Below are 69,683 nucleotides of genomic sequence, written 5' to 3'. Positions count from 1 at the left end.
TATCACTACATTAGCCAAAGAGCATAGAGAATTATCGTATCAAGTATGGTGTGATAAAAGGGAAAACTTAGAAAGATAGAGGTATATTGAGCACCTAATAACCCAAATTTACAAAGAGATGTCTAAGGTAAGAGAAATGATTAAAGAGGTAGAAGCATTGAAGCAAGTGATGACCCTAGTAAGGAAACATGGATAGCATTTGCTGAATTTCATTGAGAAAGTAAAATACCAGTAAGAGTAGATCAAGCAGTTCTATGGTTATAACTCTATGATGATAAATTCTATGTAAATAAAGTTCTTGGAATAAATGAAATCTTTTGGTTGAACATTGTCTTAAGGTAAATGTTTTTGCATGCATGCATTTTCATCTATTGCATTTTCATTCATTACATTTAACAAAATAGCCATCTTAGGTTTTCATGAGATGGTCATATGAAATTGCTAATTTTGAAATATGGTATTAAAGATTCAAGGATAGCTTAATCATCGACAAATTCAAACCAATCTACACGTCACCTATATAATACTCGATCACGAGCAAGGTAAATGGAGTAGGAACAAAATACCTGTATGAACAAAATCGAGAAGGCTTAGGAAGTGATAAAAGATAAGTTGACCAAGTTGATTAAAATGTTAAAAAAATTAGATAAGGGTAAAACAATAGAAGAGACCCATAATCCGAATGAAAGACAAGATATTATGGATCCCTTATACCCTTCAGGGCTTGGTCTAAACCAAGGTCAATCTTTTTATGAGACACAGGCCCTACACATACCATTTTTTAGGGCATATTCTTATACCTATCCTGAGGTGCCATATCATAGTTACACTAACCCCACCTTTAGGGTAAAGATAGTAAACCCAATTGAGGTTGTCGATCTTGATAACCTTAAGGAGAAGGAAAGGTTGAAAGCAAAAACTTTTAAGGTAATAGAAGAGTCAAGCTCCCAATAGAAAATGAATATTTTGAAAGAGAGAGTTTAGGCCATTAAGGGTATGGATTATTTTGGTTCTATGGACGCAGCCCAATTATGTTTAATCTCAGACGTAGTCATCCCATCGAAGTTTAAAATCCTCGAATTTGAAAAATATGATGGGACTAAATGTCCAGTAACCCATGTTATCATGTATTACCATAAAATGGTTGTCCATGCTCATGATGAAAAATTATTGATGCATGTCTTTTAAAATAGCTTTACAAGCTTTACGATGAGATGGTATATGTAGTTGGATCGAGCCCATATCTGATCTTGAAATGATTTGGCAAAAGCATTTATGACTCAATATAGACACGTAATGAACTTAGCACCTAACCGTCTCTCCCTACAAAGTATGAAAAAAAAATCATAACAAATTTCAAGCAATATGCCCAAAGATTGAGGGATGTTGCTTCTCAAGTCCAACCACCTTTCATAAAAAAAGAGGTAACAGTGCTTTTTTGTCAGTTCTCTTAAGTCTCTCTATTATGAAAGATTAATAGGAAATACCATAAAAAACTTTATCGATATGGTTATATCAAGCGAGATGATTGAAAACGTCATAAAGAACGGCAAATTAGATAGAAGACAGACAATTGATGCAAAAAAAATGGCCCATCTAGGAAGAAGGAAAGAGAAACTCATGCTATGAGTTACAGAGGCCAACAGTTTAGAGGTTATATTCCTTTTTATAACTAGCCTATGTATCCAACCCAAGTAGCCACTTTTCATTACCCATACTAGCCATTATACCAGTAAGTTTACTGACCCATGCTTTAACCACAACCACCCGTTCCCATATACAATTCATCCACTATACCTTAAGAAAAATTTACCCCTAAATAGAATACACAGCCAAGTAATTCAAGAGAGCCACAAAATAACCAAAAAAAAGTCACATTTGACTCGATCCTCATATCTTATGTAAACTTATTCTCATAGCTCGTAAAGAAAAATTTAGTAGCTCGTGTCCTTGTAGATTCTATGAAACCACCATTCCTTAAATGGTATGACCTAAATGCTCATTGTGATTATCACTATAGGGTTACAGGCCATTTCACGAAAAATTGCATCTCTTTGAAACATAAGGTGCAAAACTTGATAAAAAAGGGTCTGATAAGCTTTGAAAAAGAAGGGCCACCTAATGTCAATGGTAACCCTCTGTTAACCCATACTGGGGTAACAATTAATGTCATACAGAAAGATTAAACCAGTCGGATCAAAATGAAAGTAAAGAAGATTATGACCCATCTAGATAAGATGTTTGTTGCCTTGTTTGAAATAGAGATGTTGTACCCAGTAGACCTACATACATACTATAGAGAATATAATCCAACCCAAAGGTGTAAATACCATAAGAGAGTTGTGGGGCATTCGATCAAAAATTATGATTAGTTTTACCAAATTTTGTAATAATTGATGGACTCATTCTAAGTTGAGTTCTACGAAGACGATGGAGGCTTAAGAAATGTAAAAATATCCACCACTGAACAGGTTTCAAAGCCTGCCCCGAAATCAGTGATAATTTATTACAAGAAGCTAAAGCCAGTGGAGAGTCAACCCACCTCTAAGCTGGTATTAACTTTTAAAATTCCTAGTCTCTTTTCGTACCAGAACAATAAGACGGTACCATGGAAATACAATTATGATGTTGTAACGATAGGGTCAAATGAAAGAGATATGTCAAGTAATTTTGGTATGAAAAATATAACTGAGGTGGGTGGTATGACCAGAAGTGAAAAATGTTACTCTGTAGAAATGTTAGAGAAAGCTAAAAAAAAAAAAAGCAAAAGTTAAAGAAGAACAAGGGAATAAGAAGGATCCTGTGGCAGCACTAAGTTAGGAGTACCAGAAACTCATTTTTAAAAAAGAGGCTTGTGAATTCCTAAGGTTAATCAAGCATAACGAGTATAGTGTTGTGGAACAAGTAAACAAAATACCAGCTAAATGATCACTTTTATCACTATTGTTGAATTTAGAGCCTCATCATAATACTTTATTGAAGGTCTTAAATCAAACGTATGTATCCCATAATGTATTCGTGGAATACATAGATAACTTGGTAAAAAATATGGTAGCCTCAAACTACATCACTTTTAATGATGATGAGATTCTTCTATAAGGGAGAAAAAGCACTAAGGCCCTTTATATTACCATTAGATGTAAGAGCCATACAATGGCGAATGTTCTTATTGATAACGGCTCCGCAATTAATGTAATGCCTATGTCCATCTTGGCTAGGTTGCCCATTGACATGTCTCACATGAGAACTAGTCATATGGTCGTCAGAGCATTTGATGGAGCTAGACGAGAAATGGTAGGTGAGATTAAAATATAGCTACAGATCGGGCCATGTAATTTTAACGTCAAATTTTAAATGATGGATATCTTACCATCATATAGTTATTTACTGAGTAGGCCATGGATCTACATGATGGGTGTTGTCCTATCCTCGCTGCACTAGAAGATAAAGTTCATTGTCAAAGGAAAGCTGGTGAGTGTGTCAAGAGAAGAAGATTTACTTGTGACCCAACCAACAAATACCCCATACATGAAAGCTACAGATGAAGCTGTAAAGTATTCTTATAAATTTTTTGAGCTGGTTAATGTAACTTGTGTCGATGAAAGATCTAGGCTGTATACACCACAATTGACAATCGCTAGTAAAATGGTTGTTAAGCAGACAATTGGGAAAAGATGGCATCTCAAAAAAAGATTAGAAAAAAAATAGTAAGGAATTCAGAAGCTACAGCAGTGATCAATAACCAAGAGAGGTTTGGCTTGAGGTATAAGCCTACAATGAAGGATAAGGAAAAGTTGATGAAAAGTAGGAAAGAGAAAAAAATGGTTAAACTTAAAGGACAAGAGCTAGAATAAAAAAAATAATTATTCCCTATCTGTATGACATTTTTCGATCAGGGGGATGTATTTATCCTAGAAGTGATAACCGGGATATGGGGTTGGAAGAACCCTTTTCTAAACATACCATTTAAATGGTGAAAGAAGAGAAAATTGATAGTCAAGATAAAGAGCTGTTAGTGTATCCAACCCTATAAGGTTCAAAGTTAAAGAATTGAGAGATCATTGAGCTGCCTACTGTCCTTGAATCTTTCCAAAAGTAATGTAGTGAATAAAATCCTTGTGCTTTTACCCAAAAGTAATAGGATATTTTTATGTATGGGCCATTCATTTATTTCAAAAAAGATTGATGTGTTGCATTTTCATTTTTTCTTTTCATTCTCTCAATTTCATTTCCATACATCTTGCTAACATTTCTCCTTTCTCACTTACTCTCAGGTACCCAAACAATAAATATGAAGATAATTATGATAATAACCCAAGGTTTGACTTAAAAAATCTAATCTATACTGGTGAACTTGATCATGAAAAAGACTCAGATGATGACACTTTATATCTTGACCTAGTGAAACTGGTAGAACAAGAAAGAAAATCGATTGAACTTCACTAAGAAGATACAAAATTAATAAATCTGATAAATGATAACAATAAAAAAAATTAAAATGGGCACGTCATTACCCTTAAATGATAGGCAAAGGTTAAAAGAGTTACTTTGTGAATATGTGAACGTTTTTGCATGGTCTTACCAAAACATGCCTAGACTTAGTATTGAAATAGTAAAACATAAATTACCTTTAAAACCAAAATGTAAGGCGATGCAACAAAAATTAAGATGGATGAAGCCTGAAATATTATTGAAAATAAAAAAAAAGTGAAAAAATAGTTTGATGTAGGGTTCTTAGAGGTGGCTAAGTACCCAGAATGGGTAGCAAACATAGTTTCAGTTTCAAAAAAAGATGAAAAAGTCTGGATATGTGTCAATTACCAAGATTTGAATAAGGCAAGCCCAAAAGATAACTTTTATTTACCTCATATTGACACTTTAGTAGATAATACGACCAAACACTCCATATTTTCTTTTATGGATGGATTTTTGAGGTATAATTAAATTAGAATGGCCAAGAACGATATGGAGAAAACTACATTTATCACTATGTGGGTAACTTTTTGTTACAAAGTAATATCTTTCGGCTTGAAGAATGCTGGGACCACTTACCAAAGAGCTATGGTAACTTTTTTTCACGACATGATGTAAAAAAAATAGAAGTGTAAGTGGATGACATGATTGCAAAGTCTAAGGAAAGAGAAGATCACATTGCCAACCTCAAAAAACTATTTGAAAGGTTGAAAAATTTTCAGTTGAAATTGAACCCATCAAAATGCACATTCGGGGCTAAGTTAGGAAAGCTATTGGATTTTATAGTCAGTGAAAAAGGAATAAAGGTAGATCCTGATAAGATCCAGGCCATTCAAGACTTGTCACTTCTATGCACACTAAAAAAGGTATGAGGTTTTTTGGGGAGATTGAATTATATATCTCGATTCATTTTTCAACTCACTCTTAAATGTGATCCTATTTTCAAACTCTTCCGTAAACATAGCTTGATAAATGGGATGATGAATGTTAGAAAGCTTTTGAAAAAATCAAAAAATATCTATCAAATTCATCTGTACTAGTACCACCTATTTTAGAAAAACCATTGATTTTGTATTTAACAGTGAATGAAAGTTTGATAGGATGTATGTTGGGGCAACAGGATGAAACAAGCAAGAAAAAATGAGCTATTTAATATTTGAGTAAGAAATTCACTGACTATGAGTCAGAGTACTCCTCATTGGAAAAAATATGTTATGTTTTAACTTGGATAACTCGTCGGCTTAGGCAATACATGTTATATCATACCACATGGCTCATAGCAAAATTGGATCCCCTCAAATATGTTTTTGAAAAATCTTTGCTATTTGGAAGAATTGCTCAATGGCAAGTAATGCTCTTCGAATATGACATCATCTACGTAACTCAAAAAATAATCAAAAAAAGTACCATAACTGAATTTTTGGTAAAAACGAATTGCTGATGATTATAAGCCAATAAAGCTTGATTTCCTAAGTGAAGACTTGATGGTTATTTCCCAAGTTGATGAAGAAAAAACTACTAAGCAGTCTTGAAAGATGTACTTTGATGGAGCTATAAATGCTTTAAGATATGGAATTGAGGCAATCTTAATATCTCTAAAAGGGAATTATATCCCTATCACAGCAAGATTAAACTTCAATTACACCAATAATGGGTTTACAAGTTGTAATTGAAAGAAAAATCAAAGTGTTACATGCCTATGGAGATTCAGCCTTGGTTATTTACTAGTTAAGAAGAGAATGGGAAACAAGGGATGTAAAGCTGATAAAATACCATAAATATGTCACTGACTTGGTTAAATAGTTTGAGAAGATTCAATTTGAATATCTGCCTAGAGAAGATAATCAAATTATCGATGCCCTAGCCACACTGGCAACTATGATTAAAATGAAAACAGATATTAAAATTCAACCCATAAAGCTTGATGTGAGAGAATTCCCAACACATTGTTCAAATATCAAAAAGGAGGTTGATGAAAAGCCTTGGTATCATGATATTTTGTAATATCTGAAGAATCAACAATACCCAGAGCATGCAACTGAAAATGATAAAAGGACCATTAGAAGATTGGCCATGGGTTTCTTTCTTAATGAGAATATTTTGTATAAGAGAAATCGGGATATAGTTCTCTTGAGATGTGTGAATGCAACAGAGGCATGAAATATCATGAAAAAAGTTCATGATAAGAACTGTGAAACTCATGCAAATGGCTATATAATGGTAAGACAAATTATGAGGGTAGGGTATTACTGGTCGACTATAGAAAGTGACTGTATAGATCATGCTAGAAAATGTCATAAGTGCCAAATCTATGCAGATAAAATACTTGCCCTTTCAAATGCTCTACATGTCATTACACCCCCATGGCCATTTTCGATGTGGGGCATAGATGTTATCAGACCTATCGCATCGAAAGCTTTAAATGGACATAGGTTCATTTTTGTGATGATTGATTATTTCACGAAATGGGTTGAAGTGGCATCGTATGCCAGTGTGACATGGTCGGTGGTATGTAAGTTCATTAAGAAAAAGATAATATGTAGATATGGGCTCTCAAAAAGAATTATCTCAGATAATGCCAAAAATCTTAATAGCAAGATGATGAAAGAGATATGTGTCCAGTTTAAGATCAAGCATCATAACTCAACACCTTACCGTCCGAAAATGAATAGGGCAGTAGAAGTAGCAAATAAGAATATTAAAAAATTCTTTAAAAAAATGATTGAGACATATAAAGATTGGCATGAGAAGTTACTTTTCATTTTGCATGTTTATCGGACATCAGTTCGTACCTCTACTGGGGCAACTCCATTTTATTTGGTTTATGGGATAAAAGTAGTGCTACCAATAAAAGTAAAAATTTCCTCTTTGAGAATTCTAAGGGAAATTAATTTGGAAGAAATCGAATGGGCCTGATAACATTACAAACAATTGAATTTTATTGAGGAAAAAAGATTGACAGCATTATGTCATAGACAGTTATACCAAAAGAGAATGATGCGGGCACATAACAAGAAAATTTGACCCCGATGTTTTCATGAAGAAGAATTGGTTTTGAAAAGGATTCTCTTGAGTCAACATGACAATAGATGAAAATGGACTCCAAATTGAGAATGTCCATATGTTGTCAAGAAAATGTTCTCAGGAGGAGCTTTAATCTTGACAGAAATGGATGGAGAAGACTTGTCCAATCCAATAAATTCAGATGCTGTGAAGAAGTATTTTTCTTAATAAAAAAAAGAGCTCAAATTGAAAACTCGTAAAAGGTAGTTTGAGTTTTAAAAAAAATAAAATAGCTTAAATTGAAAACTCGTAAAGGACGATTTGAGTTCAAAAATAAATAAATAAATAAAAAGAGAAAAAGGCTCAAACTAAAAAGTCGTAAATGGTAGTTTGAGTTAAAAAAATAAAAAATAAAAAAAAGACTCAAATTGAAAACCCGTAAAGGGCTGTTTAAGTTCCAAAAAGGGGGTTCAAATTGAAGACCCACAAAGAGCAATTTAAAGATATCTAAGCCCAAAAAGGCAACATAGAGGTTCAAAACATTACTTTCACGACCCAAAAGGCAAGTGTGATTTGATGAACTCGACAAGAACAAGGATTTCGGTTGGATGGTTTTGGAAGAAAACTCTAGGTTACTTTGATCATGATTATTTGATAACGCACTTTAGCCCATCTTTGTAACTCAATCCCATTCAATCAATAAAGTCAATTTCTTTCCTGATGTCAACACTAATCTTTTTTATTGTCCTTTACCCAGTTAAGAAGAAATGTGTAATTGCTTTACATCTGTCGTTATATTGACATGATAATGAATGAACAAACAATAATATAAAAATTCTCTTCATATCTCTGGAAAGCTAAGAGTGGCATGGGTAAGCGAAATGAGAGCAATGGAAACTTAATGAAATGATGATATCGGTTTGGCCAAAAAGACAATGATAGTTTGATTCCTTAACCGAATATGCTCAAAAGTTAAAAGATCAATCACTGGTATGAAAATGAAAATAGCAAATAGCTTGAGAATCTTTTTACAATAATCAAATGAACCTGACATCTCATAACATTTCATGTAGGCATTTTAAAAAAATTGGCATTTCATAACACTTCATGTACACATCACAGATGATCAAAGTTGTCAAGAATGAAATGATAATTGTTTCGAATACAACCTGTACTAATGTATTTTGGTTTAATCCAGATTATTCACTTTAGGTTTCAACTTAATTCAAGTCATTTTGTTTTTGGATTTCGACATATGCCAGATCTTTCTTCAGCTTAGTCTAAATTATTCTTTTCAGACTTTGGTTTAGACTAGGTCATTTTACTTTTGGATTTCAACATATGCCAGATCCTTCTTCAGCTTAGTCTAAATTATCCTTTTTCTACTTTGGCTCAGACTAGATCATTTTACTTTTAGATCCTTTTTCATCTTAATCCAGATTATTCTTTTCAGATTTCGGCTCAGACCATGTCATTTTGCTTTTGAATTTTGGCATATGCCAGATCTTTTTTCAACTTAGTCCAAATTATTCTTTTTAGGCTTCGGCTCAATTTAGGTCATTTTGCTTTTGGATTTTAGCATATGTTAGATCTTTATTCAGTTTAGTCCAGATTATTCTTTTCAGACTTTGACTTAGATTAGGTCATTTTGCTTTTAGATTGTGACATATGCCATATCCTTATTTAGCTTAGTCCAGATTATTTTTTTCAGACTTTGGCTCAGACCAGGTCATTTTACTTTTGGATTTCGGTTTATACCAGATCTTTCGTTAGCTTAGTCTAGATTATTCTTTTTAGACTCCGGCTCAGACTAGGTCATTTTACTTTTGGATTTCGGCATATGTTAGATCTTTTTTCAGCTTAGTCCAAATTATTCTCAGACTTCGCTTTAAACTAGGTCATTTTGCTTTTGGATTTCAACCTATGTCATATCCCTTTTTAGCTTAGTCCAAGTTGTTTATTTTAAACTTTGGTTCGATACAGGCTTGTGCCGAGTCCCTTTTGACTTAGTTTAAATCGTTCATCTTAAAATTTGGTTCAATTTGAATGTTTTTATCTTCAGATCATAGTAGTTTGGCTTATTCTTTTTTTTATATTAGGTCTTGATGGGTGTCTACGTCTATGTCTTTGCATAATTTTTGTTTTACAAAAAATATGCAAAAAGAGGTAACTGTAGATACCTATTTTTATTTTTATTTTTTTATTGATTTATTTTTATATTTTTGAATCAAATTGTTGCAGACAAGTTAATGAAAATTTGAAAAAATAAATAAATAAACAAATAAAAGCAGAGTTTTAATCCTAGTAAAATGCTAGGATTAAAACTTTGAATTTTGAAGCTGGGATCAATTAGGAGGGGTTTTTGAAAAACAAGGATAAACAAATTAAAAGAAAGAGCATTTTGATTTTTAAATCCTCGTGTACTATGGTGAATGAAGGCCTATATAACGACCATCAATCACACAGAAAAGAAGATAGAGAAGAGTGAAAAAATAAAAGGCAAAAATAATTTTCGAAGAATTGATAGTTTGTAGTAGAAAGTTTTTGGGAGGTTGGTTGTTTAGATTGGAGGATTAGGTTTTTTTTTTTGAATTTTTTTGCTTTTTATTTTTGAATTTTTTGAAAATTTCAGAATTAGGCTGAATTTTTCAGTGAAAACTTAAATTTTTCGACAACTTTCCAGTGAAATATCCAGTTTCTGGCAATAAACCCAAAAATAGATGATTTTTTCGACAACATTTGACGGGAAAACGACGTTTGAAAATCACCTAGAGTGAGAAGGAGCCGAGGTAGAGAGAAAGGCGAAAACATCTAAGGAGAAGGAAATTTTTTGCCTTATATAATGATCGAAAACGACGTTATTTTGATGAAACAGGATCTGCGTGTTTTCTTTGGTCCGACCCGACCCATGCTGTTGATCCAAAAGCCTGACTTTATTACCTAAGCCATCTAGTCAAACCGCATATCGAGCCGTTTCAGCCACGCCTGTCTCTGGAGCCACACCTCATTCCAGCTCAATCGAGCTGCGCCAAGGTTTTTAAATCTTATTTATCTATTTATTTATTTTTGTATTTGTTTATTTATTATCATTATTATTATTATTTATTTATTTATTTGTTGATGTGATTGAAATCATTTATTTATTTAATTAAACATCTTTAAATTTTCAATGATTCTTTTTTTATATAAAAATTCTAAAAAAATATTTTTGAGGAAAAGTTGAAAGTATCAAATTTTCTTGAAAATAAAAATTTTCAAAAAATATATTTTTGAGAAAAAGTTGAAAGTATCAAATTTTTTTTAAAATAAAATTTTTTTTAAAAAATATTTTTAAGGAAAAGTTGAAAGTATCAATTTTTCTTGAAAACAAAATTTTCAAAAATTTTTTTTTTAAGGATAAGTTGAAAATAACAATTTTCTTTTAAAAATAAACTTTTCAAAAATATTTTTAAGGAAGAGTTGAAAGTATCAATTTTCTTTGAAATAAAATTTTCAAAAAAAAGATTTTTTTTAAAAAAAATTGAAAGTATTAATTTTTCTTGAAAATAAAATTAAAAAAAATATTTTTGAGAAATATTTAAAAGTATCAATTTTTCTTGAAATAAAATTTTAAAAATGGAAATTTTTAAGGAAAAGTTGAAAGTATCAATTTTTTTTTAAAATAAAACTTTCAAAAAAAGCATTTTAAGGAAAAGTTGAAAGTATCAATTTTTCTTGAAAAAAAAATTTTCCTTGAAAATAAAAATGTCAAAAATGTTTTAAGAAAAAATTGAAAGTATCAATTTTTCTTATATAAAAGCATGAGTTTTTTTTTTTTCTTCTTATAAAAGAACAAAATAAAAATAGACCTCTATCAAAAGCTTAAAGCATTATTCCTTTTTCTTTTCCTTTCTTATTTTTTTAAAAAATATCAAATAATTCGACGATGAAACCTCTACAAGAGAAACAATAGTTTTCTTGCATACTCTTGAGGTGAGAAAATTTTTTTAATTTTTTGCCAAAGTATTGGAGTTAATTATGAATAATTTTCAATAATTAATTACTCTGTAAGATTTTTAAGGTTTAATGGATAATACGAAATTAAGCTGGTACCATCTTTTGGATAGGCGTCATGGGGATACTATAATCTTTTTCACACGTAACCGTACTCTTGAACTTAATTCTGATTTCACAAATATTGAATTTATATTTTAAAGATACCTAAGTCGAACTTAAAATTTTTTTTTTAAAAGAGATAAATTCAGTCAGGTGACCAATCACATCTGAACGAAAAATATTGATAGTAACTTTTAAGTTAACGTCTAACAATAAGTCTTCGGATCTAGATATTATGACATTATTAGATAAATTTTATAATAAAAAAATTAATTAAGATAGAGATGACAAAATAGCTAATATCCTATGAGTTTTATTCACATTGATTCAATTAGTGGTTTTTCTTTTTTAATTTCGAATAATTAGATTGAGTTTTTTTTTTTTTTTCTAAATTGCGCTTGGATAAGAGTAAAATTTTATGCTTTGTTTTGGTATATATAAAAATAAATAAATTAATTAATTATTTTTATATTTATATATATTTTGTTAAAAATTATTATTTAATATTTTAATTTAATAAATTTGTGTGCCATCTTTTTTAACTTTTTTTTGTCATTTTTTTTGTTTCTAAAATTTTTTTTATTAGATAAATTTTATAAAAAAAAAATATTAATACATGTAGAAATAACAAAATAATTTATATTTAAAAGACTTCAAATCGTCATAATCCAATTGGTGTGATTTTTTTATTAAAAATAAGAATTAGGTCAAGTCTTGTCTCTCTTGAATAATTTATGTCAAATTAGAATCAGGTTTGGGATATTATGTCTTGACACTTATCAGGATATGCAAAGAATATATTTTATTATTTATATATATGTATTATATTAATAAAAATATTATTTAATATTTTAATTTAATAAAAAAAATTTTATGTATAATTAAGTTATAATTTATATTAAAAAATAAATCATCAATCATACAATTAATATTTTAAATTTTTAAGCTCAAATTTTTTTAAGAAAAAAATTATTTCTTTTCAATTTGTTTTTAAAAAATTTAATTTGTTTTATTTTTTTACGAAATGATGTGATGGCAATAGGTGTCCTGTACACCTTCTCCTTTTAAAAAATTTTTTTAATTTAATTTTTTCTTTTTCTTTCATTTCTTTTTATATATTTTTTAATTTTTTTATCTTTTTTATTCCTTTTCAACTTTTTCTTTTAATATTCTTTTAATTTTTATTTTTAATAGAATTATATGATTGTGTTAGGTGTTTAGTACATTTTCTTCTTTCATTTTTTTTAATTTTATTTTTACCTTTCTTTCATTTCTTTTCATGTTACTAAATGTCTTTTATTTTTTTACCTTCTTTTTCACATATTTTTTCTCTATCTTTTTTCCTACATGCAACTCTCTTTTTTAACTTCATTTTGCCTCGTCATCCTTTCTAAACTCTCTCATTTTCTCACGCCTTTCTCAAAAAACAATATAAGGAAATAATAATGGTGTTAAAATGGAAGATGCTCCGCTAAGGTCGAAATCTAACAACGAAATGTACTTATATTTTACTTTAATTTATGTTTGTATTTCTTAAATATTTTTATTATTTATTTAAAAAAATACACTTATATTTGTTTATGTATTATCATCCGTTAAAGTTTGGTATAAAATTTTATTTTTCTCATATTTAAAATATAACTAATCCCGCAGTGGGTCTAATTCTAATAAACAAATAAAAATATGAAGCCCATGACTGAAAATAACAAATCTCGTAGAGTTGATGCACACATATACATTCTTAATTTGCAAGGTGGGTCGATTCGCTCGAAAAAAGAAAAGAAAAATTACCGAAAGTCTTTCAAGGTTGACATATATTTATATATATATATAATAGAGTTGCATGTTACGATGCATTCATGCAACAACATTGCCTTGGTCTTAAATCTTAATTAAGCGGGATACACATTAGAGGGAAGCCTGGGCTTTGCAACTACAACCAACGGTTTTGCAAGAAACAGATTTTCCTTTGCCTCAGTTAGATTGATGGTTTTCTCATTAGGTGGGATGCTCCAACTGAAACATTGCAGTAGCCTTGCAAATAGCATCACAGTCATGGAAGTCCCTAGCAGGATACCCTTGCATCCACGCATTCCAGTGCTGAACGATATGAAACGCAGATCTGCCTCATTTAGCGACACTGGTGACCCATCCTCCTTCAGGTGCCGCTCTGGCTTGTACTTGAGTGGCTCATCCCATACTTTAGGGTTCCGACCCAGAGCTGTACGGCTAAGAAGGACATGGCTACCTTTGGGGATAAAGTAATTGGCAACGGTTGTATCAGCAACGGACACGTGCGGAACATTGAAAGGTGCAATCGGATGGAGCCTAAAGGCTTCCCTGGCGCATGCCTTGACATAGTTGAGTTTGGGAAAATCAGATTCTTGGACTAGTCTCTCCCTTCCAACAACGCTATCTATTTCCATTGTGGCTTTCTCAAGTATCTCGGGTTGGTTAAGCATCTCAGCAAGTGCCCATTCAAAAGCATTGGACGGATTATCTACCGTTGCAATCATAAATTCCTACAAAATTAACATACGTGTAGATATTTAATATCTCTAATTCTCTTGCAGAAGCATTCTTTTGCTAGTGATGTATAGTATACCCCATGCATGCATTCCGATTAATTCCATATGTTATCTCAATTATAGTATTTATATTAATTATTTTGAGAATGCATGGAGTATGTGTCAAAAGAAATTTATGTGTATGTGAACGAGAGAGAAAACTTACTGTAATTTGAGCCTTGATCTCTTCCTCTATGAGCACAGGCTTATCATTGTCATCTCTCAAAGTAATCAAGACATCTAGCAAGTCTTCCACACCCTTCTTCTCGCCTTTTTCCCACTGTTGAATCCTCTTTTCGATTATGGGATCATGGTATTTTCCAACAATCTGAAGAACCTCGTCCATAACTTTCTCATGGCCATCCAGATCAAGCCCTCTCAAGCATGGAATGTAATCAGATAGGCAAAACGAATAAAGATAAGCAAGAATAGTGAAAAGGGCACTCACGTGCTCTTCTTCCTCAAACCCTGGTCCTCCATCCTCCTTACCCTCCCCAAAGAACCTCCTGTTGAAAAACAGCTTCCTCGGCACATTGCCGCAATATTGTTGTGAAGCCACCCTCACGTTCACCAGGCCGCCTTTATCAGAAGTCTTGCATAGGTTATACACATAACGCACAAGATGATCAGCTTCTTCAACCCTTTTTTCATGAAGCCAACGATGTCTGGTTGGGGAAAGCAAATCAATGAGCAGGATTTTCTTCATTTTTTTCCATTGATCTCCCAAGGGCACAAGAGCTGTTGTTAAGTAGCCTTTGGTGGTGACATCGGTGGACATACTAATGGGTCTTGATGCAAAAACCGCGTCCTGTTCTTTCAAGATTTGGCGACTGATTTCAGGACAAGTGACGGGAATTACATGCACATTTCCGAAGCGGATACAAGCAATATCAGTATTAATTTCTTTCATGAGCTCAAGTATCCATCGAAATGTGGGCTTGTTCAAAACCATTTCAGGGAGGCTTCCCAGAATAGGCCAGGGTTTGAGCAGGAGGGGTGGGAGAGGGGGTTGCTTCGCTTTCTCGTTGCCTAGAAATAGGAATTTGAAGAGTTGATACAAGGCAAATGCCATGACAACAAGTGTGGATAAGAAGCTCAGCAAAGTAGTAAAAGAAGATGAGGACACAGTACTCTCATGGAGGGAAGAATTCAACAATGTAGTAGCACTGTTTTCCATGGCTAAAGAAACTATGAATCTTATCCTTATGATGAAGCTAATTTATAGATGAAGTGTCAATTTATATAGTCATATGTACTGAAGGAATCCACCGAGTGATGAGAGTGCTGAAGGATCTTGTCACTCCAGAACAGAGAGACTTAAAGTGTGTTAATAACTTTCCATACATCTCTTGCCAGGAGTGAAAAATGGGAAGGATTATCAATATGTTTCCTTGTTTTGACATGACTTTACTATTCTTTTATGCTTATACCTTGGAAATGTCAACTCTTGCAGACACAAATTAATTGGTCCACCAATCAATATTTAAATACCTTGGAAATCCTTTTCTTTTATCCTTATAATACCTGAGAAATCATTAATCAACTATCATGCATGGTCAGTTGCTCTTAATTAACACATATTTATGATTATGAGTTGTAGTGTTGGCAGATGCTTGAGAGGAATCGGTCCACCAATCAATATTTAAATACCTAAAACTGTGATTCCTCTCTTCTCCCAATCTCTTAAAAATACAATTGATTCTTCACAAGCCAAACAAAACTTAACGTACAACATAATATTTTCTGATATGTAGCCAATGCATGCCTGTTTTATCTTTAATTAATGGGGCAGATGTGTATTTAAGCCATAATTCAATAATAAATAAATATATAATTACAATTACAGATAAACAAAAATTTAAATTATAGTTGCGGCAGCATTTTGGATTATGTCACATTTATTATAATTATAAACATAATGGATAAAATAAAAGTGGTCATATTCTTCATGACCGTAATTTTTTTTTTAATTTCAAAAAACTTATCATAAAAGGAAATACATAATAATTGTAAACATGCTTATAATATTTAAAATAATTTATAATATTTTAATTTCATTTATACATTAGTATAAATGTTTTGCATTTTTTGTTATAACTGATAAATTAATATGCATATCTAAAATGTTGTTCCTTAATATATTCATGAATTTTATGGATATAAATGCTATAACTGCATATGATTGATGATAATTTATCATTATAATATTAATCTCATAAATTAATATAATTATAAAGAAAATAAGCATTTAAATATTTTTTTAAGATACAATTATAGAGGCAAATGGATTAAAATCTAATTCTATGGCATAAACACACGAAAAAAAAACTTGTATTTGCCATCTCTCATTCCTTCTCATATTTTTCATCTAAAATTTTAAATCTTCAAAACATTCCCAAAAACTTATTTCTTACCATTATTTGTTTTTGTGCTAAAACTTTTTATCTAAAAATATTATATATAAAAAAAATTTATAATAAACATAAATTTATAATTTTATTATAAAATTATATTTTTGGATGATTAAAAATTAAGTTCTTTATTTAACAACTAATAATTTTATCAAATTTTTATTCATATCATAAAAAAAAATCAAATACCCATTTCCTAAAAAGTAATAAAAAGAGATGGCCAAAATAAAAAAATAAAAATAAAAACTAATTTATTTCTTCGGTTGCGCTACTATTTACAGCCACAAATAACCACTGCAGGTGTGATTGCCATTTACACTGCCATTGCAGGTGAATAGCAAAGGCAGCAGGCGACGCTACCATTAAATAGCACCGCTATACTACGATGTGGGCACTATTTAAAACCCTGCAGATAAATACACATATATATATATATACTATATAGATGGTAATTAAGTAAATATTTAATACTGTATTTAATTTCTTTATGCATTTATAGTCGGAGAATGTGATACAATATTTAGGACTTAAATATCTGAAATAGGCTAAAGCAGAGCTATCTCAAGTGTCCAAGTTTTCTGGCCAACAAAAAATGTGTCCAAGTTTTGGTATACTTTGGCCAAATTAATGCCTTAAAAAGTACTAAAGTTCACTTCAAAAATAGATCTTTAATATGTATACTTACAGTTATACTGAAAGTCATATTCTACAAATAAAAGGGGTCTATACTTGTGGATTTTTGCTATTGTAGAAAATACAAGACATAAACGGATATACCTACACCTTGTGCTCCCATGAATATGGACGGATCTGATATATTGTCACCGTTTATCACTGTCTATCAGTATAGCTATGTTATATATTGACTTTTTTTTTTAAGCGTGTCTCAATATTAGATTTGTTCACAACGAGGCTCTGGACAAGAGTTTTGGACTCTAAACCTGATGGGACAATGGACATGGCCGAAATTTTTATTTTATTAATAAAGTAATAATTTTGGTGTTCATGACTTTATGGGTTGACAGACCCGATTAACACTCTCAGAGTTTTGTTCAAGATGTGATTCAATTTTTCCATTGGAGCCATTAGAACTGTGAACCAATCAAAATAATTTTAAAATATTAAAAAATATTTTAAATAATAAAATAATAATTCGGCTTGAACCCATCCCGAACTTAAATTTCTAGTGTAATCTATATATGTGAATGGGTTTTCCTTAATTTCTAGTATTCCTATTTGATAGTATGGGTATGGCACGCATTTCCATAATCAAGAATGAAATTGTAAGAGGGCAGGGGATGCTTCCCCTTCCTAGCTCCTTGTCAACAAGTGCATTTGTTTGATACTAGAAAGACATAGCTTATGATCTTAACGCGCTAATTAATTTATCTTATTTAATCATCGATTCTAACCTTTGTTTCCAACAAATATATAGAGTGACCTGTCTTTGTCTACATACATAGTTACTATTGCATTGTTACAGTATTTAAATGGTCCGGCCGAGGGTTTGTCTTATTTTGTGGCATGGTTGATCATATTTAGTTACTATATATCCATCTGATGACAGATATATTATATTATAGGCTATTTCAGATTAAATGTTTTTAAAGAAAAATACGGCAAACATTGATTTCAACTCCAAAATCATAATCAAAGTATATATTACATTGTTTTCCTTGGATTTTCATAACGAGGATGAGGATCCTGCGGGGTTTACGTCGTTTAAGTCCGGCCTAGCATATTTTTGCATTTAATTATAAGCGTCTCCATTTCCAATGAAAACTAATAAACGCGTTTTTACCCTTCTTTAAGTTCAAGCACTTCATTCCTAATTGCAAATCTCTCTCCATCTGTCTCTCGATAGAATTAATCATCAATAGCTGATGGGGGACTTGGCAAGTTTGGCAAAGGCCCGAATGGAGCTAGAAGATCTGTATCTGGGGATCCCAGATGACTCTGTTAATCTCACTTTCCAGGACCTTGCTGATATGAAGCAAAAGGCAAACGCATCTGAGAAGAAGAAATCTACCAGCATGGAGCCCATTCAAGAAGCCAAAAATCCAAAACAAGGATCCTCTCTGACCAAACTACCCAGCCTTGATTTCAACAGAGGCCTGCAAGCCACCAAAGATCACAGCCATTACCACCAACACCAACACGTTCACCATAAACATTACATTGAACATGACTACGAAGATATTGACAAATTTGATTCACAGATGGAAATGGGTCACCATAATCACCGTCATCATGATAGCCAAAACATGCATGCATGTAACGTTCATCAATATGGCATTGATGATCAAAGTCATCGAAGCCATGCAACAAGTCCAAGAGGTAGTACGGAGTTTAGGCATGGCTTGGAGAGAAGTGTGGTCCACGATGATGTGAGCGTCATAAGCATGGCTTCTACCTACCTAGAAAGAGGGCAAAGGCGCCGACCTGGGATTCCTCACTCCAACATATGCACCATCTGCAGTACTTATATATACATCTTCCGCCATCGATGCCTGGTATGTACTTAACTAATCAAACTAAAGAGATAGTACTGTATTCCTATTTAATTTCATTTATCCAAAGCCAAAAATGGGTATTGAGTTGGGTCTATACCTAGAGCGTAGAAACAAGAAAACCAACCGCTAGTCCACAAAGAGACTACAAGATTCCAATTAAACGAGAATTAACGAGCTCCTATCATCAATTCTCCATTGCGTTAGGTCAAGACAAGCACTGATGGTTCTTTCTCGTCACTAATTGGAAACTAGCACTAATCACTAATTGAAGACAGATGTTGCCTTTCAAATAAATCCATATTTGTAACTTGGACACTATATGGCTGAAAGCTGATGGTTAGTTAGTGTATGCTGTCATGAAAAAGGTATGCTCAATCAGGATGACGTACTGTACATCATCAATAAGTTGTCTATGGCTTTCTGCAAGTGGTTGCGACTTGCGTCCACCTAAAGAAATTTGCTTGTTCAGAAACCAATTTTAAAAATATATACTATACTAATAGACATTCATGTCTCTGTCTTTGTTTTTTTTTTCTTTTTGAAGAATTCATGTCCCTGTCTTTGTGACCAAGATTAAGTAATTCTAGTATATATGCATATGCAGGTTTGTGGAAGGGTGTATTGTAGGCAATGCGTATTCATGGGCCTGGGAGAAATGACAGAAGGTAGAAAGTGCATTCCGTGTTTGGGCAGAAGATTCAGCCAAAGGTAACATACCCCAACGTATATAATATTATATATATATATTTCCATTTAATAGAGTATTCCTTTTCGTCTTCAGTTTTTTAGTGGGCTTTTGGGGTGAACTAATATATGCACGTACTTTACATGTTAAAAAAATGTCTGTTGATGTTTATGACTGATTGGATAGGTACATAAAAAGAGCAGGAAAGATGGGTTGCTGTTCGAGGTACCCAAGCACAGTAAAGCAAGCAGAGCTCAAGTGGGCAGAGAAAGGGCCTCGGAGAAGCGGGGAGAGAACATATGGCCCCAGTGCCGTGATGTCGAGATCAAGAAGCCCTGTGAATCCAAAGACTCCAACCAGGACTCACGCTCCTAGCACCGCACCATCTTTTGTCGCAAGTTCACCTGCCTATTCCCCGCGCATTCCTATTCATCACCACCTCCCGTTATAGGGTTCTCAAGTTCATCGGATATATAATTCTAATGAAGATTTTTCCAAATCTGTACTAATTAGTTTTGGTCTTTAATCTTTATGTTGTTTCTCGTTTCGTAATTCTTTCAAGCCCATCGACGGGGGGGACAGTAATATGATGCTTAATTTGATTCTGTGATGCAAAATTTTCATATTCTGTTGAATCCTCCTTTTCTTTCCATCAAAAAGAAGGAAATACCTCCTTAGAAATGCTGGTAAAATAATTGGAAATTTCTTAGTTTGATATTTCTCTGTAGAACCTACTGCCAATTTGTAATTACAGGTACTCTGGCTTCTGCTCTCTGTTTAATTTTAACCCAACCCGAAATTATAACAGCTGCAATTTTGGAACAGGTCAAGCCAACCGGAAAAGAAAATAGAATACAGGGGCAAGGCAACCGAATTTGACCGCTGATATCAGGCAAAAACTTGATGGGCAGAAACAATTTATTAATGTACCATGCTACACGTACGTGATAAACTCACGCAAATGCTCACGTATATATTATATTTTTACCTCAATTTTTTATTCAATTTAATTCTTATTATCCAATATTAATATAAGCTTCACAAACTTGACTCTCGTACCAAAATAGGTTCAGATAATATATTAAAAATTATTTATTAATGAGATATTGATAAGATTAGTTAAATGATAGATATAAATTATAGAAATATATCAAATATAAACCCAATTATAAAGTCTTTCTAACATATTAGATCTTAAAATTTTTAAGTTAACAATGAAAGTTTTCAGTAAATGTTGATTTTTTAATGATATAATTTAGACTGCAATTAAAATATACTGGCCATTCACACAAACTTGATACTATCATACCTAATACTGAAATGTAAATTCATGGATAGCAAAGTTTGACTAAAAAGATGACCTCTTTTAAGTTTACATTGGTGAAATTAGAGCATTCAAGAAGGCATAGAGGGAAATTAATAGCGTCTATCTATTTGAGAATGATTAATTTGTAACTCCGAAATTACTTGCAACAATCTGTTGCAGAAACTAGAATAAGGCAATGCCATTCACTTGGCTCTGATAGTTGACTATTAGTAGCATTTCAGGATGAGCTTTTAACATTAAACGGTGATAAGTAGAAATTTGTGCATATTGGATATCATATTTGGAAGGCCCATGGACGGATATCATATTGGTTGACGCTTTACGGATGATTTTCTCATGGATTTAGTTGTGACCCAGGCATATGCGTATCATCTATAATTTTTTTATTATAATTTTATAATTATTTAATTATAATTAAAAAATTATATAAAAATTCATTACTTATAAATATAAATTTCACATAAAAATTTAAATTATAATTAATTAATTAATTATAGATGAAATGTTTGGACTATAAACATCGCTTCTGCACTCTTATCCTACGTTAATAGACAATGGTTAGTGTTTTTCTAATTGTCTTAAAGGTGATGTGTGAGGAAATGTTTATTAATTAGTACTAGAATTAAATTAATCCATTTTTAGAGTTGGCAAATGTTGCTCTGTACATTTCTAATAGTACTCTGTAGACAAGAAAGTGGAAAAGTTCAGGAGAGACAACAGCAGGCGGTTTTTTTGATTTTCCCTTTTTCACCCAGCAGAAGAATACAAAAATTTTAAAAGCACAAACAACAGAAACTCCTTCCTAGATATTTTTCTTCCAAGCAGTCAAGCTCAAGTCACCTCATTGATGTTGATCCCAACTAGGTTGTACCCCACTGCTTGCCCCGTTTTCAGGCGACTATGAAATTCACCTCTTCTGCAATATTATTGCAGCTTGTTGAATTATCAAGCAATGCTTGCCGGCACAACGGACACGACGAGTTTGACAACAGCCATGTGTCTATACACTTGGCATGAAAACCATGGCCGCACTTAGGAAGAATTCTGACCTTCTCGCCTTCTGCAAACTCTCCAAGGCAAATTGGACAATCTGTTCCGGTAACATTTAGTCCTGATCCATAGGCTATCACTGGAATCCGGCTCAGTGCATTCTTCTTGAGGGCTGTATTAGAAGCCAGGTGGGGTGCCGGGGTTTGCTCCGGTGTCCCAAAACCAAAGCTGTAGCCTAATCGTAGAGCACAACGGATAGCTGAATTCAGCCCGAGAGCACACACCAGTGCACACAGCAACGCTGCAAGGACTATCACCATTTTGTTGTCAAAATTGGCCTCGCTGGGATATAAGCCAACTGTACTGTTTAAACTGACTGGCGGCATCCCGGTTTCCATGTCTAGGAAAAGCCGATGTGGGCGATATTCAGGAGTCAACATGGCTTGTTATTAAGAACTTCGACTAGCTAGTTGAAGGAAAACTTGGAAATAGCAGAAAATGGAAATTTTCAATTCCTTTTTTTTGTTTTAAATGTTTGGGTTAAGGTAGCTGAAAGGCTTTCAGGCTAATATGCTGGCAAAATTCGAACCAGATAAAACTACGGAAACTGGAACATATCTGGCTTGGTCACCAAGAAATAGATAATGGAAAATGAATATCAGGGTGCTTAGAGGATGATGGTTATCTTGGGACCATAAAAAGCCAATTGAACAAAAATGGTCCTCTCTCTCGCCATATTCACTGCCTTTTGATATTAATGGTCCCTGTGCATGAAAAATCTTCTTGTCTTTTGGTAAGATGCTAAAAAGTAGGGAAAGTTCAACATCTTTAAAATAATAGCACTACTGAGAAGGTATGTGGTAAGACAGATTAGAAGATATTTTTGGGGTTGCCACGAATGTGCCTGTGAGTTTGGTAGTCCAATGGTTATTTTTTTCCCATTATTTCGTTTCTTTTCTGGCTAATGGGGCATGGCTCCGATTATTTATGATTTTGGCTAGTAGTTAGGCGCTGCGTAGACTAGCTAGTGATAATGAAAATTTTATCCCAAGGACACAGTAACGAATTTGGACGTTTATGCTCTAAATTTTTTTCAAGAACATTTTCATTTTGATTAGAATCGGGCGACAGGAAAATGTTTTAAAGCTAATTATACTCGCCTTCAATATATTTTTTTTACAAAAATATCACAATTTAAAATAAAAAATTAAATGTTTTAAATTTAAATTTTAAATATAATCTTTTAAAGATTATTATATAAATTAATTTTATTTTATTTCTTTTATAATTAAAGGATACAGACAATAATTAACATCATTATTTTTTTTCTCCCTCATAATATGAGAAATCTTACTTAAGTGATCAAAGTGTTGGGCATGCATCTACAGATCATAAACTACTTTGTAAGTTGTAACACAGGCTCCATATGAAGTCCTCAAATTTTAATTATGGGTGGGTACCTTGGATCAAATATGTTGGGAAGAAATTAACCTCAGGCTAGGTACATAAATTCTTTAATTTTTTTTTATGGGATGGAACAGGATGTGGGCCATTAAATTAGTGGAAGGAGGAGTGAGGAAAAAATTTTAAAATTTTTAAAAAATTATAAATTAATTTGAAATTATAATATTTAATTTAATTTAAATTTTTTATTTATTTCGAATTAAATTTAAATATTAAATATATATTAAATTCATATTGATTTCAAATTAAAAAATAAAAAATAAAAAAATTAAATCGAATTGAATTGAATTAATATATTTTTAAATTTTTATTTATTTTAAATTTTTATAAATAAAAATAATTTTATATTAAAATATATTATAAATTTATATTAAAATGATATATAAAAATAAAAAATTTAAATTTAAAAAATGAATAAATTGAACTGAATTATAAAATTTGCTTTACTCGAATAAAAATTTTAATCAAATTTTAAATTTTTATAATATTATATAATATTTAAAAAAATTTAAATCTAATTTAATCTAAATCGTATCTCCGTGTATTAAAGAAATCTTGTAAAAATCTCGAGGAGGACCCACAGGCCTCAGTTTAAAAGTCTTTCTGGTTTTCACATTGGATCCATTGGCGGACAATGTTCCCAGCCTTCTTTCAAATTCCATCGCCGCCTCGGCCCTCATGTGGGCCATGAAGCAAAGCTATATCCTTTTTTTTAAATATTAGTTTAGGTAGGAGTAGGGATTGATATTTTTAGACAGAATGAATATGAATGCACGAAGTCATTGGATAAGAAAAAGAAAATCATGTCTCAAGGTCAAGCTGTTAGTCATGTGATCTCATTAAATGTCTTCTTTCTATTTTTAATTATGTCCATTTGTCAATCCCTTAGGCTTAGAACAACTGAAAAAACCAACATGTATCACTATAATTTATTTCTAAATAAAAAGAAAACAGCTTTAATACTAATTATGATTTGATGTTATCTCCTCCTCCACAGCAAAAACATGAATAAATGCAATAAAATGAGGAGCTTTAATTTGAAGATTAATCACTAAATTATGGGTTTTGTGAACATCAACTATGCACAAAAGTTGTAGTTAGAAAGAGTGATTGCATGCCATGTGACGCAACAAGGGAAATAAAAAAAAGTAGAAAGAGAGAGAAAGAGAATTCTTTTTATTTATCCAAAAAAAGGGTTTTTTTTTCTTTATAGAAAAAGCGAAAGAAAATTTGCAGTAATTATTTAATTTTAATGAAAAAAAAAGAAATAGAGACAAGTTTACAGGGTTACATGACGTTCCATTTTTATTTCTATGGCATAATGGTAGTCCAATGAGACAAGAAGAAGAAGAGCGGTGGTGATGGACATCCAAGATCCGCAAACGTTTGTCAAACCCAGCCCCAGCCCTGACCCCAATTCGAGTTCGGCCACGAGAATCTCGGGTCCGCCATCAAATGCAGCAGCGATGTTTGGTAGCAGCGGCACCAATAACCAAAACGACAATGGTAGCAATAGCAGTAGTGCATTCATGAGAGGAGGTGGTGCCCACCACAGGAGAGCCCACTCGGAGATGAGCTTCCGCTTGCCTGACGACATGTCCATTATGATGATGGATCCCATGAAAGCCGGAGGAGGATCCTCCACGGCCAGCCTCGAGGAGATGGGATCCGAGGATGATCTTTTCTCCACCTACATTGACGTCGACAAGCTCGCCTCATCCGACGCTGCAATTGGAAGCGCCAAATGTACGGATCACAGTGAGGGGGAGAAGCTGACGTCATCCTCCACCACGACGACCTCTTCGAGGACTAAACACAGGCATAGTAATTCGGTGGACGGTAACGTTTACGGAGAGATAATGGACGCCAAGAAAGCTATGCCTCCTGATAAGTTGGCTGAACTCTGGACCCTTGATCCCAAGCGCGCTAAAAGGTTCCTTCTTTTCTTTCCTTTTTTAAGAAAATTTTGATTTTGCATCAATTGTTAGGGAAACTGCAAATTGTTTCTTTTGCTTTGCCAACAAAACCACATCAATATCAGCAACCTCAATGTCAGACATAATTCCTAAGCAAAATTTTTAATTGGGAATAAATTGAATGCTAACATGTTGACATGATTTATGGCCAATCAAAAAAAGAGGATTTTTGTTTTTAAAAAAATTTGCCCCAGTTTTATAGAATCAAAACAAACGAAAAGCCATTACTTTTATCATCAAGTTTGCTCTTATTCATTGTTATTCATCTTTTTTTTTCGTTTTCAAAAAGAAAAAAAAAAATCTTTTTACACCTAGTGATGCACAAGTTCAATTTAAGTTGATTAAACAAAATACTCCACTAAATGTTGTCAACTCCTGAATAAGATCTGAATACAGTGCTTGTCAATTGTCATGCCAAGTTTTTTTTTCACTTAGAATTTCCTGTCTAGATGACTTTGGATCTCAATTTATATTTATTTCTAATTCGAACTTCATTCAATCTCCTATGAATTAGTCTCAATCGGTTTATTCCACTTTCATAGATTTCAAAGAGAAGGTATTCCATTTTTTTTAGTTTATAGTGATTCCTTGCAACCCTTTCTTCCTTTAACATACTTAGATGACCAATAACATCGATGAAAAACTTACTTTGTTAAATGGTGCACCTGTTTTTATTAGCATCACAAGCTGCCCAGTTTCATTCTCATATTACTTTTCTTAAAGACTTGTCCTCCATGAGGTGGTAGCACTTTTCATTGTGCTGTATTGTAGCTCCAAGTGAGATAATCCTATTTGTTTGAAGTCCTATTGTGTTGGTGAAGTTGAGTGATCATAAACTTATCTAATCGTCGGTTTTCAACATGCTCTTGTATAATTTAGACTGTTTTGCCTTCCTCTCGTTTCTTTCAGGATTTTTTTTTTCTTTTAAGATTATGCTTGTGACAATGCTTCTTTCTGATGATAGAATCCTGGCAAATCGGCAGTCAGCTGCTCGGTCAAAAGAGAGGAAGGCCCGCTATATTCTAGAACTAGAGCGTAAAGTTCAGACCCTTCAAACTGAAGCAACCACTCTTTCTGCTCAGCTAACATTATTTCAGGTTTGTGTTTGTAGATTCTGAATTTGGTAATCCTTTATGGACCTTATTTCTAAGAACTTATCCCCCCTTTATCTATAACACAATGGTAATAACATTTGAATCAATTTTATCCTATATAGTTTATATCTTTATAGCATTCTCCACTTGTATTCTCTGTCACATAAAGAGCTGGTTTATATTGCCAAGTTATGGTTTTGATTATTGATTTTTTGCTTTAAATCTGTTTGATTTTGCATAATGTCTACACTTGGACAATTTATTGAAGTGATGGTCTTCTTGGGTATGGAATGTTGTAATGTGTTCTTTTATTATTATTATTATTATTATTATTATTATTATTATCAATAAAGTGCTTTTAAGTAGACAAAAGATAGAGTTGGCATCTTACAGTAGAATAAAACATAGGATCTAATTTTTCATGATAGATTATTGTTACCATGCCTCCATTCCTCCATGTAACCTTTCAATTTAAAAGCATTTACATGGTAATGCTTATTTGACTGTATTTGTCTCGTTGGTCATTTAGAGGGACACAACCGGCCTGAGTACTGAAAACACAGAGCTTAAGCTTCGATTACAAGCAATGGAGCAACAAGCGCAGTTGCGTGACGGTAAGTATTTTATGTCCATTAATCACATACTTTCGGTTCATGTTGTCAAAACCAGATCAGACCATCCGGTTCATGTAATTTTAAAAGTTGAAATTATCATTGAACCAGATTTCTTCAGACTGGATCGGGTATTAAATCAGTTTTGACTATTTATTTCAATATTTAATGTTTTAAAATTTTATTCAGTGTTGAGATTTGAATATCTTATCTCTTGCCTTTTTATTATTCATCTTATCATTGAGCCAAGTGATTGTTTTTGTTAAAGATTGAGTGCATGTAATGTTTATCTAATACTAAATTTATATTTTAATAAACCCTCAATCGGACAGGCCAGTTGGACCACTGCCTTGGTTGAACCAGGAACCGGGGGCTCTACTGGTTCAACACTCGATCCCATTAATGAAACATTGGTTTTAGTACTAATACTATTACTATCACTTGTGAAACTTTATTTATGATAATGCCAACTGACACCAATTTTGTCTGAATGATTGGTAAAACTTATGGTGCTCTCAATATCATACAGCCTTGAATGAAGCTCTGAAGAAAGAAGTTGAGAGGCTCAAGATTGCCACTGGGGAAACAATGAACCCCTCAGAGTCATTTAGCTTGGGAATGCACCACATGCCATATACTGCATCAACCTTTCTACCAATTCCACCCCAACAAGGAGCTGCTGGCCACCAGAACATGCAATTGCCAATCTTCACTGGTTCTCAATCTAGTATGTCAACTCACCATTTACCTCAGACGAATCCATATCATCTGTCAGATATTATGCATAATGATTCTCTTGGACGATTAGAAGGGCTAGACATCAGCAGTAAAGGATCCAATCATGTGAAAACTGAAGGGCCCTCAATTTCTGCTAGTGAAAGTAGCACCACATTTTGACACGGCCTCTGACTCTCTGACTTATTTGATCTCATTGTTGTGTGGTAGGTTTGTTAATAGACTGACATCCACTCGTTAAGAGAGAGACTCTACATTTGTTTCATTATTTATTCTATTTATGTTTGTGGGATAAATTCTTGATTGTTTATTCTTAGAGTTTTCCCCTAAACAGGGGAAGACCCCCTTAGGTTTGTGTGTGTTGTTCAAGGATTCTTTCTTCAATGTTCAAATTTTGTTCTATTGGCTTGATAGAACATATGGGAATGAAAATCTATTCTATTAGTGCTGAGATATTACTATGGTTTCATCAGTTTCTTTGTATCTTATTTGTTATGATCTTTGTTTACTGTGTTTAATCATTCCCGAACATTCATAGATGATTATTTAACACACCAGTGTTTCTAAATCTCTCTCTCTCTCAAGGTGCCTCAATTTTCTTCCTTTCTCCACGATTTTGCGGCCCTCCTTCCCATTAAGCTTTAAACAGTAGCTGCTCCATAAACTTTCTCCCTAATACTTGTAGAAATGCAAAGTTTTGGACTCTGCCTGAAGTTGAGCTGACATTATTTACTCACTTGACTTGCCTAGCTGATGATACTGTGGCATTTTAATTTCTACACTTTATCAGGAAAGCTCAGCCTAGTGGTTCCTGAGATGCACCGCCATTGGTTGCTAAGGTGAGAACATAGTTTTGATTGCTCTCTCCTTGGTAGGCCATTATTTTAACACTCAAGTTTGGACCCAGGACGCTGGCCACGAGACCTTCGAGTTTTTTTAACTCTAATCGTGCATTTGCCTAATCAAATGACGCGTTCTCACCTTTCTTGTGAAGATAAGAGGCCGAATCCATGAATTGACTCATGGACAATTATGTAGGATTGGCCTTCCTTTCATATTTCCATTAGCGTAAAATGCAGAAAATTAGGAAAAAAAAAAAGAAAAAAAGCGAGCAAAGATATTATAAAAACAGTAGGACCAAATGAATAAAATACTAAATTTTTAATTTTAATGGTTAAATTTCAAAGTAGAAATAATCTCAAATAAAAAAAAAAAAAAAAAAACCAAATAAATGCATCAATCGACCTCTAATGAAGCTTTGAACGATGGGCCAACTGATGTAGAAGTTGGCGGCTTCCATTATGGGCGAAATGCCTGGTACCCATGTCCGCGACTCATGACAGTAAACCTTTGACAACAGGTAATATAGCTTTAACATCTGTAAATGACAAAGGTCATATGATGGATTGCTCTTACGTGCCAACTGCCAAGAACCATCACGTCTCCACATAATTCCAATTGCAGCTTTGGTTGGTTGTATATTTGTCTGGTTACACTGTATATTTGCCATTTGGAAGCTTCCGTTTATATTCGAGTAAGCTCATTGGCGTTTTCCATGTGCTGTAGAATCGCATATCTTGACAGGTAATGTTGCATTCTCATCATCACCTGATTACTGTTTAGATTATTAAGCCGGTAAAGTTTAAATAATATCGGTTCCTATCAATCATCTCTTTGATCAATTCCATAATTGATTAGTATAACCTGTACATAACTTTTACCAACTTCCATCAGAAAAAAACAGATTAATTAGCCCATAAATATATGGTCAAAGAATGCACATCTCAATATTATATATATATATATATATATATATATATCAGAAAGAAGTCAACCATGCATGAATCCCTATGATCCTCTATGGTATTGGATGCAGCATTGAGCGTTTTAATGGCTGCATAGCAAGCTGGTGGCGCGGTGCCTCCAAAGAGGCCATAGGTGATACACGGGGTCAGCCAGTTGGTGACCTATTTCGCATGATATGGTTGCATTAGCATAAGGTGCGGTCACCAGAACGGAAACCAGCAGCGCCACGAATGCCAGACTTTAGACTAAGTAGGCTGTGATTGTAAAAATTGAAATGTTTATATTTTTTGAAAAATTAAAAATTTTTATTATTAAGATGAGTTAATGAAAAATGTTTTATGTTATTATGTTATTTTTTGAAATTTTTGTTTTTTTAAATAATATTAATATAATTATTAAAATATTAAAAATGATTTATTATTAAAGTATATTAAAATTATTAATATTCAAGAATAATTATATTTTAATATTTTAAAATATTTAAAATAGTATTACTATTCTTAAAATATTCTTTTTAATAATATTAAAATAGTAATATTTATTATTAAAATATTTATACTATTATATTAAAAGTTATCTATTATTAAATCATAACAAAAAATTTTATTTATATATATTATTAAAATAGTAATATAAATACTTAATAAATAAAATATAAAATTTTATATTTTAAACTAAAAATAATAAGAAATTATTATAAATATTCATATTAAGAAAATAATATTATTATACTATTTGACATTAATTATTAAAATAATAAAAATATTTTTTATTATTTAACATATTATTATATATGTTATTATTTATTATTAAAATAAGAATATATTACCATTTATTATTGAAATATTAAAAATATTTTTGTTTAATAATATACAAAATAAAAATATTTAAAATTGAAATATCAAAGATTTTTTATGTTAATATTTTAATATTTTAATTAAAATTAAATAAATATTTTTATTAATCTAATAATATTTTAAGTTGAAGCAAATCAAATTTGAACGCAAAATATTATGTTCAAAGTCATACTTACGTAGAATTATAAAAATGTTTAAAATTAAAATATTAAAAGGTTTTTAATATTAATATTTTAATTTTCAAGTAAAATTAAATAAAAACATTATTTATTAATATAATAATATTTTAGGTTGGATCAAATTAAGTTTAAGTTTAAAAAATCATGTACAAGGTCTAATTTAAATAAAATTATACTTAAATACATTGATAAATAGTTCTATTTATAGATAATTATTTTTTTTTTAAATTATCTTCCTCTTTTAAAAAATTATCTAATTTTTCATTGATCAATAAATTATTCTACCAAACAAATATTTAAAAAAAAAAAAATCATTTTTTCAAAAACGGAGGTTTAGTCTTGATTTTACTTGTTTTTTAGCTTGGGCTGTGCATGTGGCGTAACTTTGATACTTGCAACAGAGTATGTGTATATTTTTTTCTAGCTATGGCATCCTTGGTCAAATGGGTGGCAGAAAATTATAGCTAAAGTCCAGAAGATTTTTCAGTTAGAGTGATTGTTGCTCTGCAGTAAGTAAAGAAAATTCAAAAACGAAATTAGATGTGAAGAATATTCTACGGGTAAGATGACAGTCAGTGAGAGAGTCCAAAATGATTATTAATCAACCTTCTTTCTTGTGGAGAATTAAGAAGGGGAAGGGCTTGCGTAAGTTGATTTTGGAGCTCGATTGTGAAGTGGAAATGGAAATGGAAATGCCAGAATCGCTTGGCAGTACTTAGCACTTACAAGTAGGTGATATACAGTCACGTACGCAACCTCTACAAATAAGATGACTCATCTGAAGCATCATAAAATATACCTTATCGTACCCATGGGAATTGGACGTGCCGTAATCAAAGGCATGTGAGAAGAGAATAGCCGGGTCCAGAGGCCATTGCATCCTTAAATTTCTTCTCTAATCCCAGACTGCGGCTTTCTTCTTAATAAAAACGTTGAGCCCATGTAAATTAAGGGGTGTCCATGCACACCTCTCAAATCCTGTATAAAACAATACTTTGGTTTTTTTAAATAAAAAAGATCCTGGTAAAATGATTGTAGATTAAAGTGGATTGCAACTGTCTTCTGTATTAGTTATCTTGTTGAAGAAGTTCAACTTATATATATAAACACACATACACTTGTATTTGTATGTGAATCTCTGTTTTTAAGATTTCAACTATTCGGCCTTGTTATATCCCAGGGAGTAATGATGGTATATATGCTTATAAGGAGTGAGGGGAAGCGTCTTTTGTTTCCATGGACAGCAACGGAGCACAAATATTCATCACAATTATATAAGCTAGTAATAGCAGGCATAAGACAAAAAACACAACAACTATTCTTTTATTTTATTACTTTATTGAAACAAGTTCATCACTATTAGATTGAACTATATATAAAACCAAAACATGGGCTTATTTGATCGATTTTCACACTGTATATAGATACAAGAAACTTCAATTACTTCATCATGATGAAACCAGAACACCCTTGCAGTTGCAGGCTCAGTTGATCAGTTCACCCTGCAGCAGCGAACAACCATTCATTTAGTTCGCAAGTATAAATTAAGTTTAGTACAATTCAATAGCGGATCATTAAGAAGAGAAGGAAACATATATACTTTGAGCAATCCACATCAGGGGTGACTTTGTAAGGACAAGTAATTCCACATTTTCCGGGAATCTCATTAACACGGTCGTAGTTGAGTCCTGGGATTCTTGCAGCACCTTCCTTAACACAGTTGCATTTTTTCCTGCGATCTTCCGTGGTTTTGGCAGCAGCATCCAAAGTTTTAATACCTGTACAGCAATTTGGGTCCACTGTCCCTCCGAAGACCCCATAGCTAATGCATGGAATAAGGAAGTATGTGACCTGTTCACATGTTATGGCTGCATTAACATGGTAAGGGACAGCCACACATTGAAAATATTAACTCAAATCTCATAAGAAATTTATTTGAGATTTATTAAAGATTTGTTTGAGATTTATCATATATTATTTGATGGACAAAAAAATTTAACAAAAGAAGAATTATAAGAGAAATGAGATTCTTAATAGATAAATTTGACTTACAAGAAAAGAATTTTAAAAAAAATAGATTCTTAATAAACAAGTTTAACTTACAAGAGAAAAATTTTAAGAGGAGATAGATTCGTAATGAACAAGTTTGTATAGTTATAAATATGTGAATTTTTTATAGGGTTAGGTATAAGAAAAAGATAAGAGAGTTGTAGGGTTTTGTGAGATAGACACCCTATAGGAGTATTGAGGTTCTACGTTTTATGAGTATGTATGTTTGTTTGTGAATGGATTAGAAGAGATTGAGAGGGTCCACATAGGTATGATGTATGAGAGCATATGGATATGTGTTTAGTTATGTTGAAATGATGCACAAGAATTTGGGTTTGTGTTTGTTTGAGTTGAAAATACTCCATAAGACTACAAAAAATTAAAAGTATCTTATGAGTATTAATTGTTAAATGATGTTGATAATTTGATATAAGTTTGTAATTCTTTACAATTAGTGGATCTTGTTTATCATCCATTGATGTAGATCAATTAAATCGAATCACATTAAATTATTATTTTTTATGTGTTTAATTTATTATTTTATTTTACTTTTACTGATGTGATTAGATTAAAAGCTTTTACCTTAACATCACCGATATAAAAACAAGCAACAGCTTCATCAATGCCAGCTTTTGGTTTGCACACTTGCCCATGATTCCCTGCCCGCTTTGTTTGTGTTGATAATGTTTTGCTGCTTTGTTATGCTATCCAATCAATGCGGCTCTAGCCTTTATAGAGAGTAATTGGGCTGGGGCATTTTTTGGTTGTTTTTACCTTGGTCAAATTAAGGATGGCGAGGAAGATTTTTCCACTAACAAGATTGTTGGCATTCGCTTAGAATATTCAAATTACAAGATTTTTCTTTAGGTATGTTATGATCGATGATAAGGTGAGAATCAAATAAGAAGAAACTAGTGTGCGGTCCCACTGCATTGGATTAAAATTTTTTTATTTTAAAATGTAAATTATTTAATTTTTATTTTAATAAAAATGATAATTATTTATTTCACTTGATCATTTAATTTTAACTATTTTTGATAAAATATCACATGTCAAAATTTATAAAAAAATGACAGATATTTTACTAATTTAATATGTGATTAATTTTATATTATATTAAAATTTAATATATAATTTAATAAAGATATTATATATTTTGAAATAAAATATCACATATCAACTTCTTATAAAGTATTTATAGGGACATTTATATAATTATGGTACAAAAGACATTATAGTAATTTTGACTAATTATGATAAGAACGGTATTTTTGTAAGTATAGTATGTAGGGTTAACAACCCCACCCGAGCTCGAAGGATTTCGACCCAACCCGATTACATAGGGTCAATTTTTTTTTTTAAATTTGAGTTTCGGGTTAGGTCGGATCGGTATTATTAAGGAAAAATTAGGTTTGGGTTTTAGACAAATCTGACCCTACCCGATATTATATTAAAAATTATTTTTGTAATTATTTTTTAATTTTTTAATTATATATAATTATATAATTATATATTTATATTTAAAAAATAATATTTTATTAATTTCGAATCAGATCGGATACGATTTATACAATATTAGGTCGAGTCGAGTTTAGGTATAAAAAATTTGGGTCGGGTTCGAATTCGAATTTTTTTATTATGAAATCAGGTTAAGTTCGAGGCGAACAAAAACCCATCGACTTGTTGCTATCTCTAATGGTATGATGGGTATTATAATATTTTTGACCAAATATGATAAGAGGAGTATTTTTATAATTATGGTAAAAATGATATTATAGTAATATTGATTAATTATAGTAAAATAGTATTTTTATAATTTTAATTAATTATAGTAAAAGGCTATTTCTATAATTATAATAATTTTGACTATTTATGAGAAAAAATATTTTCCTAATTATGGTGGAAAGACATTATAATAAAGTTGGATACATGTCAAAATCATATCAAATAAACAAAAAGTATTATAGTAATTTCTATGAGAATTATTTCAATATATGCTATTTAACATTTAATAAGTAATTAGCTAGGGGTATTATAATATATTTTAAAAAAAATTTCACATGTCAATTTTTAGCCAATTATCTTAGAAAGGTATTTTTATAATTATTGTATGAGGATATTATAATATTTTTAATTAATTATAAGAAAAGAAGTATTTTCATAATTATGGTAAAAATGCATTGTAGTAAATTTGGACATACGTTAATATCATATCAACTAAACAAATGGTTATTATAATAATTATCAAGATAATTGTTTTAATATATTTTATTGATTTTGAAATAAAATGTTATATGTCAACTTCCTATTAAGTATTTATAAAATGTATTTTTGTAATTATGATGAGAGAGATATTATAGTAATTTTGATCAATTATGTCAAAAAAAAAAGTAATTATAATAGAAAGGTATTATAGTATTTTTAATTAATAATAAGAGAAAATGTATTTTCATAATTCAATAATAAGTGAAAAGGGTATTTTATAATTATGATATAAGAGTATTATAATAAATAATTATAAGAAAAATATTTTTATAATTATGTTATGAGAATATAATAATTAATTTATGAAAATAAGTTTTTTTGTAATTATGGTATAAATATATTAAGTAAATAATTATAAAATAAGAGATATTTTTATAATTATAATATAATAATAAAATAATTAATTTGAATACATGTTATTTTCCTATCAAATAATAAAAAAGTTAATTTGATAATTTCGTTACGGATTCCTTTCTATATATGTATAGATTTGCCCATGATTGATAATTGGTGGACTAGTGAGAGCCTCCAAAATGGTCTCATACTCCAACCATCCTTCGTGGAAATGCTTCCAAATTTTGAATTTGCATTATCAACAAACGAGTGATGCATTGAATTGAAACAAGCGAAAAGGCCTCATTATGTGTGAATTACAACATTAGTACGATCCACATCTACTAAGGTTTTGGGCAAAACAAATTGAAGAGGTGGATTATGGGCCTTGGTTGGTTGGGCTGAGCTTTAGGCAGTTGGACCAAGGACTGGACGGGCCTTTATGGTGGTAGAAGGGTCCGCAAAAGGCGAAAACAGAAATCTTTTCATTTAGCGTGCATTTGGATTGCTGGTTATTATTGCTGGCCTTTTTCCTCAAATTCCACCGTGAAAGCCATTTGGATGGCATCTCTACTTTCAGTGAGTTTCACTCCATCATTTCTTCAATTAAAAACTGTAAGTTTCAATGTGCAGTGACAAACAGAAGGTTTGGACAGTAATGCCACTTTTTTTTAATTTCTCAAAACATTCCGACATGTTTTTTTTTTTTTAAATTTAAATTTGTTTTTATTTAAAACATTTAAAATTATAATTATTATTAATATAAAATAATATACATCAAAATTTTGATTAAATAGAACTTATAAAATTTTATTAGATATAAAACTAATGGTAAAAAATTTCAATTAATTATTAACTCATTAATGTAAAAAATATATTAAACTTTTGTTATATATAAATTTTAATTTAATATTTTAAATATCCATTTTTTATTATATTTTATCTTATTTTAGTGCCAATACATATTTTACTTTTAATTTAGTTTAATTTTTATATTAATTAATTTTACCTTTATTATTATTTTCAATCTTACCAAAAAATCAATCTTATTGTCCAGTGAAATAGGGCCTATTGGGATTGGATGCTTTGGGTTGCGCTAAAACTTTCAACAAAGGAAGACCTAAGTAAAGAGTGGCTGCCATGGTTTAAGATTTGAACTGTTCAAGTATATTTACTTATTATAGAATTGAAATTTTAGTAATACTTGCAAAATCAAAATCGAAAACAAAAAATTAAAAATGGCTGCGGGCGGAAGCGGATTGAAGTACTCATCGGACAGCACGGTAATTAAATCTCCAAATGACCGGCGACTCTACAGAGTAATCGAGCTCCATAATGGTCTCGTTGCTTTACTGGTTCACGATCCCCAGATTTACCCCGACGGACTTCCTCAAAATTCTCATTTGCTAGATAAGATTGAGCCTGAAGCTGAAGATGACGAAGTTGATGACGGAGATGACGACAAAGAAGACGAAGACGAAGATGAAGAGGAAGAAGAAGAAGATGACACCGACGATGAGAAACAGATTGAAGAAGAAAAGGCCGCTCAGACTAAAAAGGTTTGCCTTTTCTCCTTTTCATATTGATTGAGGTCCGGACCAGACATGAGATTGATAGTGAATTTGGTTGCAGGCAGCGGCAGCAATGTGTGTAGGATTTGGCAGTTTCTCTGACCCTCCCGAGGCGCAGGGTCTTGCTCATTTTCTAGGTTTCATTGCTTTTTCTTTTTCTTCTCACTTACATTTACTTGTTTGTTTCTGCCTAATATTCATGAAGTTTCTTTGTTTCTTCGTAGAACATATGCTGTTCATGGGAAGTGCTGAATTTCCAGATGAAAACGAGGTCTGTTCATCCATTTTCTCTCCTATTCCCATTCTAGATGCCTAACTTGTCATTCTTTTACTAACCCATCGGAATTTACAAATGATGTTCACAAGTACATATTGCCCTTACCAAAAAACGGGGATCTCATGTAAATTTTGCCTTGTTTTTTTTAACATGAAAATAGCTACATTTACTCCATTTTTTTGGGGGGGCCAAAAAGGATCTTTTTGCTTGCTTCATCTATGCTTAATCTAGGCAGTATGTTGATTTGTGTTTGGTGATTGTATCATTGTTTGGCCTACCACCTTTGACTCTTTTCTTTGCTAGTATGATAGTTACTTATCCAAACATGGAGGCTCATCAAATGCATATACAGAAGCTGAGCATACCTGCTACCATTTTGAAGTTGAAAGAGAATTTCTCAAGGGTGCTTTGAGAAGGTAAATGCTGAAACTCTAAAGTGCAAAACTTTAGTTATTGAAGTAATTTTTTTCCTTTTCCTTTCCATTGCTTGATTCAAGTTTTGCAGTGGAGATTGTTAATGGAGCAATAATTTGGTCTTTATTTTGTGTACTGATTTCCAAAATTATGAGAATTCTGAGAGACTTGTGTTTGTCTTTTGTCATTGTCAGATTTTCTCAATTTTTTATTTCACCCCTTGTTAAACTTGAAGCCATGGAACGAGAGGTGCTTGCTGTGGATTCAGGTGTGCACCACTAATCTGAGTCTACTATCTGTCTTCTTACATCACCCTCTCTCCCCTCTTTTTTTTTTCTCCAAATATATAGAAACTCTTTTTTTCTTGCTCTAAGTTAATACTTGTTATTACATGTGCTGATGGTATATTTATGATTTCTGAATGGAACTGTAATTTGGACCAAAATTGGATTGCAGAATTTAACCAGGTTTTGCAAAACGACAGTTGCCGTCTTCAGCAGCTTCAGTGCCATACATCTGAGCATGGTCACCCTTTTAACAGATTCTCTTGGGGTGAGATTCTTGCCATTGGTGTTCTCTCTTTGAATGATTTGTTTATGTCTATTGGTATGAAAATGGGTATTTTCTTTTTCTTAAATGGAAGGAAACAAGAAGAGCTTGGTTGATGCTGTTGAGAAAGGAATTGATCTACGCAAACAAATACTAAAACTGTACAATGATTATTACCACGGTGGACTGATGAAGTTAGTGGTAATTGGTGGTGGTAAGTTTCCATTTTGTGATTCTCTAGATTTGTGGCCACTGGTTAGTATGTGTGTGTGTCTCTCTCTTTTTCTAGTCTCTGCTGGAAACAATTCCATTAAACTGCTCTTATTTTCTCTAATATTCTTTTATGACATTCCTGCCTCCTTTTCTCTCTCTCTCTCCCCCCACCTCAATTTCCCTCCAAAATTTTATTTTATTTTTATTATTTATTTTACGTTAATTAGATAGCCAATTTTTTCAACTAATGTTTTAAGTTTATTACCAATCCAAAAGAAGCTTAAACATATCTAGGCATTAATTCTAGTTTTTGAAGGATTTCAGTAGTGATTATTTATGTGGCAGTTTGAAGAAAATTATGATGGTATTTATATTTAAAATCTTTGTTTTCAATTTTTTTAATATCATAATGATGATAATACTTGTTAATTATGTAGAGCCTTTGGATGTACTTCAGCAATGGGTTGTTGAATTGTTTTCGGACGTCAGACAAGGTTCTCAAGGAAAACCAGAGTTTAAGGTGGAAGGTCCTGTCTGGAGGGCTGGTAAACTTTACAGGTTAGAGGCAGTTAAGGATGTCCATATCCTTGAATTAAGGTGGACACTGCCTTGTCTTTTGCAAGGGTATCTGAAGAAACCGGAAGATTATTTGGCTCATCTTCTTGGGCATGGTATATAATTCTGCATTATCATAATGCTTAGGAGGTTGCTCAAGGAAATAATAATAATAAAGAAAAGGATGTGTATGTGTGCATGTGCTCTTGTGCTTGCATACATGAAGAAAATGTGAATGTTTCCAGTGTTTGATGCCTAATAAGTGATTCTTGATACCTGATGGTGGTCTTTTTACTGTGAATAGTGTTTTTCATTTGCTTCAACTTACATGCTCATCCCCCTTAAGTTTGTTTAATATGCTTAATTTTTTCCCGCCAAGAATGAAATATTTTTTTTCCTTTTACCCCTTTTCCAGAGGGCAAAGGAAGCTTGCATTACTTCCTCAAAGCTAAAGGATGGGCAACCTCTCTATCTGCTGGTGTTTCGGACGATGGAATGCAGCGATCTTCCATAGCTTATATCTTTAGCATGTCCATCCATCTTACAGACTCTGGTTTGGAAAAGGTAGTGTATCTTGTTTCATCTTCTATGCATATAACAGGCAGTAGAAAAAGTTACCTTTCTTCCATAATGTTTTTCATTTTATCAGGTATTCCATATGCTTCCAAAAAGTTCTTTTTCTTCCATAATGTTTTTCATTTTATCGGGTATTCCATATGCTTCCATATGGAATGTGCTTGAAAAAAAAAAATTCTCAAATTCGAAGGAGGATATTACTTGACTTTATCTTCTCATTCTGTTGCTGTTAAGCTAGCTCAAGCTTATAATAAATTATAACAGTGTTGACCATTCCCAAGTCAGTTCCTACTACTCTGATTGTTGCTGTGTTTGTGTTTCTATATTGAATGGGCTTTTATTATTTAAAGTTTGCTTCATGGATTTTATGGTTTTTTAGCCAGAATTATTAATGGCCGCTTCCTTTTTTCATCTCAGATATTTGACATCATTGGTTATGTATATCAATACCTTAAGCTATTGCGTCAACTTTCTCCTCAAGAATGGATTTTTAAGGAACTGCAGGATATGGGAAACTTGGACTTCCGTTTTGCAGAGGAAGAACCACAGGATGATTATGCTGCAGAACTTGCAGGTTCTTTTCCTTTTCTTTTTCAAAATTTTAACTTGCATCTGTTGAACAATTATGAAGTAACTAGTTTGCTTCTATTACTGTAATTTCCATATCTTGATGGCCTACCTGTACTATATGTTCCATTGACCTGTTGAAGTTTCTTAATTTGGTTGCTAAGCCTAGTTGAAAGTGGACAATAGTTGATATGCTGTTTATATGCCTTGAAATTTGTTGAGTATTTAATATGCCTGGTGTATGTTAAACAAATCCACACTTACATGGTTGCTGACCATCAGTGTCTATATGCAGCTGATTGGGTTGTTAGATTGTTTTACCACTAGAAAATTTTGAGAGCTTTGGAATGATAGGGAGCTTCTGGTAAATCCCATTAATTGGTAAAGCAACAAACTTTAGCGAATGGGAAGCATTATTTTGTTTGATTATTGTCTGAAATTATGGGAGAACTCTTCACATCATTTTGGTAAAATATGAATAAGAAAGCTATTTATTTATTTATTAATAACAGATGGTATTTTGACGCTGTTCCTAGATTATCTTTACAATTATTCTTCTTTTTAACTATTAAACTATTCCCAGTGTTTCTTTGTTGCAGAAAATTTACTTGTTTATCCACCAGAACATGTTATTTATGGAGACTATGTCTTTGAGTTCTGGGATGAGGAAATGATAAGAAAGATTCTAGGTTTCTTCATTCCTGAAAACATGAGAATTGATGTAGTATCGAAGTCCTTCAAGTCACAAGGTACCTTTTCAACTACAATTTTCAATCATTGCCATGTTCTGTTCTATTTGACCATCATTTTTTTTCCTTCTATGTCAAATATAAGATTATGTATGTTTCTATGTTATAAGAGTCTCAGATAAATGACTTAGTTTGATGCTATAAAGCTTTCTTTAATTTGCAACTAGAAGTTGCAGATGATTTTAGTTCAATTGTCCCTTTTTCATTGTAAATTTCCACCATTTGTGTGTTTCTTTTGTTATGTTCATTCTGCTTAACTAAAATGTGCATAATTTATTCTAATTATTCTAATCATATGATATTGACTTAGAATTATAGAAATCATCTGAGCTGCTTATACTCTCCCTTGTTACAGATGTACAATATGAGCCTTGGTATGGATCACATTATGCTGAGGAAGAAATTTCTTCATCTTTGATAGCATTATGGAAAGATCCCCCAGAAATTGATGTTTCATTGCATCTGCCTTTGAAGAATGAGTTCATTCCATGTGATTTCTCCATTCAAGCTGATAATACAAAAATTGATCCTGCAAATGAATCATTTCCTATATGCATTTTTGAAGAACCATTGATGAAGTTCTGGTACAAGCTTGATAGTACTTTCAAACTTCCTCGTGCAAATACATATTTTCGGATTAATCTGAAAGGGGCATACCTTAATTTGAAGAGTTGTTTGTTGACTGAACTCTATGTTCACCTTCTCAAGGATGAGCTAAATGAGACTATATATCAGGTTAATTTTTTATCATTTGTCATTTTGAACTTTTCTGTTAGTAATTGATCTTCTTTTTTGCGAAATTTGTTTCGTGGAATCTTAAAAAGTTTCCGTGTTCTTAAACTACTTAATCATGAATTTTTTGTTTGGTAAAGATTTTACTGGCCTTATGGCATGGGCTATTGGATCTGTGGACTCATACTCATAGTTTCTTGTTTTACCATTTGATTTCTTAAACAGTAAATTTGATTATGTTTTATGATTTGAAAGAATATGTGATAACAAAAAATAACATACTTTTACATCTCAGAATTTGGGGATATACTATTAACCATTATTAGTAATCAATAGTAAAGTTGAGCCTCTTCGCATTTCTGTTTCTTTAAAGCACCAATTCTACAAGTAATGTGCACTGATAAAGCTCTTACTGACCTTTTAAAGTTATGTCTGTTGAGTTGTTGACAAGTAATATCTCCTTAACAATCCCCCCCCCCCCCCTAAGTCATTATTTTCTATTTTCTGAAACTTAGTCATTATTTTCATTCTGTTTTTAACCAAATGTTAGTTTATTTTGTTCTTGCATTTGTTATTAAAATGTGAACCTGACTGGAATTTTCTTTGCAGGCCAGTGTTGCCAAGCTGGAAACTTCAGTGGCAATGTACAGTGACAAGTTAGAGCTGAAGCTTTATGGTTTCAATGATAAACTTCTTGTTCTCTTGTGCAAAGTTTTGGCAATTGCGAACTCTTTCTTACCTACCAATGATCGTTTTAAGGTACACACAATTTTGCAATTTCCTTCCCCATTCTTTGCCTCTCCTCAAATTATGAGGTGCTTGATGTACATGTAATATGGATGTTGATCTCTGGGAAAAGAGCGAGTGCAACTGAGGGAAGCTGTCAAGCTGCCATTTGGTTAAGAGTGGCACTTTAAAGATTGACTGTAAATTAAATTGTTTGTTTACAGTCCGGATGATAAAGTTGCTATGAATTAATTCTACAATTTGCTTACCACCTTTCAATCAACACACAAACACGAGATTGAATTGGGCTTATAGTTTTCTTCAGGTATTTTGGTGTGTCTGATAATGTGACACTGCATCTGACAGTTTATTAAGGAGAACATGGAGAGAACTTTAAGAAACTCCAACATGAAGCCTCTCAGTCACTCATCCTACTTGAGACTGCAGATTTTATGCAAGAGTTTCTATGATGTTGAGGAAAAGCTTTCTTTTCTAACTAACCTTTCTCTATCTGATTTGAGGGCCTTTATTCCTGAGCTCCGTTCCCAGGTAATTCAAACACATGGCATGTGGGTTTTGACAAATTTTTCATATGACTGTTTTCTTCCATCAGTTTACATTCTGCATTACCATACATATGCAAAGTGCTTTCGATATAATCCTGTGAACCTTCCTGTAGTTTTTTTTTTTTTTTGCCTCAAAACCTTCTTGTAGTTGATCATAACATTTCAAGATTGGATAAAGTATTGTCAACTTCCTTATTTGGAATGCATTATTTGGCATAAAGTTATATTGCCCCTGAAACTGGGAAGTGGTTGTCCAAAGAAGAGTTCCTCTTTTATTTGAGGCTTGAAATGCATATGTACTATTCTTTTATGATAGGTATATGAATGGACTGAAACAAAACATTTCAAAGAAAAACATAAATATATAATTAATCTTCCCTCCTGTGATGCATTATTATGGAATTACAGTGACAGATTCCAAAATTTGATTATTTTGGTACTATTTCTTGGTATCTCATGCTACAGTTGCTAGGAACATGAATCACATGAATCACCTAGTTTAATTGTTGGGTTCTTTGTCTGGTTGTCTCGCTCTCCCTAATTCTTAATGGACATTTATCCCAGTTTGTTTAATTTCTAACTGCATATGTTGGACAGATATATATTGAGGGCCTTTGCCATAGTAATTTGTTAGAAAAAGAAGAATTTAATTGTTGGGTCTTTGTCTGGTTGTCTCACTTCTCCCTAATTCTTAATGGACATTTATCTTAGTTTATTTAATTTCTAACATCATATGTTGGACAGATATATATTGAGGGCCTTTGCCATGGTAATTTGTTAGAAAAAGAAGTACTTGAAATATCAAATATCTTTAAAAGCAACTTTTCTGGACAACCGATGCCAGTCACAATGAGGCATAGAGAGCAAGTGATATGTTTTCCCCGTGGTGCCAACTTTGTGAGAGATGTCACTGTAAAGAACAATTCTGAAACAAACTCAGTGCTTGAGGTAGCTGATGATGGTTGGATTCTCTACAAAATATCAGTTAAACCTTCTCTTTGCCTATTAATGTTTTAATGCTATTATTGATGACATCATTTGGTCTTGCATTGAAGCTTTATTTCCAAATTGAGCCAGAAGTAGGGGTGGAAGCAGTAAAACTGAAGGCCTTGATAGATCTTTTCGATGAAATTGTGGAAGAACCACTTTTTAATCAGCTAAGGTAATTTTTTCTGAAGTCTGAAATTGTGTTAATCAATCTTTGATGTTGCAAGCCTGTCTTAGAGATTGTTGGAGCACAAAAGCACCCCAAGACAGGCAAATTAAGTGAATTTTTTCCTTTTTCTTTTGGGTTTGGTAAAAATGGTTGATTGAAATAATCATTCACTTTATCTTTTTCCTGGCCATAAGAAAGGTTCTATTGATTCTGTTAAGGCTGAACTTATGTCTTGTATGAGATCTATACTTGTCCAGATTGCACTAGTTATGTACTAATATCCATCTGTATGCATGTTTTTGCAAGCATTGGTGGATCACATGTTTATAGGAGTGTATGTGTGCATAAATTAAATGTGATAGCATGCCATGTTCATATTTTTTTTCCATTTATTTTGCGGGGCAATGCCATAAATTGAATAATTAGAATAAGTTCTCTAATTCTTTATTCAATTTGGAATGTAGGACGAAGGAGCAACTTGGTTATGTTGTTGAATGTAGCCCAAGGGTGACATATCGTGTTTATGGATTTTGTTTCTGCATTCAATCTTCCAAGTATAGCCCGGATTACTTGCAGGAGAGAACAGACAACTTCATAAACAACTTGGAACAGCTGTTGGTGAGTTTTTAATCAGTTATGTATTATGCTGGTCTTTTCAACTACTTTTCTATTAGAGCCTATCAAGAATCCACGGCTCTTTTCCTTGCATGCTTAACTGTATTATTTAATAAAAATGTTGTTTGTGCATGTATGTTTTTAATTTGCTAATGCATTGCAGGGAGGGCTTGATGATGAATCATTTGAGAGCTATAGGAGTGGATTAACGGCGAAGCTGCTGGAGAAAGATCCATCCCTCTCATATGAAACCAATCGACTTTGGAATCAGATTGTTGATAATAGGTACTATTTTTATATGATTTTGGTTTGTTTAAACCTAATTTTCCAACTGTTACTGATAGTGGGAATGTTAAAATTTTACATCGAAGCAATAAGTAGAAGTTGAAGGGGCAGAAATATTCTGTTTATGGTTTTATAACTACTATATAACAACCTTGTGCAGCCTCTCCGTGCTATCTATCGTTAACCTTTTTTTTTTAAGATGTATTGTCAACTTTCTTATTCTTTATTATTATTTTTTTATGGATTTGTTGTTAACTTTCAGGTATATGTTTGACTTGTCAAAGAAGGAAGCAGAGGAACTCAGAAGCATCCACAAGATGGACATTGTGAACTGGTATAAAACATATTTGCAGCAACCTTCTCCCAAATGTCGAAGACTTGCCATTCGTGTCTGGGGATGCAACACAGACCTAAACGAGGCTGAAAGTAAAACAGATCCTTCGCAGCTCATTAAAGACCTTGCGGCCTTTAAGAGATCATCTAAGTACTACCCCAGCTTTTGTTAAATGAACACTAATTGACGTTTAGCATAAAGGACAACTTAGAGTAATAAAACAGTATACTTGTTTGAAGACCCTGATTTTGTCTCGCTGGTTGGAGGTGGGAACAACATTCATTTAATCTGCATAGAGGAGGAAATGCAGAGTCCATGACGGACCAAAATAGTGGAATTATAGATTTATTCTTATAACGTGTTTTGAATATTAATTGGATTCAACATGGTCATTTAATATTTTTTTCCTTATATTCCAAAAGCATTCTTTTTGGGGACTATGAACAATAGATATTCTCATTAGTTATCTTAAGTTCTTCCTATTGTAATCATTATCTTGCAAGGATATCTGTTACTTCCTCTGATTTTCCCTTTTTTTTTTTTTTAAGATTTCAAGCCCTGATCTCGAAGATCAATGGAAGCGTGTGAAAGATTGATTTCATGATTTTTGCCTGAGTTATGAAATAAGAGACTTGATCAATGCAGATTCTAAGCTCTGTTGCAGGTTCCACTATGATATGCACGATATGATAAAGGTTGACATGATAATATCATTTCGTTGTTCCATTTTTTGTTTGATTTTGGTTCAATTACATACCAAAGATGAGGAATGAAACAACTGATGCATTAATTTCCAGCTGAGGTAAGCTCACGAACTTGAAGATGCATGTATACGTAAATTTGTCTGCGGGAATGGAAAATGCAGGGGTCATCCCATAAAAATTCAAAAAGCAAAACCATCGATTTGAACGGATCATGTGGATGCATGTGTGTGGGAAGGGCGCTAATGACTGACCCCGTCTTTAACATTTTTTTCCCTTGAATTGCACATGGTGGGGTTTTGGGACTTAGAGGTTGGAGCTGCTGTTTTTCTGTATGTCAGTGAGAGCTAAAATGGGTCCCTTTTCTGGCTGCTGTTTGTCTGGCTCCTCCCTACTACAACACATGGTACTCCCATAAAATCTGATAGCACAGCATGCATGGGGACGAAGGGCAGTTTCATTAAGCCCCGCCGGCCCTAACCAAATAAGATAATGTTAAATTAAAGGATCTCTTTTGCTTCCTTATCTTTGTGGATATAATTTGAAACACTTGTCCTAAAGAATGATTTGTGGGGACTTGGTGATCGCAGCTCCTGCTTGTAGGTTGTAAGCTTACATTTTTTCAAGCATACTATAGTACAAAATTAAAGAAATATTAATAAAAGTGTTAATTATTTAATGCCAATATGCTTATATTAACAAAGAATAAATCTGTGATAAATCTTTAATGCCTCCAAAATTGACGAAATTGATGCATTGATTGAAGATTGAAGGGCCCGATTCAGCATGTGCTCCTGACATGGTAGGACCCAAATCAATTACAAGTAAACGTCTATGAGCAGATTCAAATAATTAATGTATTACATTATGTAATGAACTAACTCTCTTCTTCTGCCCAAACCAAATCTAGCTCTCTTGTGATACTTCTTTCTTAAATGATAAAAACCAAAAGGAAAACAAACAAAAAAAATGCGTGAAAATGGAGGACTTGCATTTATGAAAGCCACGTCGGCATTCAGCAACTGATCACCACACCTGATTTTTTGGGCACCAACTATACACCTTACTTGGCCGGTTCAAAATTCCACGTCAGAGCTTAACTATTTAATACATGTCTGCTGCTATCCCATGGAGCATGTGAATGAGAGGTGACTCAACTTCTAACATGTCAGCTTGCATGTCTGCAGCAAACTCCAACTCACCTTTCAAAATCTGTATTTTCGGTGGAAATCAATCACCATGCATTTGCATTTACAGTAACTAAAATGAGTAAGATGAGAAGCGTATGGCCGGCCGAGTGAGTGACTATTACTTGCTTAATGAAGATCATTTTCTTCATTCCATGCGCAGAGATCTTTATACTATTATTGTCTGTCAAAGTTGAAATTTGGAAAGGACAAAGTTCAGTTTATGGCCTCCAACTCGCACATAATGCCCTACTTATCCACAACATTCAGACTCAGAACACTGGTCAGATTAATTAAACAGGGACACCAAATATTGGCAACCGAGAAAAGTAGTGCAATAATTTTGTAAAGTTGCTAAGATACAGTTGAAGATTGATGCATGTGCACTGTGGCCCACGGTGGGTAGCGGTTGTTGAGCTCAACCAGAACCGGTGCATGTGCATGTACTCTCTCGATTTCCTCAAATCCATTCGTGGCTTTGGCCGGCTCTTGCTAACCCCACCCAGCTACTAGCTACTGCTGCCCTGGCGTGTGCTCTGCTCTTTCTGCCTATAAATGCAAACCCTCTTCAAAGCCCTTGTACACAGAACACAAAGCAATCGAGTATCATCGTATACATACTCCCACGAGTCCAGCCTCCTCCTTTTCTGTAGCATTATTAGTTAAAAATGATTGCTCAGACATTTTCCTCAGCTATGCTTCTCTCTATTCTCTTCTTTAGCTTAAACTTGAATGGAATTGCTGGAGACTATGGCGGCTGGCAAAATGCGCATGCCACTTTCTATGGCGGTGGTGATGCCTCTGGCACAATGGGTGAGTGCCACACTGCTACTCAACTTCTAACCCGATTCACCCGCTTTCTGTTTTTTGAGTTTTGAATATTTAATCTTTTGGTAATAATTTGGAGAGGTTTTGTTTTGAATATTTCCAGGAGGAGCATGTGGCTACGGGAACTTGTACAGTCAAGGTTATGGAACAAAGACTGCAGCATTAAGCACAGCCTTGTTCAACAATGGCCTCAATTGTGGAGCATGCTATGAGATGCGATGCAATGATGATCCCAAATGGTGCCTTGCTGGGACCATCACTGTGACTGCTACAAACTTCTGCCCCCCTAACTTTGCTTTATCTAATGACAATGGTGGGTGGTGCAATCCCCCTCTCCAACATTTTGATTTGGCAGAGCCCGCCTTCTTGCAAATTGCCCAATACCGAGCTGGAATTGTGCCTATTGTCTTTAGAAGGTAAAGAGATCATTAAAACATAGTCCATGCAGTAACGGGTTGCTTTTCTTTATAGTTTTGCGCATAATAATTGGTACACCAATGGTTAAAATTGAACAATCATGACTGTCTTAATTAGTTTAGATTTAGAAATTCCTTTTCTTTTTCTTGGATAAGTATATATAGTAGTAATAAATTAGATACTGATTGATGTACTTTATGTCGGTTTGGCAGGGTGCCATGTGTGAAGAAAGGAGGAATAAGATTCACCATTAATGGACACTCATACTTCAACCTGGTCTTGATCACAAATGTCGGCGGTGCAGGAGATGTCCATGCAGTGTCCATCAAAGGTTCCAAAACAGGGTGGCAACGCATGTCTAGAAACTGGGGCCAAAACTGGCAGAGCAACTCCTACCTCAATGGCCAGAGCCTGTCTTTCCAAGTAACCACCAGTGACGGTAGAACTGGGACAAGCTACAACGTGGTGCCTGCTAACTGGCAGTTTGGTCAGACTTTTGAAGGAGGTCAATTTTAGAAAATTTCTCCAAGAGTAGTGGAGATATGTAAATTTACATCTGTTTCTTACAAGTCTTAAGAGGCAGAGAATTGTGTAGTTTATTGTAACAGTAGTGTTGTGATGGTCCGGAAAATGCTGAGGTGACTAAAAATGCACCCGCTAGAGTCTCTACCCCTTTCATAAACATTAGCCATGAATTTCACTTTCGCCATGGATTTCAATATTTACAAATATTCATGTATTCTAAAAATTAATCCGACTGGTTAGTTGATTTCAGTAGTTGACAATTTTGTCAGCCATGAATCTTTACAGCAATACCATGTTTGTTTGAGAGATGTACTGTGGAATTATCCAACTCCTGATGAACACTAATCACTACTACGTACTACAACAACTACAACTACAAAAACTAGGGGCTGTAGTGTGGTGGATTAAGATGACAAAACTAGGCCGTTTAGGAATTTGGGCTACGAGACTAAGTTGGGCCACGGGATCCAGCTGGTAGACCCCAATTATATATATATATTTATATATATAGTTTTCTTTTTGGGCCAACGTACATGGTTTGGTTCTTTCCTATAAAATCACCGACCAATAATAACTTTATACTACATAAGTGACAGAATTCAAATTCTCTCAAACTTTTTGTTTTTTGCTTATGAATCCTAGCTTGCTAAGTGGTTGGTTGTGTTTTAAAATGTTCGCGCATGAGTTTAGGAGTCTATTCACTTTCTTTTGGCTACTCTTTAACTTTGTTGGATGGTCCAATTGTTTTGCTTTTAACTTAAGATAATAATTAATGAGATGGGATAGAAATTTAGTTTTTTTGGTTATTTAAAGATGAATTTGGTAAATGGAGTCTACGCCTATATAGTAGTAAATAAATCCAAATGAATTCCACTTTGAAGAAGAATTGTGTCTCCTTGTCATGTGATGCACATGCTTGCTTATTATAATAATTAGTATATATGAATAATATATAAGAACAAAGTTTGAAAGCATGAGATGAGATTGAAAAGCTAGTCCCAAACATTGAAAACTAGTTGGATGGTGTAACGTCCAAAGATAAAAAGATATATAGTTAGGTGTTAGTGAAGAAAATGAGTTGTCTTTAATTACCAAATATGTAGGAAAAAGTGCATCTTAAAGATGACACCAGGCATTTTGATTAATAGCTGTCAAAAACTATATATTTTAAAGTGTTTCCATTCATTCATTACTCCATCCATTGAATTCGATTTGCACAGCAAACTGTATATTGTTTGAAAACAACAAATATAGTATAATATAGTAGAGTATAGGAATATATATATTTTTAAGCATAATAATAATAATTGCCAATGAAGATTGTAGAAGTGATAAAAAAACGAATGTTGAGAGTGTATTAACATTCAAATTTGAATCTGTTCATGATTTTTTATTGATAAAACGATATATAAATTTAAAAATTTTATAGGTGAAAGTTGAATAAATTTATAAATTTCAATTAAATTGACAGTTTACCTAACTTTAAAAGTGAAATAATTTTTTTTCTCTTAAATTTTAATTCACAAAAGAAAATCCAACAATAGAAAAAAATTAAATCCAACAATAGATTTAGTAATGACTATATGAAATGTTTTGTACACTATACAACATGCCTTATTTGTTGTTGTAATGAAAAAAATGTGTTTGGAATTGAAAAACAGCGGGGAAAGAAGGACAAGTCAATTTTGGAACAATAATTATTGAATAACATTTATACGGGCCAGTCCTGATTTATCATTTTGACAGATCACAAGAAAAGAAAAGCAGTGACTTGTCGTAAAAGTAAAATCAAACAGTAAAAATCCAGTCCACTGCTTTCTCTTTTATCTATAATCTACGTACCCCTCCAACGTGAAAACACTCAAACGTCAAAAGGTAACACCAAAGCACTCAAAAGTCAAAGGGTAACACATCAGCAAATTAAATTAACATCACTTAGGGGTTACGTTTTCATTTAGTAAAATTAATTTAAAATTGGTTATTTAAAGTGAAGTAATTGCGACCCCAAATTTATCCGCCGATTAACGGGGCCCACTCAATTCTCCTCTCCTTTCTCTTCCCTCTTCCTCCCTCCTCCTCTTTTGTCATTTTCTATTTCTCCTATTTTCTTTTTCAGAAAGAAAAAAAAAAAACACTCATTCCCCGTAACACCGACGGATTTATATGCAACCGTCTGTGTTTCGCAGATTTCCTTATTTATCGGACTATCCGACTTTGAGGTTTCTCTGTCTCTCTCTCTCTCTCTCATCTTTTCTTTAAAGCATCAGATCTAGGGTTCTTCGATGCTCTGTTTCTATGTTCATTTTAATTTTATCTCATTTCCTTGTTTGGCGCCTCCTCGTTCTCATTCTTGCAGTTGAAGCCGCTTCTTCGACAATTCATTTTGAACACTTTTCGGCAATTTTAACCACCAATATAGGGCGAGGATTCAGTTTTTATACCTATACTCTACGTATATGTGATCGGGAAGCCTAGGGGATTACGTAGATTTGGATCACGATTGACAAACAAAATTCAAAAGGAAAAATGAGTGAGAACAACAAGTTCCAGCTGGGGACAATAGGTGCTCTCAGTTTATCGGTCGTCTCCTCCGTCTCCATTGTTATATGCAACAAGGCTCTTATCAGCAGTCTCGGTTTCACCTTTGGTCAGTTTGAATACACCTCACTTAATTCTCCCATAGCTTTCCATTCGTGTTTGCTGGATTCTTTTTTTTTATGTGGGTTCCCTGTTTTTTACCATATCTTATTACTTTTGATCCGTCACCAGAATTGGGCACTTCCATATTCCGGCATTTTTTCCTCTGTAATTTTGGATTTAGGGTACCTTTAAATATAACTTTTGTCTTCAGTTTCTTTCATTGTTGATTTGTTTATATCATCAAGTATGCGATCCGGTCACTATAATTATAGATGGCTTTCGTTTTCAACCACAATGAATTGTCATGACACGAAAACATGTGGTAGTCCCAAATTACAAGTTGAATAGACTGTCAATTGCTGTCCTGTGTGCTACTGCGGACATTATGAATTGATCTGGTTCTATACATCCACACATTAGAATGTATGCTCTGGGAATATCAATCCCTTGAAAAGAAATTAGGAGATTGTAAGTGATTAGAATCAGAACCTGTATGAGTATGAAAATGATTAAAGAGGGATAACTATCAATTATTATTTGTAAGCATCATCTAAGTGCGAAAATTGATCTGGTTGGTATTCATACGAGTTCCTGACTAAGTGATCAAATGAAGTCACAATTCATTAAGAGAGACAAGGTTGTTTCCGACCCATGCCTCATTTGTTGCAAGTGATTTATGGCAGATATATACTATAATGTGTGAAGTCAGCTGATTTTTTATTTCAAATACGTTAACATTGTGTGCTCAAAAGAATAGTTTAGTTTATAACCAAGAGTTTATAAGGTTTTATCTGGCAGGCTTAACCTTGTTAATTGTTATAATCTCATTGTATATTTATTTTTCTTTTAGATTTTAGCTTGTCGTCAGTAATAGACTCTTCAGAGTGTCTGTTCTTTCTATATTGCTTCCAATTATTGTAAATCATTTTTAGCTACAATAAGGTGAATTATGTTCTCAATTCCTTCGTTGTCATAAGAAGAAAAACTTTTCTGGACTTGTGTCTTTGCATTAGTTCTTGATGCTAATTATCATGATGTGGTGTGTTATTTTTGACAAAAGATAATGGAAAGTTCTTTAGATCTCATAAATCCTACCACGCACTCATTAATTAAAGACCATGGAAGATGTAAGCTAATAGTTTATTGTGATTGCATGTTGTTAATTGAAAAAGCATCATCTGAATTTCTGATCTTTGCCTGCCTGCAAGTACTTGATTATTTATGCTAATTTTTGGTCTGGGTTCTACAGCCACAACTTTGACAAGCTGGCATCTCCTGGTCACATTTTGTTCTCTTCATGTGGCCTTATGGATGAAATTGTTTGAGCACAAGCCCTTTGATGCCAGAGCTGTCATGGGATTTGGTATATTAAATGGGATATCCATTGGGCTTTTGAATCTTAGTTTGGGTTTCAATTCTGTTGGTTTCTACCAGGTAACGTTGTATTTTCAGTTCGTTATTCTCTTGATTCTTATGTAAGTCATGTCCAAGTTTGGCTTGATTCCAACATAATTTACACAGAATGATACTTTGTGCTGACAGCTTCTAGGGATATGTAATCTGTTAGTGCTATGTATATCCAGTTCAAAGTTTATCCCTTCTTCGTATTTTTACAAGCATATTAGGAGCATCGGTTTCTGACAATTTGTGTCCTTTTTTTTATTTTAGATGACAAAACTGGCAATTATCCCCTGTACCGTTCTTTTGGAGACCCTTTTCTTCAGGAAGAAATTCAGGTCAGTTATGAGCATGCTTGTTTCTTTGCATGACTGACATTCTTTCATGATCTTGTAATTTGGCCTCTTACAACCGTGCTTTTTGGAGATAAAACTTAGGAATAGGTTTTTTAGAGGGCTAGGCATTGCATTCATCAGCTTAGGGGCCATTTTCTGTTGCTAACATGTTGACGAGCAAGGATTGAAAGCCTTAATTGTGACTGTTTCATGCTAAACACTAAAAAGTAGGAAAAAATTGCAATTCCTCCTCTTACTATCAGAGGATGACAAGGAACTTGTGTGCTTATAAACACTTGAAGTTTCTAGTTTGGGTTACATTATTCATCTGCGACAATCCAAAATTTCTTGTATTTCTAAACTCCTCTTAATTGAAGAAATCTTTACTTGTTTTATACTGTAATTTGCTAGTGGTTTCAGGTTTTGTTTGCAGTCGTGCTATTGTTTTGGATTAGTATTTTATTGTTTATGGCTGTACTTTGATACATTTATATGCTATTGCAGTAGGAATATTCAACTTTCATTGGCCATTCTTCTTTTGGGTGTTGGAATTGCAACTGTAACTGATCTTCAGCTCAATCTCCTGGGTTCTATCCTTTCTTTGCTGGCAGTTGTTACTACGTGCGTAGCTCAAATTGTATCCTTAGCTGGAGTGATATTTGCTATTTCTTTTCATGTTTTATTTCTGTCATTTATGTCCATGTTTAGGAACAATAAATGAATTGTTAAATTTGTGCTGCATGAATAGGTTTTTCTTTCTCCAAGTGCAAAATTCTCCTAGTTGTTTAAGTTCTTAACTCAGTCCTCTTAGATGACTAATACCATTCAGAAGAAGTTCAAAGTATCTTCAACCCAACTTCTCTACCAGTCTTGCCCTTATCAGGCAATAACTTTGTTCATCATTGGCCCATTCCTGGATGGGCTTTTGACTAACCAGAATGTTTTTGCTTTCAAGTATACCCCTCAAGTGCTGGTAAGGAATCATTGCTGACAAATTCCAAACACCCCCCTCCAAAAGAAAAAGTACGAGAGAGAAAATATAGTAGTATTACAGTTTTCTTAGATTTCTTTGTTTCTAATTGTACCCATGTGCAATCGTTGTTGCAGTTCTTCATTGTGCTGTCCTGCCTGATATCTGTCTCTGTCAACTTTAGTACGTTTCTGGTAATTGGAAAGACATCCCCGGTCACCTATCAGGTCCTAGGACATCTCAAAACATGCCTTGTTTTGGCCTTCGGTTATGTTCTACTTCATGATCCATTTAGCTGGCGCAACATTTTGGGGATCTTGATTGCTGTAGTTGGAATGGTTGTTTATTCATATTATTGCACTGTTGAGAGCCAGCAGCAGAAGGCTAGTGAAGTATCACAATTGCCACAGGTAGTTCTTTGTGTACATGCGTGTGGTTTTAATGACCTTCGCCTACCAAAATGTTATATGTGATCCCTATTTTTCCTGATATCTTGGAATATTTGCTGACTATTCTCCTCTTTCTTGAATGAAGCAGGTTAAAGAAAGTGAATCTGATCCTCTAATTAGTGTGGATAACGGAAGTGGGATCTTGAGTGATGGTATTGTTGCAAAAGCTCCTGCATGGAATTCGAAGGACTTGCATGCATAAAATTTTCCAAATGTTGTATTCATTCTCCCTTGGATGAAAAATTAGTAATCAAATCTGTTCCAGCGACAACGATGTTGCTGGTAAGGGTGGCTTATCTGTTGCGTACCAACAGTTAGGATTTATTTGAACATGACAACTTCTATAGAATGTTAGTTTCAAGAGTCGAAGAAAATGCGTAATATAGCAGTTTTGGTTGTTAGTTGTGTATTAGCATTCAGGCGTGGGAATGGAATGCACACCAGAATTTGATTTGTTAAATGTATAATGATCCCAGACAACGACATTTTTCCTAGCAGTTATTTCTGTTTAGAAATATTCTATATTTTTGAAGAAATGAAGGCGTATTCTCATTGCCATTTGTATTAAAAAATGTTCCTTGGTTCCACCTGGCGAAGTGAAGGATGGTAAAACCTCTTGCCTCCGAAATTGCTATTTCCTGATGGCGGTCCTGTTCACCACCCTGCTTTCGAAGGAGTATCCAAATGTGTTTGCTAATTGTCCTTTTTATTTTATTTTATTTTGTTGAAGATATTAACCAAGAAGCGATCACCAATGAATAGGGAACCAGTTCAAATAAATTCATCCCAGAATGAGGGGCAAATAGACGTATATATGAATATGAAGTATGAGTAGAACTACTATTTGCATGCATTCGGTATTTCGGTGCTCTAGAAAAAGCAAAAAAAAAAAAAAGTGCATTGCATTGGGTCTCGGTGGTTATCGCGCCAATCGGTGCATCCTTATCTATCTTCTCGACTATGTATGTTTAGAAAGTTTTGAGTCCTGGAAATGAGACACTGTAGTCTATACGCTATTTATAGAGAGCAGAGACCGAAAAAACAAGAGCAAAGGCATATTCTGAGATTTTTACTGATGGCTCTATTAGTTGCGACTCAAAAAAGCCTGCAAGCACTAACCAGAAATATTGAAACGTCCGGAGGAGGAGTTTTCAAGTTAAACCAAACCATGTCCGCCAACGTCAGACGTTTACGCTCCCTGACCTGCCATATCACTATGATGAACTGGGGCCTGTCATCAGCGCAGAGATAATGGAGCTCCACCACCAAAAGCACCATCAAACTTGCATCACCAACTTCAACCGAGCTTTGTAGCAGCTTGATCATGCCATGTCCAAGGCCGACTCTCGTACTGTTGTCAAGCTTCAAAGTGCCATCAAATTCAACGGAGGAGGTACCTTTTCTGTTATATATCCCTTTCTATATAATTTTCAGGTCTTCTATAAGTGTAATTAATCCTGTAAGTCATTTCTGACTATATTTTTTGAAGGTCATATAAACCACTCGATTTTCTGGCAGAATCTTGCTTCTGTTACAGTGAGTCCAATTCCAGTTCATCGTTCATTCATTATACGTTTTTTTTTTTTTTTTTCTGAAGCAAAAAATAACGAACAAACTATGGCAGAAAGGAGGCGGTGAGCCTCCGGCAGGGCCGCTAGGTAAGGCTGTTCTCATGCAGTTTGGCTCTCTGGAACGGTTGATTGACGAAATCAATATGGAAGGTGCTGCTTTGCAAGGCTCTGGCTGGTGGTCAGTTTTAAATTCTTTATTTTTCCTTCTTCTTACTTCTTTTGAAATTTTATTTATCGAGTTAACCTTTGCCTTGGGGCCTTGACACAACTACGCCTACCTTGGATTTGTTACAGTAGCTTGCCCTTGATAAAGAAAGGATCTCAAGAGGCTTTCCATTGAAACCACCGCAAACCAGGTCCAATTGCTTCTCAATTCCACTAATTCTAAAACTTTCTCAAGTATTAATTTTGTACCTTCCATTTGTTTTGTTATAGCAACATATACAAGTGATTTGATTTGGAAATTGGAACTTGTTGCAGGATCCACTCATAAGCAAAGGATCGAACTTGGTTCTTTTGTTGGGGGTTGATGTTTGGGAGTATACATACTACTAACAGGTGCATCTTTCTATTCTTTCACATTTTCATCATCTGCATCTGCTTATGACTCCTGACTGCCAACAACCTGCGGTTGATCCATCATGCTAGGAAGTTTTTCTTGCCCTGTCAGATATAATTTTAGGGAATTTTCTTTTTAGCAAACTAAAGGCAAAATATTAATGCGAACAGCTGTAAGCTGCCAAAACTTATATCCCTCGGTAAATTGCTAAAATATTCTATTATTCTTTAATTTATTGATACTTAACCATTGAACTATTGTTCCTGATGCAGTATAAAAATCTGAAAGCTATCTGGCAAACATATGGAAGGTTATTAACTGGGAATATGCGAGTGAAATGTACAACAAAGCATGTTCTTGAGGTATGATACTTGGTTCTTTGAGCTAGTAAGTTTAAAGCTGCCGGATATATATGTTTTCTGTCCAGGTTTGTGTGTTAAAACTAAATAATTACATGGTTTTCAAGGCGTATCTGATTGTTAATAATGAAATAATCATACATTTATCTCTCAAATTTTAGAGAAATTAATGTCTCCACTTTGGAAAGGAAAATCCTAATAGAACCTGTTTTGCACTCAGAAATAGATTTACGAAGCTGCAATTACACATTGATTCTACTGTTGATTGGTTATGTTCTTTAACAATTGAATTATGCTGGTAATAAAGTACAAAAATGTGAAAGCTGAGTATCTGGACAACATATGGACGGTGAAGTGGGAGTATGCTAGTGGAAATGTACACAAGAGAAATACTTGCTTCCTTGAGTAAGTTTGAAGCTACTGGATGTAGATTGTACAGTTTAGTCTGTTAAGAATTATAAGCATCTGGTTTAGAAGAAGAATCCAACTCTCTCTTGACGATACATCTTGGTCATAAAATTCTGCGGACTTGTTCTAGATATATTTTCTCTTAAATAAAATTTTGTTTTCCTTTTACCTTGCCTCTCTCTTAAATATGTTTGTAATCAATGTGTTTGAGTGCATAACTGAGATGGAACAGGTGATTAATCTAATCCAATGTGTTGAGAGTTGAGACTATGAAATAGAGAGCTTTCTCTTGAAAAGGCTCTTATTGAAGCACTGGAGTTGGGTTAGTTATGTTCATGTTTTTTTTACTACAGCAATGGGAAGTTGTTGAATAATATATGGCAAGTACATTAATCACTTCTTCCGGACATGGAGCAATTGCCATGTCAGATTTTTGTTACCATGGGAAAATAGGCCCCGTCCTGTATGATGCTCCCCATCTTCTTGTAATCAATCGTAAACATGTTAGCTCCCATACCGCTGCACGTTGCTCCATTTCATGGAGCACCAAAACAGTGTTGATCCCATTTTCGATAGTTGCATGCAGAGATTTAATTGAATCACATAGAGTTGATATAATATATAGTAAAAAATTCAAATTTGAATTTAGCTTGAAATTTGATTTGAATCCAATTAAATTTAATTTTAAAGTGAGTTAAATTTAAAATAAAAATCAAATTATTCGAATTTATTTTATTAGGTTCATTTAATAAAAATGAATTCGATTTTTATGCTTGATTTCAAATCCAATTATATATTCAAATTTAAGTTCAAATTTATATATATAGATAAAATAATAATTTTTTAATTAAAATAATAAAAATATATTAAAATTTATAAATTTAATTAAACTCACAAATTATTCGAATCGAATATTAAGATATTTAAATTTGACTTATTCGATAAGTAATTTAACTTGACAATGATCAAATTAAATTTAAATTTTATTTAAATCAAAATTAAATAAGTTATGAATATTAATGTATTATTTATACATTTAGCAAAGGGCACAAGCTTCTCCATCGGAGGCATTTCCTGATTTCCTGTTAGTAGTGCTCAGGGTGGTGCATCCTATTTATCAATGGAACTTCATTTAATATGAGCTTTGAGTTTTGATTGATAAATGAAAATTTTAATTTTTTATTAAAAAAAATAAATGTGATTGCAATAGTTTTTCTATTTCATTTATTAGTATTTTGTTATATAATCATATAATTCGATATTGAAGGGGAAATTTGCAATGACTTCTTCGACTTTTTGTCAAAAAAAATCAATACTAGCAATCCCAAACACCCCACCCCCACATAGCAACTCGATTCGGGTAAAGTCCGAAAAGTAACCCTTAAATGAGACATAACAGATTATAAAAACAAGCACGAGTTTGATGGGGTCATCTTCATCCTCCTCCCGCCACAAAACCCTAGCGAGCCAGAAGGGGTGCCACACTCAAAGCCAAGAGTCACCGAGTCGAGCCCTATGGTTCTTACTTCAACTTTCAAGATGGTCAGCTACATCTGTTTCTCACTCTTTGTCTTTGTTTTTTATTTTTTAAAAATTTGTATATTTCTAGTATATTTTGCATTTTGAAATAGATTTATATATATGTGCGTGTGTGTGGTTTTTGACAGACTTTCAAACGAAGGAATGGAGGGAGAAACAAGCTCGCTGCTCTAACTGCGGCAAATGCTGCCCCAAGGTTTCTTTTTTATATATAAGTTTGCAAATACATTTCTCGACGGAAAACAAAGGGAAAAGCTGTTGTAGCTAATGTTTGAATCGTAGGCGTTTCTGCTTATAAACGATTGAAACTAACATTCTCTTGGTAGATGGTACTTCAACTGTCACCTCTCTTCACTCTTATGCTTGCTTACTATGCTTAGCAAGAGAAAAAGGTTTTGCTGCTTCCAACCAAAGAATAAAGATGGAGAGCTTCCAACCATACCGTTGGTTTCTTTCCTTGCTCAACAGATTGCCAAGGCAAATAAAAAATTCATTTTATTGATTATAGAACATCAAAACCAGAAAAAAAAAAAAAAAAGAAAAAAAAAAATGAACCTTCCTTGAGCAATCCTTCTGTTTTATGTTTTTTACTTCCTAAATTAAGAAAATGAACTGAAAGTGGTTACTTGATATTTCTTTTGCTTTTCTATGTCGCTTTGTTAAATATATGGTTTGTGATTGGTGTCCAATGACAAAGCTCTCAATAGGTTTTTGGTGAGGAATATCGTTGAGCAAGCTGCAGTTAGAGATGTTCAGCAAGCTTGCGTTTATGAAAGTAATAACTCATTTCTTTTCAAAAAAATTTCTTTCAATTTTGCATTTTCAATTCAATTTTGACTATGACAATTGTTACTCATGATTAACTGAGGATTTATTTTGCTTTGCTATCTCAAGCTTACACTCTTCCCAAGGTTAATGCAAAGATGCGGTACTGTGTTTCATGTGCAATCCACTCTCATAGTCCGATTTCGCACTGATAGGAGGATTCGTGATCCACCTCAACGCTTTAGACGTTGGGTATTTTTCTTTACCTGCCCCTTGAATTTTGCTGTTTGATTAAACCTTTTAGCTTTCCGGTATATGTTTGCATTTATTACTGTGAGTTTTAAGGAAACTAAAGCAATTAGCAAAATTAAGCAAGGATTCTTGTTGCTTTAATATTTACTGTTTCATATGGACCATGAGATAAGCAATATTTCTTGACCCTCCTCATCAAGCTGTGTAAAACATAGTTTCAATTGAAATGCATGCTCAGTTTTTGAGTAATGATTTTTTCTACTAAATTCTTGTGGTATTCATTCTCTTGCCTTGATTGGTTCACAATTTTATTTCCATTTGGTATGGAATCTCTGTTACTTAATTCTTCTCATGTGTCTGGGGAGGATCTGCCAAAACCTGGTGTTCCTGGTCAAGCTACACATCCTGCAGGGGCACGGGCCAGTGCTCGTACTTGAAGTGTAGAGGCTTCAAACTGGGGGTAGTTCATATCCTCCATTTTGTTGTTCATTAAATATTCTCTAAACTTTATATGCTCTCAAGTCTCAACTATATTATTATGTTGATTAGTCTACTATGTCATGTGTCAACAAACTAGAAGCGGTGATAGCATAGTCTGAAAACCAGATAAACCTCATTGAGTTAATGCAGTAAATCTATTACTTTCTAGTGTGCATATCTATGGATTTTGTATTATGTTTAAATATCATATTTTAATTTGCTGTTGCCAATTTAGCCTATGTTAAGTCCATATTACATTGTTCTGAATGATTATTAACTGAATTGGTATCCCTTACTGCAAGTAGTACTAAAACTAGGCTACTACCTCAACATTCTCTTCATGTAATTTTCATTTTAATTGGACATCACAAGTTCCAATAAAATTTTGATGTTGGAGGTAAAGAAGATATGGAATTATTAGTGGCAAAATGAATATGGGAAGAATAGGGAAAAGTACTCAAAGCTAAATGATTTTGTACTAATCTCTTATGACTTAGGAGAATTTTAATTAACTGGAAATAACACAATGTCAACAAGTGCCTAGCAGTCCACACCATCAAATCATAAATGACGATAATTATCAGGCTCCCTCCTTCAAGTCACAAGCGGTGAAAGCATGAAAGGAAAAGTGCCTAAACTATAAATATACTAATGTGTGCCAAATTGATTCGATTCTAACTTGATATTTTAAGTTCAGATTTGGTTTGAAATATTTTTATTTTAAAATATATTTTGAATATTAAAAATATTACTTTTTTTCAGGTCTGACCCGGGTTTTGAAAAAACTTTTTAAAATTAACAAATTTGATATGACCCCATTCATAAACGGGATTACGTGTGAGTGTCTAGTAGTAGTAGTAGAATCGTACTAGCTGAGAGTAGGCAAGTCGTTATCATTATCGTATGTATAGGCCATAAGGCCATTGCAATTGTGTTGTAGCCGGAACAATGCCAAAACATCAGCCCAGGATAGTGGGTCTCGTTTTCTCTGCAATAGTAGAGTGAGAGTAACACATTTGGGCAGTTTATTTTAGTACGACTTAAGGAGTAATAAAAAAACAAAATTGTCCTGTCTACTGTCTCGGTGGCTTTGCGTGGCGTTGGGCCGCGCCAGGCCAGGCTACGTGTTTGTGAGCTGTGAGACCGAGAGAGAGAGAGAGAGAGAGAGAGAGAGAGAGAGAAACGCGAACGATAACGGAAGAGAAGACGCAGAGAAAGAGAGAAGTAGGGTTTTGTTATTTGTTTTTTGTTCGTAAAGAAATATTATATACTAACCTATCCATTTCATCTTCTTTTTTATTTTCTTTCTTTCTTTGTTTTGTCTCTTTGAAAACCAAAACAGAAAAGAAAACCCATTTCTTTCTTTGCGGTTTCCGCTTTCATCATCAAAGGCTAACAATTTATTGTAGTACTAACAAAACAAAATTCCCCCTTCATCATGTGACCCTCTCTCCACTCCTCTCCTGGCAGTCGTCACTCATCACTCAACACAACACACCAAAAAAATATATATATCGTTTGATGTAATTCCAGTGTGCCTAAACGGTTCTTTTATTCACTGCCGCTGTCTTTGACTCTTTTCTTGTTGATCCAACACTTTGGTGAATCAACAAACAATGGGTGATCTTCGAGTTTGTTATGCCAACTCCAACGCCAACGCCAACGCCAACGCAGATGCTGACGTTTCAAGGGAGGATCCTGATCGCCTGTGCTTTAGGCCTCCGTTTTCCCTGTCGTTGTCGAATCCTGATCAGTCCTGTTCAATTGCGAGACAGAGTTGGGAGAAGGCAGAGGAAACCACGCGCCGTATACTTTGGAGTGTGCAACCAACTTTGGACGCAGAGAGAAAGCGGAAAGAGGTTATAGACTACATTCAACGACTCATTCAAGATGGTCTTGGCTACCAGGTTTTTTCTTCACCTTCCCCAGTTTAATCTCTTGTTTTCCTTTACTTTTGTTTTACCCAAAATTCTTCTGTTTTTTCTTTTCTTCTCTTTTCCTTTTTATTTTTGGGGACATTATTTATATTTCTTGCTTCTAAGTAACGCAAGATGGTTGTGCTCTATATTTGTTCGTTTTGTTGAGGTTTCATGTAATGCAGGTTTCTCACTGTCATTTTAAAGTTTTCACGTGCTATCATTCTAGTTTTATATATAGTACTGTTTAATTCTCTAAAGTTATGGTTTCATGTTATAAGTGCTATAGTAGTGTTTAATTCTCTAAAGTTCCGGTCATCAGGTTCAAATCCTGATAGCCTTTAATATTATAAGTGCTATATGGTACCCAAACAATACTTCCTCCTTTGCTAGGGAATCAATGCCTTCTTTCTATTTATTATATCAACCTAATATTGATTATTCATTCTACTTGTTTGTTGTAGTATTTGATTTTTCTGTTTTCAATACATTTCCAAAAGATGCTTATAAGTAAAACAAATGGGCCATACTTATTTGGGTATTCAACATATTAATATGCTTAAATACTTGCGTTTGTTGCGTTCTAAATTTTCATTTTTGCAGGTTTTCCCATATGGCTCAGTTCCGCTCAAGACATACTTGCCCGATGGAGATATCGACTTAACCACGCTCAGTAGTCCACATATCGAGGATACATTGGTTTCTGATGTTAATGCTATTCTCAGGGCTGAAGAGCATAATCAAAAAGCTCCGTGCAAAGTAAAGGATGTCCATTGCATTGATGCTGAGGTTTATACCTCCTTCTAGCCTTAATTTTGCAAGTCTAATCTGATTCAGTTAACTTCTTTGGTCTTCAGCTTAGGAATAAATTAACGTCTGTATTACCCTTATGCGGAGTCCATATGATATGTGCACTCACTTGTTATTTTCCCCACTGCTTTCTATGAGTTCATTATAGGTTTTTTTTTTTCTCTGCTGGAAGTGCCATGAAGCTGGGAAATACATAGACAGCAATATGAACATCATCCTTGCTTTTTCTTCCAGGAACGGCTAGGCAATTCCTTTATGGTGGAGTCAGTAGTCATTTGTGCAGACTGAATAGAGTTCAGGGACTAGAAACTGAATAATATAATTGTTGAAGGGAGAGTTCTCTTTTTAGGAGAAAGAGGGGGTTTTCAGTTGATGCCTAATTTTTTTCTGTTACTAAGTTTATATGAAAGTTGATAATTGTATGTGTGTGTGTGTGCGCGTGTTTGCTTAAAGCTGCATTTTTATCTCAGTAGATAAATTTTTGCTATAGCTTTTGATAATGGTCATATATTTTTAGTTTTAGCTTTTTTTTCATTTTTTATTTTCATATGGAAACTAAAGCTTCTTCATGAATGTCATTCTGCTTTTGTTTCTTCCAATTCTTTATTTATTTAAATTAAGTTTGAGTGGCTAAATTTCTTTTCATCAAAGTCTATTGAATTTAATCTGCGCTTTAAATTTAAATAAGTTCTTTTATCAGGCAGTTTTTTCTTTTTTTTTCTACAGACAGCATTTCAATTGGACAGATAGTTTTCAGATTTTGTGTCTAGGCAAAATTCCTTTTTAATGCAATTTTCTTCTCAACAATTTTGAAGTAATTGTTGCTTTACATACTGCTGAAGTAAGCATTAAAAAGAGCAATGTTCAACTGCAAGATTTTAATTGGAGTGCAAGATACTCCTGGTGTATATTCTCTAAGTTGTGAAGCAGGATGGTAGCTGCATGCTTTTTCTTCACCTTCCCTATGAAAGCAAATATCTTCATAAGTTTTCTTTGGATTGCTGGTTTCAGGTTAAGCTCGTGAAGTGCCTTGTGCAAAATATTGTTGTAGATATTTCTTTCAATCAGTTGGGAGGACTTTGTGCACTATGTTTTCTTGAACAGGTTTGGCATACTGGTTTTACATGTTAATAGCAGTTACGGTTTTTTAGTCATTTTAGATTCCTTAGAGAAGCTATTTTATGTTCCCTCCCCCACTATGTCTGAGGGCCATTTCATTGTATGTGCAGCTGTTATTGGTTCCTAGAAATGAGTATTATAGAAACTATTCTTGCTGACAATTTCATTACATTTGAATGACTCCTTGATATAGAATGGATTTGGAAAAGTCTATCTAACCAAGATATTGATGACTTCTTGTTAAGTTTGATTGTGAAATTTAAGTTGCAGAATTTGTTGCTTGAAACATTATAAGAAATTAAGAATAAAATGGCTGGTTTGTTTATGGAGGATGTATATCTCATATTACTTATTTGCAGGTTGATCGACTTGTTGATAAAGATCATCTCTTTAAGCGTAGCGTTATCCTCATAAAAGCTTGGTGCTATTATGAAAGTCGTATTCTTGGTGCTCATCATGGCTTGATTTCTACATATGCTTTAGAAACACTGGTCCTATATATATTTCATCTATTTCACTCTTCTTTAAATGGCCCTATAGCAGTAAGTACGTATAGGAATCAATATTTATTAGTGTATGCAACATATAATTAATTTAAACTGTTAAATATTATTGCTTCTTTTACAGGTTCTCTACAGATTTTTGGATTACTTCAGCAAATTTGATTGCGAGAATTATTGTGTCAGCTTAAATGGACCAGTTTGTAAATCTTCCCTGCCTGATATAGTGGGCAAGAAACGCTCCTCTGTCTTTATGAGGTGGGCAGCTTGTTAGCTGCTCGACTGATTCGTTTCCCTGCCTCTCTTTGCAGCCGAGGTTCCCAAAAATGTGGGGAATGATCCACTTTTGAGTGAAGAATTTCTGAGTAAGTGCATGAGCATGTTTTCTGTTCCATCAAGGGGGATTGAGACGAACTCGCAGTTGTTTCCACTGAAGCATCTTAATATAATTGATCCACTAAAAGGAAACAACAATCTTGGGCGAAGTGTTAACCGAGGTATGAGGCTGTTTCTTTGTTATGAAATAGGGTCCTATTAATGCCTTAAAAATTCTAGTTAGGCATATACTTTTGTTTCTGTTCCTCACGCCAACATTTTTCTATAATGGTATCACCAATTTTTCGGCCATCCCTGCTTCTCTAGCCATCGTTTGAACTATATAGAAGTATGGAAGTGTTTCGTTTTCCATTCATTGCCTCTTTTCTGTCAATTTACAATAATGTGGTAGTAATGCAGATATAACATTATTGTATTGCTGGTTCATCATTAGTTCCGTCACTGTCATGACCACGTTATCCATTGTTGTCGTTGTTTTACCATTTGACCATAATCTTGCACACAATAATGTGACCTTCATTTCTGGTACTGCCAGGCATATCTCTATAATTTTTCCTTTTTTTTTTTTTTGTGTAACTGCATCTGCTTGTTACAAAGGTGGGGAGGTGGAACACTTGCTTCTCCCCTTCCCAGAACATACACTGAAAAGGAAAATAAAAAAAGCTTTTCAGAGTAGCATAATTGAATGGCAAGTTTGGTTTCCCTTTTATAGTACTCTTGTGATAAGAATCTAAGGTTTGCTACAGGTAACTACTATCGGATTCGTAGTGCTTTCACATACGGAGCTCGCAAGCTTGGACAAATCCTCATTTTACCAAGAGAAAGAATAGTAGATGAGCTTGTTAAGTTCTTTGCAAACACTTTGGACAGGCATGGTAGCAATCTTATGACTGATGTGCAAAATATTCCTACGACTTCCGATGCTAGAAGTTCTGACCATGTAATACCACCAGCATGTGCTTATATGTTCTCAAGGAACTATTTGTTAGAAAAACTAGTGAATTTTGGCCCCACTAACAATAAGATATCAGGATCTATAGCTGCTTCTGGATCTAGATACAAGCTGGGATGCCAATTCAATATTTTATCCTCACAGATAGAGCCAGAAAGAAAAACCAATGCCAACAGAAATGCTGTTTCAGGATATTGTCACCCTGGGGATGCTAAGGAGTTTGAAGTGTCTGAATTACTGGCTATGAAAAGTAAAAATGATTCATCTGATTATTTTCCTCCGAGTAGCAACCTTGGTGCTTCACTCTCTGTGAAACCTTGCATAAACAAACAAAATGGAAGGCTTGAAAATGGTAACTCTTCTGAAAGTATGCTGACAGATTCTATTGTTGTTGATGGTATGAGTTTTGGTCTAAAGCCTTACTCCAAGAACATTTTAGCTGCCAGCAATGTAGTTTGTGAAAGAGAGTTAGCTGGCATTTTTGGGGATTCTGAATCTTTAAAATCATTGTTGGACCTTAGTGGGGATTATGATGGCCATTTTTGGAGTGTGTTTTATGGTCAATGTTGCCATTTATTTTCTGTATCTACTCCTATACTGCCTAGTCCTACTATGTCCCCCCATATACAAAAAGAAAATCATAGGGAAACTGTCGAACAGTCCTTACCCTTAAAACAGGATCTTTATTCTCAAAGGGACTCAAATGGTATTTCTGGACCAGAATTTTGCTTTTCCAAGCCTCCTGGTGCCGTCTGCCCTGCTTTTGATTCAGAGGATAAGTAGAAACTAGGAACGGGAACATATATTTTGAACATTGTATGTTTATTTGAGAACTGTATTCTTGCACCTCTGTTAAATTCACATTTTCCGGCTATATCCGACTCCTGATGCTTAAAATTTTGCAGAATTATCGTTCTAATCCAGAGAGGCCCCCATCCGGGAGAGGAAACCTCCAGGCTCCAAAAGCCCAGAGTCAGCTTCTGAGATGCACTAATAATAATTGCTCTGCGACTGTTCAACAAGAGATGACTTTGTCTCAAGAAGGTAGCCATGAACTCTCACCAGAGGAATACCCAGCTCTGGGCCCTGCGAAATTTGGATCATCCATTACTCATCGACCTTACCAATCCTTTTGGGGTTTATCTACCGCCAATGGTTTAAGTTACCCACCTGAGAGATTTGAATCCGGGTCTTGTAACCTTGAGTTACAGAGCAGACACATGTCAGAAGACAATGTTTTGCCAGAGTCTAACACTCCTTGCACTTCTGGTTCCACACCAAGTGCTATGGTAACTGCAGCAGAGAGCGCTAGGCCAGTTCTTGAAAGAAATGTAGAAAGGTAACAGAATTCTCTAGTATTATAAAATTTTGCTATACCATAGAGTATACGTTACAATCTGGTGATGATTTAGGTTCGTTTTTCTTTCCCAATTTCGTCATCCTCATACTTTTTGAAGGTTGTCCTCTAATTTTTGTGGTATGGGTTTCTAGTGATGCAGGGCAGTTATACCATCTGGAAAATGAACAAGATTTTCCACCTCTGTCCGTCTGAAGGACGGTCAAAACAGAAAATCGGAAGAATAGAAGACAGTAAGCATTTAACAGTAGATGCTAACAACATATCGAAGCCTTTAGTAAGACCTCTTCTCCCCATTCTTTGTTTTCCTTGTTGCATCGGTTGTTTTGAAGTTTTTATTTTAGTATGACATTCAAAACTGTATCTTGTGTCTTGTACATTCTTTTCGTTTGCTTTCCTTCTTTTCGGCTTCCATTAGTGGGTAAATGTTCACTTGGATTTGGTTCGGCATTGGCATAGGTAGGAAAAGTCCAAGCTGAAAATTTTGCAAACTCTGCTGCTATATTGGCTATATAATTTTGCAAAATGCTATAGAGATTCAATTGATTTGAGAGTCCTTAAACATATAAAATTTGTGAAAATACAACCATTGTTCAATGCCATTATGCATCTTTGCATACACCCAATAGCTTTTAGCTACCACTGTTATTGAAGGTAAAAAAGTGAAGCTGATGTATGCTTAGTAACAGTGATGAAAGAAATGGAATGTTGTCTGATGTTTAAGTAGTCTATAACCTAGAAGCATTGCATAGCCAAAGCCAACCATGAACATCATTTTGGATTTGGGTGCGAAAAGTTTTTTATTAAAAGCACATAATAAATTATCAGTGAGAACGTAAGGGAAAGGGATACCAGATGCGACAAAGGCAATGGAAATAGGACTTCCCTCAAGACGTTCAGACGAGAAGCACCAGTGGTGTAGTTGTAGAATACAGACCTGGGTTGGATTTCCGGCTGGTGCACGTTGGAGCTGTGACGAATCATGAGCCTCGTGTCATAGTGGGTCTATCACTAACGTTTGACTCTTCGGACGCTCATTTATTATTTTTATTTTTTATGTACTAAACTCCCTTGTTTAAAAAAAATTATTTTTTCCTTATGCTTTTTTGTTGCTCTCAATAGTTTAAAAATAAATAAAGAAAATGGTTAAAATTTATTTTAGTGTTTGGAGGCATGCAATGCAGGGGGTTGTAGATTATATATATATATTAGAAATATACTTGACGCGGGTGAATTTTTTTTTTTATTTTGTCATCTATATTTATCATTTTTTTAAAGAAAAGTTACCTAATTTATCATTTTTTTTGAAAAAATTATCTAATTAAAAAATTTTTAGGAAACAAATGAGAATGATATGCGAATACCTTAATTAATTTTTATAGGGACATTATATAGACATTCCAATTGAGTGCGAATTCATTGGATATAAATTATTTCGACATTTCTATCTATCAATTTTTTTGTTACAAAATTTATCTAATTAAAAAAATTAAAAAGGAAAAAGGTAAATTTAGGTGCCACATGTAGACATCCAACTTTGTTTGGAAAAATTTCAAGATCGAAAATGGGCTTTAATCATAAAATTGGGCTTGATTGGGAACTTTTGGGCCCAATAAAAAAATTTTTAATTTTAATTTGATTTATTTATTTATTTTAATCTTGTTTTAAAAAAAGGTCAAAAGTAAAAAAAAAAAAAAAGAAAAATAAGAAAACGAGAGATTTTGGCTTGATTCATGCAAATCTTGTAAAAGGAGAAATTCAAAATCAAATCACATATTACAAAATCGTAATTAGATCATAATCAATTTGATTTATTTTTCAAATTTAAAGGGATTCAATTCCTATGAATAAACAGAAACCACACACAAACGAGGAAGAAAAAAAATAAAATTTCAAGGATTTTAGTTTTTTGGTTTTTTAATTCCGGGGAGGAATCATTCAAGCAAATTTAGGGATTTTTTTTTTTTGGTTCTATAATTTTATTTCATTCTA

General features: G+C 33.4%; 7 protein-coding genes and 3 pseudogenes across 14 annotated transcripts; 7 read left to right on the top strand and 3 right to left on the bottom strand.

The window, feature by feature from the left end:
* Positions 1-13,274: 13,274 nt before the first annotated feature.
* On the bottom strand, positions 13,275-15,333 carry LOC111284254 (phenylalanine N-monooxygenase CYP79D16-like). The gene is made up of 2 exons (XM_022872977.2): positions 14,305-15,333; positions 13,275-14,093 (listed from the first exon to the last, which is right to left on the bottom strand). The coding sequence occupies exons 1-2, from the start codon at positions 15,313-15,315 to the stop codon at positions 13,464-13,466; spliced, it is 1,641 nt and encodes a 546-aa protein (XP_022728712.2). The 5' UTR covers positions 15,316-15,333; the 3' UTR covers positions 13,275-13,463.
* A 3,099-nt stretch (positions 15,334-18,432) lies between these two features.
* On the top strand, positions 18,433-20,409 carry LOC149518367 (uncharacterized). The gene is made up of 3 exons (XM_089763324.1): positions 18,433-19,062; positions 19,667-19,770; positions 19,934-20,409. The coding sequence occupies exons 1-3, from the start codon at positions 18,433-18,435 to the stop codon at positions 20,196-20,198; spliced, it is 999 nt and encodes a 332-aa protein (XP_089619450.1). The 3' UTR covers positions 20,199-20,409.
* A 1,300-nt stretch (positions 20,410-21,709) lies between these two features.
* Positions 21,710-22,873, bottom strand: LOC111285981 (RING-H2 finger protein ATL74 pseudogene; annotated as a pseudogene). The gene has a single exon (XR_016343311.1). The product of XR_016343311.1 is annotated as an RING-H2 finger protein ATL74 pseudogene (transcript).
* A 1,901-nt stretch (positions 22,874-24,774) lies between these two features.
* On the top strand, positions 24,775-28,392 carry LOC111285705 (transcription factor RF2b-like). Its single transcript, XM_022875275.2, has 4 exons — positions 24,775-25,461; positions 26,469-26,601; positions 27,128-27,212; positions 27,739-28,392. Exons 1-4 carry the CDS (start codon positions 24,890-24,892, stop codon positions 28,104-28,106), a joined length of 1,158 nt encoding a protein of 385 aa, XP_022731010.2. The 5' UTR covers positions 24,775-24,889; the 3' UTR covers positions 28,107-28,392.
* A 2,761-nt stretch (positions 28,393-31,153) lies between these two features.
* Positions 31,154-33,488, bottom strand: LOC111284253 (non-specific lipid-transfer protein 1 pseudogene; annotated as a pseudogene). Its single transcript, XR_016342572.1, has 3 exons — positions 33,418-33,488; positions 32,387-32,686; positions 31,154-32,288 (listed from the first exon to the last, which is right to left on the bottom strand). The product of XR_016342572.1 is annotated as a non-specific lipid-transfer protein 1 pseudogene (transcript).
* Positions 33,489-36,639: 3,151 nt separating this feature from the next.
* Positions 36,640-45,842, top strand: LOC111286756 (Insulinase (Peptidase family M16) family protein). 3 transcript variants are annotated; one of them, XR_016342732.1, is made up of 19 exons: positions 36,640-36,992; positions 37,066-37,141; positions 37,229-37,275; positions 37,585-37,697; positions 37,890-37,963; positions 38,152-38,247; positions 38,339-38,458; positions 38,895-39,128; positions 39,428-39,576; positions 40,006-40,162; positions 40,755-40,904; positions 41,260-41,639; positions 42,246-42,395; positions 42,729-42,911; positions 43,673-43,889; positions 43,984-44,090; positions 44,549-44,702; positions 44,863-44,984; positions 45,247-45,842. XR_016342732.1 is itself a non-coding variant. In XM_089761929.1 (19 exons), exons 3-19 carry the CDS (start codon positions 37,265-37,267, stop codon positions 45,488-45,490), a joined length of 2,640 nt encoding a protein of 879 aa, XP_089618055.1. In that variant the 5' UTR covers positions 36,640-36,992; positions 37,066-37,141; positions 37,229-37,264; the 3' UTR covers positions 45,491-45,842. The 3 variants fall into 3 exon arrangements, 2 of the variants coding, with proteins under 2 accessions (XP_089618055.1, XP_022732672.2); XM_089761929.1 differs by having other exon boundaries at positions 37,593-37,697; positions 43,673-43,876; XM_022876937.2 differs by having other exon boundaries at positions 43,673-43,876.
* Positions 45,843-47,786: 1,944 nt separating this feature from the next.
* Positions 47,787-49,110, top strand: LOC111286757 (expansin-A8-like). Its single transcript, XM_022876938.2, has 3 exons — positions 47,787-48,019; positions 48,138-48,450; positions 48,664-49,110. The coding sequence occupies exons 1-3, from the start codon at positions 47,875-47,877 to the stop codon at positions 48,965-48,967; spliced, it is 762 nt and encodes a 253-aa protein (XP_022732673.1). The 5' UTR covers positions 47,787-47,874; the 3' UTR covers positions 48,968-49,110.
* A 1,869-nt stretch (positions 49,111-50,979) lies between these two features.
* On the top strand, positions 50,980-55,304 carry LOC111284866 (UDP-xylose transporter 3). The gene is made up of 8 exons (XM_022873926.2): positions 50,980-51,195; positions 51,333-51,623; positions 52,866-53,050; positions 53,285-53,352; positions 53,854-53,986; positions 54,161-54,322; positions 54,457-54,729; positions 54,857-55,304. Exons 2-8 carry the CDS (start codon positions 51,503-51,505, stop codon positions 54,968-54,970), a joined length of 1,056 nt encoding a protein of 351 aa, XP_022729661.2. The 5' UTR covers positions 50,980-51,195; positions 51,333-51,502; the 3' UTR covers positions 54,971-55,304.
* Positions 55,305-55,451: 147 nt separating this feature from the next.
* Positions 55,452-58,238, top strand: LOC111284252 (superoxide dismutase [Mn], mitochondrial-like; annotated as a pseudogene). The gene is made up of 5 exons (XR_016342731.1): positions 55,452-56,161; positions 56,258-56,304; positions 56,393-56,517; positions 56,634-56,695; positions 56,820-58,238. The product of XR_016342731.1 is annotated as a superoxide dismutase [Mn], mitochondrial-like (transcript).
* A 3,339-nt stretch (positions 58,239-61,577) lies between these two features.
* On the top strand, positions 61,578-68,847 carry LOC111285152 (uncharacterized). 3 transcript variants are annotated; one of them, XM_022874437.2, is made up of 9 exons: positions 61,578-62,608; positions 63,221-63,406; positions 64,439-64,531; positions 64,906-65,088; positions 65,174-65,276; positions 65,358-65,543; positions 66,129-67,150; positions 67,240-67,673; positions 67,826-68,847. In XM_022874437.2, exons 1-7 carry the CDS (start codon positions 62,318-62,320, stop codon positions 67,115-67,117), a joined length of 2,031 nt encoding a protein of 676 aa, XP_022730172.2. In that variant the 5' UTR covers positions 61,578-62,317; the 3' UTR covers positions 67,118-67,150; positions 67,240-67,673; positions 67,826-68,847. The 3 variants fall into 3 exon arrangements, with proteins under 3 accessions (XP_022730172.2, XP_089618054.1, XP_089618053.1); XM_089761928.1 differs by lacking the exon at positions 64,906-65,088 and having other exon boundaries at positions 61,581-62,608; positions 67,826-67,968; positions 68,520-68,847; XM_089761927.1 differs by lacking the exon at positions 64,906-65,088 and having other exon boundaries at positions 61,581-62,608.
* The last annotated feature ends 836 nt before the right edge of the window (positions 68,848-69,683 follow it).

Source organism: Durio zibethinus, chromosome 6, assembly GCF_047325235.1.
Source record: "Durio zibethinus cultivar Kanyao isolate XHJ-2024 chromosome 6, ASM4732523v1, whole genome shotgun sequence".
Taxonomy (NCBI): Eukaryota; Viridiplantae; Streptophyta; class Magnoliopsida; order Malvales; family Malvaceae; genus Durio; species Durio zibethinus.
Note: the sequence above shows the minus strand (reverse complement) of the source record. Positions and strands in the feature narration are given on the sequence as shown.

Bases quoted from the DNA above. Each gene is read 5' to 3' on its own strand.
- LOC111284254 (XM_022872977.2), bottom strand. From the start codon at position 15,315: ATGGAAAACAGTGCTACTACATTGTTGAATTCTTCCCTCCATGAGAGT. The intron at 14,094-14,304 runs GTAAGTTTTCTC...TTAATTTTGTAG, and splicing joins AGATCAAGGCTCAAATTACA to GAATTTATGATTGCAACGGT.
- LOC149518367 (XM_089763324.1), top strand. From the start codon at position 18,433: ATGGGGGACTTGGCAAGTTTGGCAAAGGCCCGAATGGAGCTAGAAGAT. The intron at 19,063-19,666 runs GTATGTACTTAA...ATGCATATGCAG, and splicing joins TCTTCCGCCATCGATGCCTG to GTTTGTGGAAGGGTGTATTG. The intron at 19,771-19,933 runs GTAACATACCCC...CTGATTGGATAG, and splicing joins GGCAGAAGATTCAGCCAAAG to GTACATAAAAAGAGCAGGAA.
- LOC111285705 (XM_022875275.2), top strand. From the start codon at position 24,890: ATGGACATCCAAGATCCGCAAACGTTTGTCAAACCCAGCCCCAGCCCT. The intron at 25,462-26,468 runs GTTCCTTCTTTT...TTCTGATGATAG, and splicing joins GATCCCAAGCGCGCTAAAAG to AATCCTGGCAAATCGGCAGT. The intron at 27,213-27,738 runs GTAAGTATTTTA...AATATCATACAG, and splicing joins ACAAGCGCAGTTGCGTGACG to CCTTGAATGAAGCTCTGAAG.
- LOC111286756 (XM_022876937.2), top strand. From the start codon at position 36,672: ATGGCTGCGGGCGGAAGCGGATTGAAGTACTCATCGGACAGCACGGTA. The intron at 37,142-37,228 runs GTTTCATTGCTT...GTTTCTTCGTAG, and splicing joins GGGTCTTGCTCATTTTCTAG to AACATATGCTGTTCATGGGA. The intron at 40,905-41,259 runs GTACCTTTTCAA...CCCTTGTTACAG, and splicing joins GAAGTCCTTCAAGTCACAAG to ATGTACAATATGAGCCTTGG.
- LOC111286757 (XM_022876938.2), top strand. From the start codon at position 47,875: ATGATTGCTCAGACATTTTCCTCAGCTATGCTTCTCTCTATTCTCTTC. The intron at 48,020-48,137 runs GTGAGTGCCACA...GAATATTTCCAG, and splicing joins TGATGCCTCTGGCACAATGG to GAGGAGCATGTGGCTACGGG. The intron at 48,451-48,663 runs GTAAAGAGATCA...TCGGTTTGGCAG, and splicing joins GTGCCTATTGTCTTTAGAAG to GGTGCCATGTGTGAAGAAAG.
- LOC111284866 (XM_022873926.2), top strand. From the start codon at position 51,503: ATGAGTGAGAACAACAAGTTCCAGCTGGGGACAATAGGTGCTCTCAGT. The intron at 51,624-52,865 runs GTCAGTTTGAAT...TGGGTTCTACAG, and splicing joins CAGTCTCGGTTTCACCTTTG to CCACAACTTTGACAAGCTGG. The intron at 53,353-53,853 runs GTCAGTTATGAG...ATGCTATTGCAG, and splicing joins TTCTTCAGGAAGAAATTCAG to TAGGAATATTCAACTTTCAT.
- LOC111285152 (XM_022874437.2), top strand. From the start codon at position 62,318: ATGGGTGATCTTCGAGTTTGTTATGCCAACTCCAACGCCAACGCCAAC. The intron at 62,609-63,220 runs GTTTTTTCTTCA...TCATTTTTGCAG, and splicing joins AAGATGGTCTTGGCTACCAG to GTTTTCCCATATGGCTCAGT. The intron at 65,089-65,173 runs GTAAGTACGTAT...CTTCTTTTACAG, and splicing joins CTTTAAATGGCCCTATAGCA to GTTCTCTACAGATTTTTGGA.